The 72,089-nt window shown below is 35.5% G+C and overlaps 3 protein-coding genes across 3 annotated transcripts; 2 read left to right on the forward strand and 1 right to left on the reverse strand.

The window, feature by feature from the left end:
- Window positions 1-28,154: 28,154 nt before the first annotated feature.
- LOC143540305 (uncharacterized) lies at window positions 28,155-28,886 on the forward strand. The gene has a single exon (XM_077033406.1). The coding sequence runs from the start codon at window positions 28,155-28,157 to the stop codon at window positions 28,884-28,886; it is 732 nt and encodes a 243-aa protein (XP_076889521.1).
- Window positions 28,887-46,774: 17,888 nt separating this feature from the next.
- LOC143540311 (la-related protein 1C-like) lies at window positions 46,775-50,125 on the forward strand. The gene is made up of 6 exons (XM_077033412.1): window positions 46,775-47,217; window positions 47,491-48,076; window positions 48,146-48,290; window positions 48,390-48,480; window positions 49,373-49,444; window positions 49,512-50,125. The coding sequence occupies exons 1-6, from the start codon at window positions 46,777-46,779 to the stop codon at window positions 49,776-49,778; spliced, it is 1,602 nt and encodes a 533-aa protein (XP_076889527.1). The 5' UTR covers window positions 46,775-46,776; the 3' UTR covers window positions 49,779-50,125.
- A 1,282-nt stretch (window positions 50,126-51,407) lies between these two features.
- Window positions 51,408-53,893, reverse strand: LOC143540283 (protein MID1-COMPLEMENTING ACTIVITY 1-like). Its single transcript, XM_077033388.1, has 6 exons — window positions 53,483-53,893; window positions 52,134-52,569; window positions 51,969-52,040; window positions 51,759-51,865; window positions 51,586-51,679; window positions 51,408-51,478 (listed from the first exon to the last, which is right to left on the reverse strand). The coding sequence occupies exons 1-3, from the start codon at window positions 53,891-53,893 to the stop codon at window positions 51,976-51,978; spliced, it is 912 nt and encodes a 303-aa protein (XP_076889503.1). The 3' UTR covers window positions 51,408-51,478; window positions 51,586-51,679; window positions 51,759-51,865; window positions 51,969-51,975.
- Between the last annotated feature and the right edge of the window lie 18,196 nt (window positions 53,894-72,089).

The following is a 72,089-nucleotide window of genomic DNA, read 5'->3' on the forward strand; positions in this document are numbered from 1 at the left end:
ACTATTAAAAATAAAAATACATAGTAATACACATGTGTAATACAACAGTATTGCACAGTAATACGTATATGCATTATAGCGTCTTTTTTTTAATTTTTTTATTTTCTAATTTTTTTGAGTGAAGAGTAACAAAATATAAGAATAATGGAAAAAACAATAATTTGAAAATATTTTTTTAATTTTATTTAAAAAATAATTATTATAAGTTTTTAAGTTTCCTCTCTAAGGATAAGTTTTCTCGTGATCATCTCCCTATGTGTGTGTGTGTGTGTTTTAAATAAAAAAATAATTTTTTTCTTATGGTAAATAGGTTCAACTGGTTCGGTCATCCAGTCGGGACAGGCCGATTTTTTTAGGAGCTGGCGAACTACATAGAACCGGGCCGATCAGGTGACCGAATCCCGGTCGAACAACTGGTCCGGTCTCAAAAACATTGCTTTTTTGCACATCAGTGGCTTCAGGCGCTGATGATGCTTGGCGTGCTAACTCATCACCGGTGATGACAAGTGTCTTCTACCCGAACCCGCCATACCACAAGCATAGTAAGGTGGCATCAAGTGGCGTTGCGAAGTGCAAAGTCCGCCTTCCAAACACCACATTGCGCCGACCGCCCGTGCGCATCGGTTGCTCCACCCTTGCTAATATCACCAAGTTTGTCTTTTCATACAAGAATATAATCTTGTGAGTCATCCTCCTTATAAGGTGTTCACAAGTTTATAACAATTCTATCAATGTGGGACAAGCCACTTTACATGTCCCCAATATGGGACAAACCAATTTTTCATAGTTCACATTCTTAACCAAACATTCTAGAGTATCGATATCGCATTCTCTCTACTCTTTGAACTTGTTAATAATATGTTTATTAGTCCAAAACTGCCAACAGAAAATACTATATATACATTAATTCTATAATAGGTGACTTTGTGTATATTTGGATGATGGTAATATTTAGATTTAGTGTTTGAAGGGTATGTGAAATTCTTTCTTAAATCGCCATATTTGGAGACAACGAATGAAAAATAAAAATTTTTGTACATATAAATTTGATGCAATCATAGTCGATAAACATGATGTAATCGCAATCGGTATTATATGCAGAGAGAAATATTAAAATCATGAAGACATTTTAGGTAAAATTATTATTATTACTAATAATGTGTAAAAGAGAGTTCATCTTTGGATTATGAGGGGCACAAGATTAAAAAACTTATAAGCATAATTGTATTTAATATTGAATAAAAAGTATCTAAAAAAATATTTCTTTAATGAAAAGAAAAGGTAAACATATTTTTCAAATAATTAAAGCAGCTTTCCTTCTTTAAAAATTATAGCTTATCGAATTAAATTATAAGTGAAGAAAAAATAGTTATTAAATGAACACATTTTTGGTAAATACTTTAAAAGTAACATTAATTTAGTAAATGCTTTTCTCTACAACACTATTTTGGAAAAAAAACTCTATTATTCAATAACGTGTTTCATAGAAATCAATTAATATCATTATCTAAACATTTTCTCACGCTTAACAATGTTATAAATACCGTGTATTCTTGTTTGAAGGTCATACCACACTTTTAATAATATTACACACTCTAGAATTTGAAGATGGAGAAAAGAATCATGTCTTTTATCTTTCTTTACATAGTATGTTCAAATCTTATGACTTGTATTGCTGCCCGACCCGAGGATCAATGCAAGGCGTATGGTAATTCTTTGTTTAAAGCTACCTATTTTCTTCAATTAAGTTTATATCACTTTGTTTACTGAATAGTTTTGTTAATTTATTTGGCTGACAACCAGGTGCGGATTTGTGTGGTTATTCTTTTGATCACGTATCATTTGCGTGTGATGAACTGATTTGCAACGCAGATTGCGTCCGTATCATGCCGGTAGGGCAAAGAATAACAAATCAAATCTGTCAGGGCACTGTTTGTGTTTGTTGTTCCTCTGGACCAGGATGTCCCAATATTTAAGTGGCTACTAAACTAATAAAGTAATCTCAATAGTTATAGTGTTTGTGTTTGAAATGGAGAAAAGTATAAGTTTTTCTTTACATGTAATCGTTAAAATTCACTATGAATTATATTGTCTAACAAGAATGTGAGCCACTTGGTATTACTTAGTTAGAACTAAATTGCATATATTATAATGGGGCATTCACATATATCCCTTCTGATTGGTCTTTATTACGCATTCACCAAACCCCTTAAAATCATATACATAGTTCCTTTTCCTAAACCACATATATTACATACTTGTCAATTTCATTAAAATTAGGTAAATTGGCCTCATATAATCCAAACTATGCACGATTGGCAAATATAAGTCTCTGCTATTGAAATGGCAAAATATAATCCCAACACGCATGTGGGTGGAAAATTAACGAAAACTTAACCATCCGTTAGTTATTGTGACGTGGCAGCTAAGTTGTCTTGTAACCGGCTAGCGGGGATGATGGCGGGGCTGCTGATAACTTGTTTGTCTCCCTTGCTCTTACTTTTTGTTGCAATAGATCTTTACCAAAACAATATTATTACCAACAAAGTCATCTGTTGCAACAAGGAGTATGAGAAAGGGAGACAAACAAGTTATTTGAATAATGTTGAATTTGGTTGAAATGTGTTTTAAGATAAGTAACCTACTATTTTGGATGAATGTAATATGTTTTAAGACTAGTATGTTTGATTATGTTTGGATGTGAACAAGTAACATGTTATGTATAGTTATTTTGGATGAATTTATGTATGGTTATTTTGGATGGATGTAATGCTAAAATTATGTTCAAAATATTTGTTTTTGACTAAGGGTATAAAGGTCATTTAACTGTTGTTAAGATATAGTAAAAGGTTGACTTTTTTGCATAAATGTATTTTGGTCATTTAACTATTTTTAAATAAACAGTCACATGCTGACTTTTTTAGGAAGTCAACATGTCCGTGCAAAGTTTAATGTAATCACTTTATATTTAAAATGTTGTTTAAAGGTTTAGGACATGGTGGTCATATTGCAGAAGTTATAATACAGTCATACCGCAGAAGTCATAATATGGTCAGATTTTATAGTCATAATATGGCCACATTATATGTGCAGATTAGTTGGTGTATATTCTTGGGTCATACGATCACATTGGTGATATTGCACATTAGTTAGTGCAGATTATTTGGTCACTAATGTCCAATAACAAACTGATGTCAAGTCCAACTAGATTATATACACTTATGCAAAATATAATTGTTTTATGAGTAAATAAGAATATCGTTTTTATGGAATGTATTAAATTAGGGATTTGATAGTTAACTTTGTCTTAACTATACAAATAATCAATAGTGTTAATTATGATTTATTCTCCAGTGCCTCCAATTAATGATTTAAAACAAAATTTAAACAGGTTTTGGTCGGTTAACATAACCGGTTTACTAAACAGGTCAATCCACATATGACTCATTTGATAAATGTGTCAAATCATGATATGAGTCATATGACTAACATGGGTGCAATTTCATATATGCTCTTACAAAGTTATTAATATATCATATATATCGAATTCATTAAAATCAATGTAAAACTATCACCATATTACCCTGGTTCGATTAGATGCGATAAAATATTTACAATGTAGACCATTCATTGAGATAAACCCTCGAAGGGTTTGCAATTTTGAAGAAGTGACGAGAGACGATTTGGTTGTCGTCAAAGATGAGAAACGTAAATCAAAATTAAAATAATAACATAGATTATAAATATTATGTAATGAAAATGGGTATAATGGCCTATTCGAAAAAAAAATTGGCATATATGAAAGTTAGGATTTTAGAAAAATAACAGTAAAATTGTCATTTATTAATTTGTTATTAATGAATGAGGTATATATGATGCTTTAACTATTTAACTATTTGGTAAGGTCATATATGATATTTTAATTATTTTGTTAACACGTATATGATATTTTAAGTTTTGCTTAGATATATATGATATTTCTAATATTTGTAAGGGCATAATTAATCCTAAAACAGGACATAAAATCCAAAATGAATAATCAGGTTTTTGTTTATTAATTAAAAGAGTAAAACACACACGACTTTTTTAATGATCATGTTTCGTTATGAAGTATGAACAACATGAACTACAACTTTAGCCAACTTTAAGGAGCCTTTATTTTACGTGTAACAACCTTATGTTTTGAAATTTAATCATTGTATAATAAAGTATATAATAAATAAATAAATAAATAACTAGTTATATGAATAATTAATTTTCAAGTAGTTTAACAGTTAAAAGACTAAGTAGAGGAATTGAAATAAGGAAATAAAATAAAAATAAACTTTGCCATGAGGTTGTCATATACTCGAATCTAGGTATCAATTTTTTGTTCAAATTTGATTGATAAACTAAAAACAATGATTTTAGGTATAAAACCGATAATACGACCCGTATGTGTCAAAATTATTTATATTTAATTATTTTTTTTATGAATCAAATTAATTTACAAACTGATTTGTTGTATTGGTGGTTGAAAGCATAGTCCTAATATTTGGCTTGTTTAGTTTACAGAATCCTTTAAAATTAAAACAGAATTTGAATTAGAACGTTTGATCGGTATGTATGGGAATTGGAATTTGAATATATTACCTCATTTGTAGGAAATTAACATTACATCACTCCCATTATAGAATTTAAAACATTCATAAGGAATTTAGTAAAAATTAACTAATTAAATTACTTTTTTTACCCTTAATGAACTAATTAAATGACTATTTTTATATATCCACATCTTAAAACTAGCTATGTGTTCATATTATCTTTCTTTTCTCTTTTTAACAAATATTTATCTCTAATAATCTTTTTTATATTTTTTATTATCTAATTTTTACATTTTTTATTATCTAATTTGTGTACTAGTGTTTGTTTTCAAACAAAAACGGTTACAAGTTCAAAAGAAATTGGAGATAAAAGAGCTTCAAATAATGAATAACTTAAACAATTTGAATACATTTATTTTACCAGCAAAACGATGATTCCATTACCTTGGTAACGAGTTCAACTCAGCAAGAAGCTGAAAACAACAAAATAAAGTATAAAGCAACGATTTCCTGCCTAGTCTACTACAAACAACCTTAGTAATTCTTCAGGCAACCAATAACTTTAAGTGTTGTTGGATCCTAGGAACATGGGCATTCTATATGGGTCGAGTATTGGTTAAGTCACGGTCAGTAAGTAATTAATAATCATGATGAGCTCAACTTTCTGTTCCTTCTTATGGCTGCTGAATACTGATTTGTCATTTTTTTTATTCGTATCTGTATTTGTTTACCCAACCCGGGTTTGTAATTCGGATCTTTGGTCATTAATAAATGTTTACATTTTTTAGTATTTGTTGATGCTTGATTTATTTTATTGTTGTATACTCATCATCAAACCTCAAAATCTTTATTTTATCTCATTATTGCATTTAATCAAAGTTCAGGGACCAAAAGTGTCAAAAAAACTAAACTTTTGGTACCCATACTGATTTTTTTTTGGGTTAAAAGTATGAAATAAGTTTTTAGAAAACGTTATATCGACTACCGGTATCGTACATGTATACTACCAAACTTAGACGTATTGCACCGAATTTTATTGAAAATGTAAAACCACTGTTCACAAAATTAAAGCATAACAACAAACTTTAAATTTCCATTAACATTGTTTACAATACAAATGCGGAGAAAACCGAAAAAACCAAGCATAAAACTAAATTACATAAAATGAATCAATATAACAGTAATACATAAATAAAAGAAATCACTATACAACGGGTGTTGGCTGAGGATTTATGTTAAACAAAGGTCCCTTGAAACAGATTTTAGGGCACCCATGTGCACCCGTTTATCTCCCACGGTACAAAAGCCGAAGCAGTGTGTACTTCTGGGAGTAACCTAGCACCCGAACTATACCTAGAGCTAGAGTGTGCAAGTTGGAAACGAATGAACCAAACTATATTGTGGTGCCTGGTTTGGTGATGTATGCGTGTTGCAAGTTGTGTCCTTGCTTTCTCCACATATCTATTTATAACCAGAATGAATGTTGTGTCATCGAACACGTGTCACACACTCCACTGAGGTGGGTGATGCAGTCTTAATTATACATTTATTTAATAAATATTTCCCACACTTTTAATAGTTTCGTGTTTGGTTTTGTACATTATTATTACTAATTGATTCATATTTAGATTTTATTGGTTTCGAGAGACAATAAGCTAAAATTAAGTATTTTTACTACGAGACTAACGAACAAAAGTTAAACATAATTTATTTAATAATAATAATAATAATAATAATAATAAAAGAATGAACAAAACAAACGTGACAAAAGTTCAAACTTGAAACTTCCATTTCTTTTATTGGTTTATTATCATTGCCAATGAAATTGTCATTCTTTTATACAGGTATAGAAAAAGGGGGAAAAACAAATCATATTTAACTGTTCCCTTAACATAGACATTTCGCCTATCATTACAATTTGCTGAAAGGTAATTGTCTCAATTTCATATCATATAGAAATTTAGATTATATAGAATTTTTGAAAAAGACTTTCAAAAGGAAAAACTTACTATCTTTGGGATCTGATCCTACACCGCTACGCAATACCTTAGTGGATCAACTCTATTACATAAGTTGATTACTAACGTTTGTCTCACATCATGACATAAGTAAGCAGTTCTTATTGTATCGGCCAAAACCTCGCTAGTTGATCTTTACGGTGCTTACTCTATCAATTAGATATTTTACCCATAGACTAAAATAGCAAGGCATATCTATTTCTTCATATTTCAACTTCTATGAAGTTTCTTTCTTTTCTACGGCTAATAAAAATCGTGTTTTATTTGTAGATTATTGCTGATGGAAGTGGGGTTTTAAATCACATAAACAAAAAAAAACACATGAACTAATGTGTTACAAAAGAACATGGTTTTAAACCAAGAGGCGGAAGAAGTCGGTGAAACTTCTAGGTTGATTGATATACATATTAATTGAAGGGTTACAAAATAACATGGGGATCATCATTATTATAATTATCATTTTCTTGGAGGTCACGAGAGAGGAGCCGCAAAAAGGAACAATAATTTTTGCCAACATTAAGGGGTTTTAATCAAGGTTTTGACAGAGGCATAAGGAGAAGAAGCAAGGAAAGTAAAAGAAGGAGCAACCACAAGCTCAATCAATTAGAGAGCTTGGGAGAAACAATTATTCATCCAAACTTCGTTTTGGTTTGAATTTATTATTTTTAATTATGAACTTAATTATTGGAATTATTTATTTTATGTTTTTGAGTCTGATTTTTAGCTAAACCTCTGTTAGTTGTCTAGGTTTTGAATGAATATTTGTTGAGTTTTGGATTGTTTTTCGATTTATTGGTGATTTATGCTGGACTAATATTATTGTAAATAGCTTATTGATGTTTAATAAGATGAATATGTATGCTTAGTATTGAATTACTTTTATTCAATCGTTCCATATGTGTTTTATGAATGTCTTTCATGAGTAGACGCGTATTTATTGAGGAATCAACAAGGGTTTAAGAAAGTAAGAAAATAGATTAATATAAAAGATAATAGTAGTTGATACATGAGTTTTTGGGGTAAAAAATGAGAGCGATGCATAATATATTTAGGGTTTTGTTTTGTGAATTACCAAAAACAAAATGCCGTTAGATTATAAGCCAAATGAATGATAACTTAACATGAACACACACAAATAGACATGAAAAACTCTTACAAGAAAAATAATAACTAATAACATAAAGTTAAGGAAAATTCTCTAAATGGATCATTTGAAAAGAGAGAAAATGGAAAATGGTCCACTAATCTTTAATATTCCCAAAATCGATGTAACACCCGGTAATTTTCGTTAATCGGCGTGAGCATTTGTAAAGTTTGTACAATTATCGGGATTTGATCTTTCAAATTGAGGGGCCTTGTAGTACTTTTAAAAAATCCATTTAACTAACTTTGGGAACAAGGGATTGCATCTAGCATAGTTGAGGGGCTGAATTGTAAAAATTCCAAAAACAATAAACCTTGGCTGTCCTTTTTCCTTTCTTGCGATCGGACCATAGAGACCCCCCCCCCCCTCCTATGATTTTCTTCTTCTCCAGCCAATTCAAGGTATATTGCATCTAATTCCAGGTTATTACTATGCCTTGGAACATCTTGCACCCCTAATTCGTTGGTATTGCTCGTTAATCATCGAATTTGTTCGTTTAGGTCAAAACCGGAGGCTGTGCTATTGACATACTTCTAAAGGTTAAAAATTGCGGGTTCTTGCTTTAATAACTTCCTAGTTATGTCAATTATATCATACTAAAATTTCATGGCCATTAGAATTTTTTTGGTTGGTGTCACACCCCGACTAGCACAATGCGGAAGCGTAAAACGGGAATGTAACAGACACCTCTGGTATCAACACATTGTTTATAAAGAACATTACAAACTAATTTACAATATATTACATTTCTTTGTTCTATCATTGTTTTACAGTCTAGGTGGTACAAACAAAACTAATTCGTTAACTAAACGTTCTTACTACTAACACCCTTGCTTCTATTCACATAGCATCGACCACACACTTCAGGCAAGTAACAGATCACCAAATTACTCCGATTTAGGTACACCTGAAAAGCAGTTTAAAGCGGGTCAACTACTAGAGTTGGTGAGTTTCACGAGTTTCAAGAAACAGTAATGAGTATTCACAAGTCAACACTTGTAATCATGAAATAAGTATGTATGTATGTAACTGATGTATGTGATGTAATTATGCTAAGCTACAGTGAAGCCTGGACTATTCGTGCTGCGTGCCTCCATTTCCCACGCTCAATCAACCACTGTGGCCCCTTTCCGCCCACATCATGCCCCGGTAGCTATGTCTAATACTACATAGCTGGTTCGTAAAAATAAAATATGGACATGTGCAAACGGGATAATGTCTCAGCAACCGTGCTGGCCCCGCCTGGGTTTGTCAAACCAATAGTACTATTCACAAGCCACCGGCTCGAAGTTAATCACTGTGTTAGTGGGGACTTTCATGTGTTAGCACTTAGATAATTCACATCATCACATGTTTCAGATAAGTATATAGATATAAACAAACATGCTTTTCTCCCCAAAAGTTCGTAAAACAGTTTATAAGTGGGGTCATGAAACTCAAGGTTTAGTAGATATTCAGTACTGTATCAGCTCGTGGTTTGTTCGGTCCGCTATCAGTAGTTCCTATAATTAATATTATAATAATATTAATATTTTAATATTATTATAATCTCAATACTAAACTGGGCTATATAACTAATCTGGGTGTACCTGGAACGCCCAGAAAGTGGCAATAGGCTTAGGTTGTGATGTTGTTCAATGTCTAATACTTAAAACCGAACTTGGCTCAGATTCCCGTTTTCCCAGCTGGGCCAAGTTGCTCGTTTACGCGTTCAGAAAATAGTTATGGGAAAATAAGCTTGCGTAAATGTATTGGTTAATAAAATGATTAAGTTATAAAGAAGGATCACCGATTAGGGTCCCGAATTAGCCACAGGGCCCGTTTCCGTTCATTCAGTTTGATTTGAGAAGAAACGCGCACAATCCACCCGGATTGTCCAGGTTTCTCATATAAAAGTTCATTTTTACTTAATTATTTCAAAAATATGATTTTTGATCACTCTTGGTGTTTTGATATTCCCGCAGATTCACTAGTCGCGAACTTGCCGGTTTTTATAAAAACTGAATTTGTTTAATATTCAGATTAGCATAATTAATTAACCGTTAATAATTAAATTATGAAAATTTAACCACTTATCAATTAAAATATGTAGATTTTTATAAAAATATTTCTGGAATTTATTTACCGATTTATTAATTTAAAAAAATTCATTTTATTAGCTATATTTCGCCTGAAAATCGTCCGTTTACCTCAAACAATTTCCAAAAATTCACCAAAAATTCCTGAATACTAAAATTATGTCCCAAAATAAGCTGTATTAATTCCAGAATGTAAAAAGCTTGTGCAATATTCTTTTCAGCCCAAATTCGGCTGTAAAAATTCACACGAACGCAAATAAACAAAACACCTTTAAACTTCTCCAAATGATCCCAAAATTCAAATATGATAAAAATAGATCAAATCTGAGTTCCAAGAAAATTTTCATAATTTTTGAAGTATTTTAGCTATTTTTCCCAAATAAACATCCCAATTCGGTAATAAATTCGCCAAATATTCTCGGATGGTCGAAAAATTACCAAATTTAAACAGGGACTTATTGACATGGTCCCTGATGTCCCTGAAAAATTTCAAGTCCTAACAATATGCACATAACAACCTTAACCTAAGTAGCCCGTAAGCGAGTGTTTCGGCATTACCTTGGCGGGTTTAGCTCGTTTCCGACTTTTTAATCAAGTTTTCAGGTTCTTGTGCTTCTAAGAAAGCTAGGTACAAGTCCTATTTCACAAACCAAGCAATATTTCATCAACATAACAGCCCTTAACTTAGGGTTTCGGCTAGTGCACAAAAACGAACTTTTGAACCGTAAAAACGCCGTTTCAACCCTTTAATCCGTGTTTATGGCAAAAAAAAACTATCAAAACAGGTTCCTTACCATGTGTATGATCAAAACATGTTTATGGACCATTTTTAGGATTTTTACACGGTTAGGAATGATTTTTTGTAACCAAAACATGTTTTTATGGTATTAAACAAGTTTAAACAAGTAAAAAAGTTACTTATTTAAGCCCCTTACCTTAGGGTTTGAAGGTTTTTGGCTGGAGCAGAAATTATGTCCAGAGTTTTTAAGAAAATGAGGCTGAAAATATCTTGGATCTAGTTTATATGTGAAAGAATAAAAAACGGGGGGGGGGGGGGGGCTGCTGTTGCGATCGGAGGTCCATTGGCCCATTTTGGCCTAAGTTTCTGATTTCTCAAGCCCAAATACAAAAATCCCGGTCCAAATTTAGTTCGGGTTCAGTTTTTGGCGCGAAAAACTTATCGGGTGCGTTAAACAACGCGAAAACAAGTGTTTTTCGGCTAGTTTTGTGTAAAATTATAAAAACATACTATATGTTTCTAAAAATCAAAAATATTTTCACGGATCGCTTAAAACATTTCAAATAAGTGTTTCGTAAGTCTTTTTCGGCTTAACTGATGATACAATGCTTGGTTTGTAACTATCTTTCGCGTTTAAATCTATAGCGGGTGGTTAAACGAGCATGTTTTCGTTTAACTTGTTTGCTATCAAACTAAGACCATATTTCTAATATTTTAGCTTGTATAGATCGTATATCACTTATAGATGGCCCCCCGAGATATCTGGGTCATAACCTGACCCGTTCGGTTAATCGTTCGTTTGTTACGCAAAAGGCGTTTATTTGCTAAATCGGTAAATACGTACTGAGGTGTACCTTGTTTTGGCTGACTCAAATGTCACATTCTCCCCCCGTTAGAAAATTTCGTCCCCGAAATTCGATTATTCAACTTTGTCTTTGTTTGGAAACAAGTGCAGGTATTTCTTTTTGAATTCAGATTTCCGCTCCCACGTGAATTCGGGTCCCCTTTGTGAATTCCACCGAACTTTTACTAGAGATATTTTGTTGTGTCTTAATTGTTTTATTTTTCCCTCTAATATTTCCACCAGTTCTTCAACAAAATTCAGTTTTTCGTTTATATTTAAGTCTTTTAATGGCACGATTTCGGTTTCGTCAGTAAGACACTTTTTCAGGTTCGAAACGTGAAAGACATCGTGAATAGAACTCAACTCCACAGGAAGTTTCAGTCGGTAAGCTACCGGACCTATCTTAGAAATGACTTCATATGGCCCAATGTATCGCGGAGCTAGTTTACCGGTTTTTCCAAATCGAAATACGCCTTTCCACGGGAATACTTTTAGAAAAACTTTGTCGCCTATTTCAGAGGATAACGGCTTTCTACGAACATCAGTGTAGCTTTTCTGTCGATCTCGGGCAATTTTCAATTTGCTTGTGATTTTACGGATTTTGTCAGTGGTTTCTTGAATCAAGTCATATCGTGTAATTTGGGTATCTCCAACCTCAGTCCAGCATAAAGGTGATCTACATTTCCGTCCGTACAGCGCTTCATATGGTGCCGCTTGAATGCTACTGTGATAGCTGTTATTGTATGAGAATTCAACTAGTGGAAGATGTTGATCCCAATTTCCACCGAAGTCTAGTACACAAGCACGAATCAAATCTTCTAAACTTTGAATGGTTCGCTCAGATTGACCGTCGGTTTGGGGATGGTAGGCGGTACTTAGGTCAATTCGGGTTCCCAAAGCTTCTTGTACGGCTTGCCAGAAACGAGAGGTGAAATGGCTATCGCGATCAGAAATAATTGAAACGGGTACGCCGTGTCGGGATACGATTTCATTGATGTAGATGTGAGCAAGTTTTTCGATTGTGTAAGTGGTTCGGATTGGAAAGAAGTGTGCGGATTTTGTTAATCGGTCAACTATCACCCATATTGCATCGTTTCCTCGGGAGATTTTTGGGAGGTGTGTTACAAAATCCATGGTAATTTGTTCCCATTTCCATTGTGGTATTTCCGGTTGGTTCAACATTCTCAAAGGTTTTTGATATTCAGCCTTAACCCTCGCACAGGCTAAACATTTACTGACATACGTGGCTATATCCTTCTTCATACTGGGCCACCAATAATACTCTTTCAAGTCCTTATACATCTTATCTGTTCCAGGGTGAATGGAGTATTTGGACTTATGGGCTTCGTCCATGATCAAGTCACGCAGATTGCTGAAAATGGGAATCCAAACTCGATTTTTGTAGTATAGAATTTTTTCAGTTCTTTCTTCAAAGTTTTGTTCGGTTCCATGCAAGTTTTCATTTTCCAAGTGATCTCCTTTCAGAGCTTCGTTTTGAGCAATACGAATTTGTTCGGTGAGACTGATTTGGACGATCATTCCAAGTGCTCGGACCCCGTAGTGGTTTGATCCTGTCTTTTCTACTCAAAGCATCTGCCACTATATTAGCCTTGCCCGGGTGGTATCGAATCTCACAGTCATAATCGTTCAACAGTTCTATCCATCTCCTTTGCCTCATGTTTAACTCTTTCTGGTCAAAAATATGTTGTAGGCTTTTGTGGTCGGTGTATACTGTACACTTGGTGCCATACAAATAGTGCCTCCAGTTCTTGAGTGCGAAAATAACCGCGCCTAGTTCCAAATCATGGGTGGTATAATTCTTCTCGTGCACCTTTAATTTTCGAGAAGCGTATGCTATGACTTTGTTTCTTTGCATAAGTACGCATCCTAAACCTTTCCGGGACGCATCACAATAAACTACCAGATCATCAGTTCCCTCTGGAAGACTCAGTATCGGGGCCTGGTATAGTTTCTGTTTTAGCAACTGAAAAGCCGCTTCTTGATCTTCTCCCCACACATAAGCGCGATCTTTTTGAGTCAAAAGGGTTAAAGGTTGGGCTATGCTTGAAAAGTTAGCAATAAAACGCCGATAATACCCAGCTAAACCCAAAAATTGGCGGATTTCTTTTGGTGACTTTGGGGCTTGCCAGTTTTTGATGGCTTCACTCTTGCTCGGGTCTACATGGATACCATGTCGGTTAACAACGTGCCCTAGAAATTGTACTTCTTGTAGCCAAAATTCACACTTTGACAGCTTGGCGTACAACTTTTTCTGCCTCAACAGCTCCAAAATAGTTCGTAAATGCTGCTCGTGTTCCTCCTTGGTTTTCGAATATATCAAAATGTCATCAATAAACACGATAACGAATTTGTTGATGTACGGTTTACAAACTCGATTCATAAGGTCCATGAAAACTGCGGGAGCATTAGTCAGTCCGAACGGCATAACTAAGAATTCGTAGTGGCCATAACGAGTTCGGAATGCTGTTTTAGACGTCTTCCTCTTGGATTTTAACTTGATGTTAACCGGATCGAAGGTCAATTTTCGAGAAATAGTTTGCCCCTTGGAGTTGGTCAAACAAGTCATCTATTCATGGAAGAGGGTATCGGTTCTTGATGGTAACTTTGTTTAATTCTCGGTAATCAATGCACATTCTAAAACTTCCATCTTTCTTCTTCACAAACAATACCGGTGCTCCCCAAGGAGAATAACTGGGACGAATGAAACTCTTATCTAACAATTCCTGTAACTGGTTGGATAGTTCTTGCATTTCAGAGGGTGCCAATCGGTAAGGTGCCTTAGCTATAGGGGCTGATCCTGGAATTAAGTCTATGCGGAATTCAACCTGTCGGTTCGATGGTAATCCGGGTAAATCGTCAGGAAAGACATCGGGGTATTCACGTACAACGGGAATTTCGTCTATGCGTTTCTCATCAGGATTCTTTATAGTCACGTTTGCCAAGAATGCCATACAACCTTGGCGTAAACATTTCAACACTTTAAGATGAGACACAAGGGGTAAAATCGAACCAGACTTCTCTCCTTGTACTACAATCACCTCACCATTCGAAAAGGGGATTTTAACTGTCTTATCGTTACACACAATCTCTGCCTTATTCTTGGTTAACCAGTCCATTCCAACGATTACATCAAAACTTCCTAACTCTACCGGGAGTAGGTCAATAAGGAATGGGTGGTCATTAAGAATAATGGAACAGTTTTGGATTATTTGGTTGACAGTTATAGAGTTACCGTTAGCGAGCTCTACAGTATAGGGATTTGTTAGTTCACTAACTGACATATTACCCAGGGACATAAAATTAGTGGAAACAAAGCTTCTATCGGCACCAGTATCAAATAATACAGAAGCATATTGATCAGAAACAACAAATGTACCTGTTACCACGTTCGGGTCTTGTCGTGCTTCTCCAGACCCAATAACAAACGCGCGTCCTCTAGGCACACCAGAAGTCGATGCTTGGTTTCGACCGGTGACTGCTCCTCGATTCAGCTTGGGGTAGTCCCTTCTAAAGTGCTCCGTGCTCCCACATTCAAAACAAGCACGACGATTTACTACGGTTGAGTTTTGCTGAGCTGGTTGCTGACGAATTGGTTGCGGTCTCGGTAGTTGGGAATGACGGGGTTGGGTTGTCTGGGCTGGTCGGTTTAAAATCTCCACACCGATTCGGCAATTGGGACCACCATTGTGTCCAGTCCTTCCACACCTTTGACGTATTATCGGTCTACACTCACCCACATGATGAAAATTACATTTATCACATTTTGGCCACGGTCCCTTGTACCTATCTCGTTTCACTTCAGAATTGCTCAAGACATAATTTTATATTGTTGGGCGTGCACGTTTATTTGCTGTCCTTCCTTGTGATCCTGATCCATAATTGGTTCGCTTCATACCTGATGATTCCCAAAAAGGGGCTGATTTGGTGGTGATTACTCGATAGGGCCGTTAGAGCACGAATTCTCGTTTAATCGTTAATCCGTGTGTTATACAAGGGAATTGCCGACCCAATCAGTTCGTGTAGTATCATGTTGTTGTATTGGCTGTAAGAATATTAATTCTTATCAAAACGGGGCTAATTTGGTTGGTGATTACATAAACAGTTAGTTAACACGCGAATTCGACACAATTAACTTGAAGTGGGTGTAGTTTGAGGCCCTTTGTCCCCGATTTTAATTAATTGGAAGTTTTGGTCAATGAAAGGCTTTGGGGGGGGGGGGGCTAATGTAAATGAATTTAAGTGTGGGTGAGGCTTTGGGCCAATCCAATCATATTAGAACGTCTCGTAAAGCGAGCGAGTTGATATAGCCTAGTTAGTGATTGTTGTGTGCTTTAACTTGGCAAACTTTTGATTTTGAGTGATTATCTAGCGGTTCTCTAGCTTGTTTATAATTGTGTGATCTGTATCAGGTGAGTTTCATGATGCCCCTTTTTAAATTTTTTACGTTTTGGGCTAGCATGCACACTGTATTACGTTATTACCCGTTTAAACTGTTTGGATGATGTTGCATAGACTTTGCTATATTTGTATATTTTGTACTTACATATATATATATATATATATATATATATATATATATTGTCTATATTTGAGGATTTTATTTAGTTGATGTTTGACTAAATTGTATTTGTGTGTGGCCACCGATGTGAATGTTTTGTTAAGCCGTGACCGGGTCAAATAGAGGATAAAAATTCCTTATTCCCTTTATTACGGGTGTAACATTCCAGAAAATCTCATATTTATTTTGGGCCAAATATGTCAACTTTGAAAGATAAAGGATTAAAAGTATTCTCAAGACAAGTAATGGGGAAAACGAGATAAGAAAAAAATAAGACATCTCGTTTTAACGAAATAAGAAAATTCCATCCCACATGGAAAGATGAAATATAGTGGAAGCATTTCACATGGGTATAAATTGGAAAGATAACTTTCATCCCACGTGGAAAGAATGAAGAAAATTGAAGCTCTTTATAAGGAGTAGAGTATGCATAGTAATATTCTTATGTGGCTAACCACTCTCTCTCTAGTCCTAGCGGAGGGTGCAAAGCACCCGACGCGCACGTGCACGGACTCGGACTCGGGCGATGGGCGTAATGTGGCGTTTTGATGGCGCACTTTGCACTTCGTACGCTCGCATCACCGCGAGCCACATAAGGGCCGCTTTAGTATTTTTGGAAAGTACAATAACTAAAAGTAAAAAATATGAATTTCCTTCCTTCGCGCTACGCGAACGAACAAGGAATAAGCTATTCGCGCTACGCGAAAGACAAAATACTTAAACCGACATTAAGTTTCTTCGCGCTACGTGAAGTACTAAGACATGATTCTTTCGGGCTATGTGACACGTAAGGACACGTGGTATGTAACCTAATCTGCATGCATGACACGTAAGGACACGTGGTGACACGTGGCAAGCCGTCTGATGACTCAGCAGTATTAAGGCGGTTCGCGCGACGCGAATGGCTAGATCGTTTGTCCTTCGTGCTACGCGAAGGAACCCAAAAATCAGTATAAATAGGTGGGTCACGGCTTGTCCAATTACACACCACTTTCACACGTTTTTGTCTCGGGAAGCATACCGACCTCGTAGAACGTACTAAGCTCCAAAGCTCTGACGGTTTAAGCTCTAGAACGCGATAGAGAGTAGAAGTGCTGCTCGATTATTCTTAGGCGTCTAAACTCCAAATACCGTGTGAGGTAGAGTTCCGCTTAAGTATTATTTTATTATTATTATAATGGCTTAGACCATAGTCGGGGGTATAACCCGAACCTTGATCAATGTTAAGTATAATATAACTTTTCATAAAGCAAAGGTTACAGATAAATTATTGTTTCTTCATGATTAGAAACGTAAGCATTCACACACAAAGGGTATAGTCAAATAATATTTCTTTATGATTAAGAAATATAATATTCATTCACGTATAAAGGTTATAGTAATGTTTCTTCTTGAAGAAGAAACTCTGTATATATGTTTCTTCCTGAAGAAGAAACCTAGTACATAACTGATAAGCAAACAAAAGGACTAAAGGTCCAAATGTTTTATACAAACAAATGATTTGTCAAGGTTAAAGCTATACAAAACAGACTACGGGTCTGAAGCTAGATCGTTGATCTAAATATTTATACAAATGTTATTCTCATACTATAGGTCCGAGATAACAATCAATCAACCAATCAGAAATCAGAAACAGGAATCAGTAACAGAAACTAATTACAAACAGGGGTCAGTAACTGAAACTGATCATAAACAAGAATCAGTGTCAGAAACTGATTATAATCAAAAGGTGAATACGCCCTAAACTTTTACAAACTCTTTTAGAGTCAGACTGTTTGCATGGGATATACGAATCCTTAAAACCTTTTATTACAACAATAAGAAACGGGCATACTCTGATTAAAAGTATACATTTGTCTGGATCCATTCATACATGGTGACTCGGAGTTCCTTGAGGCCATGTGTAACATTTCAGGTTTTTATCGTATTCGTTCATTTCACTTTATCATTGTACGAACCTATTTAGGATCCAAATCTTTAATAAAACCTTGCATTTATGAGTCATCTAGTTTCCTTATATTCACTTTAAGCCCTCAATGTTTTAATGATTGTTTATTCACTAACTATAACAAAAATAGTTCATAAATTGATCAAAACCAAACTATAGGGACTATTATTGCACAAAATTGAAACTTAACCCACCTGGACGCCGGAGCGCCGTGCGGTGGTGGTCCAGAAGCTGGCCACACAGCGCAATGGTGCTGCTACACAGTCAGTTCGCGCAGAATCTGAGTTCGTTTTTCGTTTATTAGCTCGTTTTGGCATAAAATCGGTTACTTTGAGCATGAATCGAGAGAAGTAAGGATCAAGATATCTAAATATACCTGAAATATATATTTAAATTCGTTTCTTATCATTCAAGATCAGATCTTTGCGATTATATTCAGTGATTTATTCATAAAACTCATATTTACTTGCTTAAACGGGCCAAAAAGGCCATAATTAGTTCGGTTTATGTTTTTCTATATAAGCAACTTTAAATCTCTGCCATAAATCTTTACACAAACCCTAAGCATCATCCCTCAGCCATCCATACCTTCTGCCATCTCAGATTAGTTCGGTATTGATGTTTTTGTTGAAGAATCGTTCATAACCGGTTGACTTTGCGAGTCCAAGGACCTTTGACTCGTTATATCTCGTTGTTCGTTCACATTCTGGGTAAGTTGTAAATTGAGTTTTCATTCATAAACATTCCCTAGTCGATAACCTTCAATCAATTTCTGAGATTGAAGGGTATTGGCTGGTCAATTGCTTTAAAAACATCTGTTTGACTTCTCGTTTTCTCATAATTCTGGTTGGATTCAACGTTCGGTCCAGAAGACTTTTCTTCTCAAAATAAAATTTTAAGGGTTCTGACCGACTTTCGACTCCAAGTTTGGATTCTGGTCAGACTCGACTCGTTTAAACGTTTAAATTGACATAACTTGAGTTCTACTCATCCGTTTGGATTGATTCCAGCGGCGTTAGGTTCGTTTTTACTTATACTTTCATACTGCTAAGTTTTAGGTTCTGTTGGATAATCTCGTTCGGCGCGTTAATCGGAAGACCTCTTATTTATTCTTGATATTTTATTAACTCGCTTAATCTATAAGGTGAGTTTTGTCATTCCCCCGTTTTCACACATTTTCAAACGTTTTGGGGGCGTATACGTACTTATAGTATTTCTATTATACATATCTTAATCATTAGCAAACGTTATATTATGTGTGAATTGCTAGACATAAATGCTATTTGATTCCTTGTTTAATTTGCGCATTCGGAGAGGTCCACCATATTCTCATTATAGTATGATCATACGACCGTCTAGTTTTAACCGGTGCCCGATTCGCTTGGCAATGGTTCACTTGACACTTATGTGCTCATTGGTTTGGTTATTTTACCACTTTACTTATGTTTTACTACTTTTCATATTATATATTATTGCAAAGCTTAATGACTTGCTCCCTCAACATATTTGTTGACAAAACTATTGTATTTTCTACGTATATGCAGGTTATCGCATGAACTAAGGGATTGAAGTATTAGATTGCTAGTCGAGACTCTAGGAAATCATAAAGAAAATATAATTAAATTTTATTTTGGATTATTTCTTTATTTGACATGGATTATTTGTTATGGTTGATTTGCTATTTTTGGATATCTTTGTTTTATTTGAAATAAAATGAATTATTAGATATTGCCATAATTATTGCATGATAGTTACCTTGAGCTATGAGCAATCATGCTCACGCCCCGGCATTGCCGCCTTAGGTTGGGGTGTGACACCAGCCATATCATCGAACATGCCTTTTGAAGTCTACGTGACTGTTCAAAGAAATGATATTGAGTATATGTTTTAATTGTACATGTACTTAGGGTAATTTTATCCCAATTAAGTTGGGTGCCTAATGAGTTGTCACAAAGGTATTTAATGTTGATTTTACATTGGTATTGAAAAGATTTTACAACAGAGTCGGCGTCATTCACCGGCTGTGTGCTGACGTATTTTCCCCCACATTTCAGGTAACAGTAAAGGTTAGAACAGACAAGCAAGACATATTAGAAGATTGGAAATATAGTCATTAGAAGTTATATGATAGCTCAAATATTTTAATCAGAAAATTATAAAGAACCATATTTTCAAAAGACAAGTATTTGAAATATTAAACGGGTATTCAAAACCCGAGTTTTTTCAGTATAATAATATTTTATTCTATATTTTATCATTTAATATCAAGCGGGTATTATGACCTGACATTTTATAAAAGAATATTATTTTAAAGACTTCCACTAAAACAAACTTGCAACTATGATATATTTACAAAACAGATACCAACTAACGAGTGTTACACCTAGGCCCTAGTCGGGATGTGACAACGGGTTAGAGTGAGTAGTCCCCTAACAGTTTAACTATAACATCTCGAATTTTTCGTATTTGTTTAAACCGATTTGAGGATGTTATTCGAATCTTTTGAACTGATTAAAACTTGTATTTAACTTGGTTTAACTTATTTTATAATTCCATGACTTTCAATCATGTCAATAATCCTTAAAAACCTTTAAAATCGCTTAAAACGGCTAAAAATCGCATTTTCAGGAACTACAGGGACTAGTTTTGCCAATTCTTTCCTATTTTTGATTAAATTAACGAAACTTAAACTCCAAGAAATGTTATGGCTTGTCCAATTTCGTTTTATTGGTGTCCAAGCCAAATTTTATTAGTTATTGTACCAGATTTTCTAATTAAATAGCTTGTTTCCTAATTTGTTTTTAGCAACCAAATCGCTTATTTTAGGACATAATCGAGTGAATTAAGGTACAAGAAAAAGATATTAACTAAATTTACAAGTCCATACTCTAAAATACTGATCAAGAACGAAATCTACAACTTATTTCATTGATTTAATCATTAAATGCATATTCGGTTTCCTAACAAGTGAATTTATTAAATATAGTTCGTTTTTATAATCTCTATATAAACACATCATAATTCTCTGCCACAAACCTGTATCCTAACCCTAGAGAGACCCCCTAGCCGTCATCTACTTCTGACTATCACCAAACCCTTCGGTTTTTGCTTATTCGTTGAAGAAACAATGCTTGTTTATTTGACTTTGCATGCGTATGGACCTTTGACTTCCGTTTCTCATCGATCCTTTCACTTTCCGGGAAAGTTGTAAATATAGGAATCGTTCATACATATTCCCTAGTAAATAAAATTCAATCAATTTCGGTGGTTGAAGGGTGTTGACTGGTCAATCGCTTTAAAACCCGATAAAAGGCAAAATAGTCAACAAGTTTGACTATCCGTTTTCTCATACTTCTGGTCGGATTCAATGTTTGGCCCAGAAGACTTTTATTCTCGTAAAAAATTTTTAAGGCTATTGACCAAAAACCAACTTCCGACTCGCTGCTCGGATTCTGGTCAGTACCAGCTCGCTTAAATCTTAAAACAAACATAACTTAAATTCTAAACGTCCATTTGGATTGATTCCAGTGGCAAAGAGTTCGTTTTAATTTATATTATCATATATAAAAGTCTCAGGTTCTGAATTGCTTATATCGTTTGACGTGTAGTGAATGACTCGCTTATTCGTTAGCTCGATTATTCATATTTATATTCGTTTGTCTTTAATCTAAGGTGAGTTTATCATTCCCATATTTTACTCAATTTTCTAAACGTTTTGGAGACATATGCGTACGTATCCGTATTTCATATATATATATATATATATATATATATATATATTCAAACAAATGCATACATGTTATTGTGAGTGATTTAATCAAACATACGTGCTACTTGCTTACTTGTGTTACCATTCAATCAATCGTATATTTGGATTACTATTCAATCAATCATATAACGGGTGTTCCTATTGGCGACCAACACCCGATTCGCTTGGCAACGGTCTACATACTTGTTTATGGTTTGATTATACGTACCGCACTTGTCATGTTATGCTTATTTATATTGTTGTGTCAAAACTGGTGATATTCTCACTCAACTTTATGTTGACAAAACTCCATTTTCTACGCATATGCAGGTTGCTTGTATTGAAGATTAAAGTTTGGACACGTAGACATTACCTTAGGATATAATCAAGATAATCATAATTTGAGTTTATATTCATTGTATTTAAATTGTTTGTTGTAATTGAATAATGTGTGTATACTTTGAATAAAATAATTAATTAGATATTGTCACTTATATTCATGATAGTATCTTCGAGCTGTGAGCAATCGGATCACGCCCCGGCATTTCCGCCTTAGTTTGGGGTGTGACATTAACTGTCCTTGGGGGCATGAGGATAAATTACTTAAGTCCTTGACTTCGTGTTTAGAGACTTAAGGTGAGGAGGCCCGTGTTACGTGCTTTACTGAGGAAAATATTGTGTTGCCTTATTTTTATGAAAGTCATATATTTATTAAATTAATCGATTTATGATAAATGTTATTTATGAAAACATGAACTCACACAGCCTAAGCTGACTTTGTGTGCATGTTATATTGATTTCAGGTTGAGGAGACATGGAATACCGCTTGGACGTGCTCGAGGCTACCTGAAACTTTTGGAGGCATTTCTTGTTGAAGAACTTTTATTAAAATAAAATAGGCGTTTCCATTTATTGCATAAACTTATTTCGTTTGATTTAAGAATTTAATTTGGACGTTTTTACCGGTTCGGGATTTTCACTTAAAAACTTTCCCGCTGCATGTCACTCTAAACTTTGACATTTACATATGAATTTTTATGGTGTGATTACCAATTGTTTGATTCTCGGGTTTTGGGGTCTTACAATGGACAAAGAAATTTTGACTTCGGCGACGGGATTCAAAAAGATTTGAATCTCATCTGCACCGTCCAAATTTAAATTGAATCTTGTTTTCCTGTCCAAATTTTGAGAAAAAAATTGTGTCTTCTTCTCTAACACTCTTTCTCTCTTCTTCAACGTCTCTCTTCTTTTTTTTTCTTCTTCCTCATCACAATTACCATCACCATCTTCTTCTTATTATTATTCTTCTTCTTCTTCAAACCGGAATACCTCTGGCCACGAGCAGGCGCATTAGGAGCATTACCCACCTCCACCGGTTTACCGGCTGTCACTGGTGGCTCAATCATATTCTGCAGCAAAAAATCCAATGATAACTCACCATGTTTTCACCCAAAATTTGCTCCGGTTCGAAGAAGAAGAAGAAGAAGAAGAAGAAGAAGAAGAAGAAGGTGGAATGAGAGAGAAAGAGTGTTAGAAAAGAGGACAAATTTTTTTTCTCAAAATTTGGATCAGAAAGACAAAATTCACTCAAAATTTGGACAGGAAAGACGATATTCACTTTAAATTTGGATGGAGCAAATAAGATTCAAATTTTTTTGAATCTCGTAGCCCAGTCCAAATTTCTTTATCCATTTTGAAAATATTGAAGATTAGAGGGTCATTTTCCATTTTCTCTCTCTTCAAATGATCCATTTAGAAAAATTTCCCTAAAAGTTAGGTGGTAAACCAACTAATCATGGATCTTGTTAGTGTTTAATTTATGGGAAAATTCTGAAAATAGTCTAAAAGAAGAGAGAGAGTGTGAAAATAGTCCTTGAAATTTTCAACTTATCAAAACAATCCAATGAAATCTATCGGCACCGATACATTTGGTTTGAAATTCACCCGCCACTAATCATTGACATGTGTAAAGTGACTGGCACAATCCGATAATTTTACTTTCAAATCTATCTGTTCTGATTATTTTGGTCTGAAATTCGTGTTCACGTGAAATTAGACGAATTTCAAGTGAATTTCGTTGATCCTATCATCTTCATCTTCTCCTTCTTCATCTTCACCATCTTCATCTTCGCCACATCCTCCCTTCGCCACCGCCACCGCCACCACCCATCTCCTTCCTTGAAGAAATCCAACAGCTCAACATTTTCCGGCGAGCCACCACCATCGCCTGAAATTCATATAGATTTGACCGACGGTGGCGGTGGCTCGCTGGAAAATGTTGAGCTCTTGGAGTTCTTCGGGGAAGGAGATGGGTGACGGAGGTGGCGAAGGGAGGATGTGACGAAGATGAAGATGATGAAGAAGATGAAGATGAAGTAGATGAAAGAAAAGATGAAAATGAAGAAGACGAAGATGAAGATGGTGTTTTTTTGAATTTCGTTTACAAAGATGAAATTCATGTGAAATTCATCTAGTCAGACGAATTTCAAAAAAACACGAATTTCCATGGAGATGAATTTCAAACAAAGTTGCTTTTCAAAGATGTTTTTCAAACAAAAGCAATTTGGTCCGATTTATTAGAAGGCAAAACCCACGTGGTAGGTAAGTGATGAGACACTTGTCAGAATATTAGTGGCTGTTGAAATCTATCGTTTATATTACCAATGTGTAGGATCCGATGGTTTTCAATGGATGGTTTTTGGAACTTAATATTTTCTAAGACTGTCTTGATACTCTCTCTCTTTTTGGACTATTTTCAGAATTTTTCCTTAATTTATTTCTCTACAAGATTAACAATAAATGCTACTACAACTAGGACTTAAAATATATATACTTTTAATTATATATAATGGTTTTGGACATGTGTTTTATTGGTGGTGTGTGCTAACTTTTAGTCATAAATAAATCATCTTTCTTGTTTTATAAAATAATTATTTATTTAACTACTCTTTCGGCTTCGTAGATCCACAACCAGGGGCGGATCTAATGTAGCAATGGGTGGTTCCCCGGAACCACCCTAGTTTTGAAATAATAGTGTATTTATAAATCTATAATATATATAAACGAAAACCCTAAAATCCTATGTGTCGCAATATGGTCCCTCCCCTCTTTTATGGAAGCCACCAGATTGCTTGATTTTTAAATGGAGGTCTCTCATTGATTTAACCCAAATTCATGGATATGGGCCTTACCAAAACCAGTGATGTGCTAAAAGTAGTCTAATAATTATTTAACTAAAAATATGCTAATGTAGACACTAAGTAATAATTCTAGACTCTTAACTTGACTAAAACTACTAACCGGCAAGTGAACCGGTCGACTCTAGTACAACTAAATAAGTCCGGATATCGAACCCATGAGACGCTTTAAATTACGTAAATTAACTAATTAGACTCGACTAACTGACACGACTATTATTATTATTATTATTATTATTATTATTATTATTATTATTATTATTATTATTATTATTATTATTATTATTATAGGGGGGGTTTGGTAAAAACTAATTTTAGGCTAATTAAGAAAAACAAATAAAAGACAATTAAAGTGATTTGAAAACAGATGACGGTGAAAAACCACCTAGGCTAGAATCCCCAAAGTTTCAGTTATCAATTAATTAGAAAAATGCTTTGTTATGGAACCGGGATCATAAAATATTTATTTAAAAGAAAACCCGAACAGGACCCCTGACCCTTCTCAAGAAGACACCTATGGATTTCTAATAAATTCTTAAGAACACTGGTTTTAATATTAAACTTCCTTACGGTTATCTAATTAATTATGAACGAGTACCTTTATACGAAATCCTACCTTACAGCGCAGAAATCAAAGGCAGTGTTGGACTACAATAAATGGTTTATGCTTTTATATATGTTTTTGGGCTTTCTTTTGTAAACCGAAAAGGGTTTTCGGTGGGCTTGTGATTGTGTTGGGCTTAGGTATGGTATATGTCTATAAATACCATACATTTCACCTTGTAAAGGGTTGGTCATTTGTTAGTATTGAAGCCGTGACATTGTGTAACTCTTAAGGGCTTAAGCACCGGACTATTATATAATAGTGTGTTTTGAAGCCTTTCTTGTGTGTTCTTATTGCTATTATCATTCACGTATTGAATCAACACGTTGTTATTTTCCGCATTTCATCATGCATTTGGTATCACATTGCAAGATCCTCTAACACGGGACTTACAATTGGTATCAAAGCCTGTAGACCTATTCTAGGCTCGGTTGTGATATCAAGATTCAATTATTGGGTTCTTGGTTGATGTTTTGGTGTGTTTTCTGGAATTACAAGTGTGGTGGCTGTTGAAGTTGTGTTCATCGTGTTCATCGAAATTCTTTTGACTATTTTGAACACAAGATTGACCAAAATCAAAACTGGAATTCAAATCCCTGATTTCTAGGGATTTGAGGTTGTTTCCTTATCTAAAAACATTTCAAAAGTGGTTCTCGGGAAGACTTTGATCGTTTTCGGCCAATTTTGAACATTCTTGGTGGGTAAAGTGAGTTCTCGGCCAAGATTGAGGGTTCTCGGGATAGTTTACTAGTTCACTGGTTCTCTGGTTTACTCAGCAGTTCTCTGGTCATTTGATGTTCGTCGGATAACCCTATAACAATGACCCTCACAACTAAGCTTTAATATTAAAACGAAAATTCTAAAACCACACACAACCGGCAAGTGTACTGATCGCAAGTAGTATAGACCTAAGAAGTCCGAGTATCGAACACCTGGACACGTCAGAACGCTAAAGATCACTAACCCTAGACAAGACCTACCTAGAATAATATTTAATTGATGTTTTATTTCTTTTAACTTAACTGAACTAACTAGACTGACTGACAAAAGTTATCTAAAATAGAAAACTTAACAGGGAACTAACTGTGTTAACTTAGGATGGAGAAAAACGTCTACCTAGGTCTGAATCAAATTGTAGGCCTAACAAGCTAATGGATTGAATGATATCACGACACCGGTCCCTAAAGATGACACGACTAAGGATCGCTCGGGCTCACTGGATCACCTCTCGGTCTCACTCAACAAGCCTAAACTACTCAAAATCGCCTAAAACGACCAAACCGGGAAACAATTGTTAACGTGTTCAAATGTTGACTCACCTCTCGGTGTCACCAACTAATGGCAATGAATACTACACAACCAAGGATAGAGGAACAATTCAACTTAAACCAAAATAGATCAACTAGTCGCTCAAAACACCTAAACCTGACAAGAAACGAACTCGCTCTCGCGCAATCCTTATTCTAGCATGCAAAGGCAATGAGACAACCCTAACTTCTTATCACCTCTCGGTCTCAAAGAAGGTGTCTAACCGCTGTACTTAATCCAATAATCATGCAACAAAACCATACGATGGTACCTACCGCAAACAAACCCTAAACACAAAGTCTAGAATCAAACAATGCACCGATCAATCAATACAAAACTAATCAACCGACACACGGGGTTTATGCAATGAATCACCAAAATTTCCAGCCCTTAAACACAACCTATTTCATGTCTAAATCAAACTTTACAATAACAATATACGTCTATCAATCAAACAAACCAACAAGCTCATCAAACATTAACAATTATCATCATTCCTAGGTAGAACTAACAAGTTTAGCCAAGAATCATAATTGGACAGCCATGAATACTCATTAAAAACATCATTAAACTCATCTCAAACATCTTAACAATCATCCAACAATCAATAGCAATCATAAACAAGTCAATCTCTAACACAATTGCAAAACTATGTAATCAATTGAACAAGTAAAATAATATGATGAACAATGTAAAAGATGGAAGGATATGGAGTGATTCCAGGCTGCTCCTTGGCTGTAAAATTGATGGTAAACGATCACAAGACTTGTCCTTGCCTTCTTCTTCTTTCCCTAGCAGCCAATACACCAAGACCTAGCTTGCAAAAAAGATTTTTCCCCTGTCCTTGCTGCTGCCGATCGCCAGCTCCTTTCAGCCTAGGGTTTTTCTTATTTTTTTATATTATAATATAAAAGTAAATCTTGGGCTTCCATGATGCATATAGGTCGGGCTTTGAGCTTTGTCTTGAAATCATATGCGTAAAAGGCTCATAAGCTCTCCGAAAAGCTCGGTTTTTCTTCCTTTCCACCCTTTGCCTACAAGATAAATAAAAATATGTAAAACCTATCTAAAACAAGTTAAAATACATAAAATGTAATACAATACGTAGATAAAAGGTGCGGAAAATACGTGTGTTTTACAACACATCATCAATATTCGGGTTCTCGGGTAACTAACTGGGTTCTCGGATAGACGGGTTAGTTCTTGGATCATCAATTTGGTTCTCGGGTCAAGTATCTGGTTCTCGGGTCAGTCTTTGGGTTCTCTGTTTACACTTGGGTTCTCTGTTGGGCCTACTGTTCATCTGGGCCTGTTTGGATTGGGCTGTTTAAAGACTTTGGGTTTGTTTTGGGTTTATAATCATCATGGATCAATCCATCAACGCATCCATTAACTCAGCACCTCACCAAGAGCTAGACTCCATTATGGGTACTGCTACCCGTGTGCCCCATCTGCTGAAGCACGAAGGCTTCTATGAATGGAAATTCAGGTTCGAAAAGTATGTCAAGATGAAAGATGCTAAGGTGTGGAGGAGCATAGTTAGAGGTCCTCAACCAATCACATATGAGACAGCCGAAGGAGAGATTGCTATCAAGCCTATCGAATTGTATGTTGATGCTGACTATGACAAGGTAGAAGAAGATGAGAGGGCACTTGCCACTCTTACTATGGCCCTGTCACCTGAGATTGCTCAAGGATTCCGCGAGTTGCAATCAGTAAAGGCCTTATGGCAGGCACTTATAGAGGTCTATGATGGAAACGAAGACATGAAGCGCAGTCGTCAGAACTTGCTGCGCCAAAAGTTTAATATGTTCAATCATGTTCTGGGTGAGTCCTTGGAAAGTCAGCTGCAAAGATTCGTCACACTTGTAACCGAGATGAGATCAGCCAACATACACTTAACTCTCATTGAAACCAACAACAAGTTGATCAACTATCTGCCACAAGGATGGGATATGAACGTTTCCGTTATCAAGAAGACAAAGGATCTTTCTAGACTAACCCTATCTGAGGTGATCGCTATCATCAAGTCATGTGATATGGATGACAAACAGCGAGCAATCAACCATGCAAATTCGTATACTGCTGCTGGATAGGCCGCGTCATCAAACAACGCACTTATATCACAAGACAACTTCTCCATGTTCAAGTCCTCTCAGGGTGTGTACTCGCAGCCGCAGCAGCCAAATGGAAGTTTTTCCATGTTCAGATCAACTCAAAGCCAATTCACTCCACCTACACCTCAGCCACAGCAGCCTGCTTCCATATTCTATCCACAGCCATCTCCACAGTCTCAACCCTAACCCAATGTTGCTTCTTCCAGCAAGTCTCCTGCCCAAGGACCTGCCATCTCAAAAGAAACTCAAGAGAATATTGCTCTCATGGCAGGCTTCATGAACTGCTATAATGCTTTTCTTTCTGGAGACCTTGTTCAACCAGTCGGTTCTACTGAACTGGATCAGATCCATCCTGATGACGTGGAAGAGATGGACATCTCCTGGCAAATTGCCACGGCTGTATTCAGAGCGAAGAAGTTCACCAAAAGGACTGGCAAGAACAATTGGAACTACCTGCAAAGAAAAAGGTGGGTTTCAACAAGGAGAACCTCAGGTGCTACAACTGTCATGAACCAGGACACTTTGCTAGAGAATACACAAATCCAGCAAAGGAGGAAAATACTGAAAGGGCTCTGGTTCCTGTGAATGGTGCAAGGGGAGATAATGCTATTGCTGGAAGAAACGAGCAAGGATTAGTTGCACAACAGTTTGATTGGGCTGATCAGATGGAGGCACTCACTATTCTGGGTCAAACTGCAAACCTCGCTCAAGTTGATGATGTTGAAGAAGGAAATGAGACTGAAGATCAGGTGAAGAGTCTCCAGTTTGCTTTCATGGCATCTACTCCTGTTGGTTCATCTGAGGTAAACTCTAATTTATGTTCTCAAGCATGCATCAGAAAGGTAGAGCTATTTCGTGTGCATAATAGTAATCTTGTTAGGGAAATGGAAAATATAAAACACGAAAACTATACACTTAAGAAACTTGAGAAGGGTCTTACAGTAAAACTAGAAGCATCAAACAAAGACTTTTTAAAACTGCAAAGTGATTTCAGTGTCAAGTGTTGTCACATCTTAGATGCCAATAAGAAAATTGCTGATCTAACCGCCAAACTTGAAGAATCTATTTTGGAAAACGCTAAATTAACGAATAAATTTGAAAACGTTGAGTTCAATTTTAAAAAGTTCGATGTTTCTAGTGCGGTCGTTGAGTCAATGATTGAAAAGCAATTAAGATGGAAAGAAAAGAAAGGTGAGGGAATTGGGTATAATGAGGTTCCACCTCCATACAATGATAATTATACTCCCTCTCCTTTTGTTATTGAGGAAGATAAAGAGAAATCTTTGAAATATGGCAAACCTGAAATTAATGAAAAGATAATACCCGGGTTTGTCAAACCAGCTCAGTCAGTTGTGAAAGTGCATGATACTAATGTTTCTACTTCGCATGCAGATGAAGTAATCATTGAGTATTGGGTGGACAATGAGGAAGATTTACTTGTTTTGCCAAATAAAGAAAATTTTAATAATGCTTGTTTTGAATTGTGTGATTTATCTTCTGTTAAGACTAATGCTTGTGTGGGCTCTGTTTTTAAGAGCATAAACAATTGTGTGGTTGAATGTTCTAGTAGTAGTAATAAGTGTGATGTATCTTTAAATACTGATGTTAAACAGGAAAATGCTAGTAAATACACACCACCAAAACCTGTTAAATAAGTAAACACAGGCATGAAAAGTGCAAGTAAATCAACCACTAAGGTCGATGCGAGACAGCAAAATTCGCAAAGTAGATCGAGACCAGGAATTGGCCACCCAGATTTACATGTGAAGCGACAAACTTGCTTCAACTGTGGCATTCCTGGTCACATTGCTAGAAACTGCCCGCATCGTCCTTATGTCCCATATTATGGACACTGTCAGAGGAGCGTGCCTCGGAATACTTTCAACAAATCACATTCAAATAAATCAAAGTATTTCAAGGCAAGTCCTTCTGATGGAAATTGGATTCGAGACAAGGCTGATCGTGCCAAAGTTAGACAAGCAACTCCTGCCATGTCTCGAAAACACGTCAGAAAACCGAGTTTGATTTCGAGACCTTCACACGTTTCGGGATCGAAATTAAAAAACAAATCAATTCTTTCACGGTCTTCCGATCGTAAACCTGAGACAAAGCAAATCATTTGTGACAGCCACAAAATTTTAAAACTGAAATACAAATGGTTACCTAAGTCTCCGGTTTCCAAACCTCATAACTCCTCATGTATAATTCTAGATAATCAGGAAGACATGTCTTGGTTACCCGTATCTAAAATTGATAAACTTGGTGTGCCCAGAGTGACTATGGACTAGGTACCAAAATCTAACTGATCTCGCACATGTTGCAGGAACGGCTATGGAGGAATATCATCAGACCATGGTTTGTTGATAGTGGCTGTTCCAGGCACATGACAGGGGACATATCTCAACTGAACGACATTCAGATCTTTAATGGAGGCTATGTTTCCTTTGTGGGAGGGGAGAAAGGTAAAATCACGCAGAAGGGTACGGTAAGTAATGGAGTATTGAGATTCGAAAACAAAAACTTTGTTCCTGAACTAAAACACAGGTTGCTTAGTGTTTCGCATATCTGTGATAAAGGCTTTTCAACTCATTTCACGAACAAAGAGTGCTTGATTTTAAAACCTGGTATAATTATACCAGAGGACTGGGTTCTTGTTCGATCACAAAGAAAAGATAATACTTACGTGATCGACATGAACAGAAATGTTCCAGAATAAATTACATGTCTATTTTCAAAAGTATCGGAACACAATGCCATGTTGTGGCATCGTCGTCTTGGACATGCAAATGTCAAAAACTTGAACCGTCTTTCTAAAAACAACATTGTCCGAGGTTTGCCAATCAAATATTTTATAACAATTGAAAAATGTGTTGCTTGCGCTTTGGGCATACATCACCACAAACCTCACCAGCCGAAAGTGTTTAATTCCATCTCATCTGTGTTTCAATTGCTTCACATGGATCTGTTTGGTACGGTACACGTACTGAGTCTTTCACGTAGCTCTTATTGTTTAGTTATTACTGATGATTACTCACATTTTACTTGGGTATTTTTCTTGTCAAATAAGAGTGAAACTGCAGAGCTAATCAAGAGGTTCGTGGTACTAATGGAAAATCAGCTGAATCTGAAGCTCAAGAGTATTCGTTGCGACAATGGAATTGAGTTCAAGAACTCCGTATTGAATCACTTCTGTTCTGAAAGGGGTGTGCTCAGACAATACAGTTCAGCTCGCACACCGCAACAAAATGGAGTTGCTGAGAGAAGAAACCGAACTCTTATCGAGGCAGCAAGAACTATGCTGTGTGACTCAAAACTAACGCTGTTTTTCTGGGCTGAAGCTGTTAACACTGCATGCTACGTGCAGAATTGGGTTCTGATTAACAAAAGCCAGATGAAGACTCCATATGAGATTGTCTATGGACACAAACCCATTGTTGCTCATTTTCGTGCATTCGGATGTCCATGCACACTGCTGAACCTAATGCGTATCACTGAGGCAATGAAAATCATGCTAAGTTTGCAAATACCTGCTATCAACCTGCTTTCTGTGTCATAATAAGGCTGAAAATGAATCATTGTGAAAGCATCCTAGTCGATATGATTCCATGTTATGATTTTTTCTTAAAGTTTAGTCCCGCGTGAAAAACTGAAATCTGATCCCGAAATTGTTAAAAACTGCTAAAAGCCTGATCGTTGTATAAATCTTGAAGTATGTGTTTTATTTTATTTTACTTAATTTTATTTTTTATATTATTTTGCGTCTCGGTTTTATCTCACGGTTACTCTCGTTAAGACGAACATGTTAAGGCATCGTTTTTATTAAACATGAATTGAAGGATGGTCATGTGTGGCCTGGTTGGTATGTGCATGGGTCTGGCCCATATGGACTTATCCATCTTGGATATGAGCATATATGTGTTCTAAGCTCAATTGTGTTCTCGGCCCAATGTGTTCTCAGCCCAAATCTGATCACAATTGAAGTTTAAGAGGGATAATTCAGATTTTGAATTATCATAATCTTTAAATCCTATATCTCCTCTGCAAACACATTAGCAGAACCTTTCATCAAAGGACAATCATCTCATATACATTGTGTGTATCATCTAAATCATCAAGGTATAAGAAACCAAATCAATTAAACTATTCACGATGAACCTTAAATCGGGTTTATGGTATCTTGGACATTACACACTTTGTTGGATACATGTTTAGGATATATTGAATGGCGATTTCGGTTGGTTTGGGTGTATTTGTGGTCTTGACTGGTTTTGACTGTTTGATTAAGTTGTAGGTTTCATGGTGTTCGTGTGAGGAACACGACACTGTCTTGGTTTCCATAAACAGAGATCTCCGTGTTCTCGGGATTCTGGTTGACCGAGAACGGCTGGTCAACCAAAGAACTCTAGTTTCACCAGAGATCCCATGAGTTCTCAGCCAAGGTTGACCGAGAACTCATGGTCAACCAGAGAACTCTAAGTTAATCAGAGATCTCTGGGTTCTTGATCTTGGTTGCCCGAGAACAATATGTTCTCAGGTACTTAATATAATATTGACAGAGAACATGGTTATGAACCGAGATCTTCCTTAAAACATAAGAAAATGACAATTTCTTCACAAACTTTCACCACTTGTTACTTTTGATCCTCAAACTGTTTTACATGCTCAAAACTAATCAAACTCTTGATCTTATGTGGTGTTTCTGTCACCAAGCATCTAACTTGACTCGTTTATTGCAGATATGGCTGATCAAGTGCCGTTGAAATCAGCTGACTCTCACAATGCAACTGGTTGTCTGTTTGATCCCCCTCCTGCTCACCAGGAGTTCAAGTCAATGATTGTCGGGATTAATACATGCAAAATTTCGCACGTCCTTCGGGAAAATCCTGTTATATGCAAGAAGATGATCTCGGATTTTTGGAATCATGCTTCCATCAATCAGAGGGGACCAGGGGGAGCAACGGTGATTGAATCAAATATTCAGAAGGTTCTGGTGGTCATCTCTGAGGCTATCATCTGTGAAGTATTCTGTTTGGTGATCAACCTGATCACCCTACAGAATACCCAGTGGATGCGGTCGCAGAGATCGTTTCTCGGATGAGCTACGAACGTGCTTACCCTCCCGCCATCAAGAAGCTATTCCATCCGTACTGGCGTTTCCTCATTCATACCTTCTTCACATGCATATCCGGAAGAAAGGGAGGTTCTGATGAAATAAGTCATACACAGATGTCCGCGGTGGTTGCTTTGATCATGGATTAGGATTACAACTACTCCAAATTCATTTTCAATGAGATGATGAGCAACCTCAAGGGGAAGAAGAAGGAGATGTTCCTCATGTATCCGAGGTTTCTACAGATGGTTTTTGATTCACATTATCCACAACTGGTGAGATCTATAGAGACGCTCGATTTGAAGAGCTTGGGTCCTACTACTTTTGGTCTGATGAAACAATCAAGGAAGGGAACAAAGATTACATACCAGGGACTCCATCCCTTGGTAAAATTTGGGAAATTTGCTGATCTTGAAGCTGCAGCTGCACCAATCGTTGCTGAGGAGCACGTGACTTCGGTTCGAAGGCCAGCTGCACCGACCTTCGAACTATCCTCTGACAATGAACCAGACAGTCCTCCGCCATCTACGGCAAGAACTGAATCTCATGTACCTCCTGAAACACCCGTACCAACATCCGCTCAGATCGAAGCAATCAAAGCAAAGCTCCAGTCGACTGCATTGAAACCTCCTCAATCAGTCATTGTGACACATGAAGAAGAGCTAGAAGAGGAAGCGGACACCGGTCTCGTACCACGTAAAAGAAGGAAGAGTGATCCTAGACCGGGTGTCCTGATAACTGAGGCTACAACTACAACAACAACACCAACAGAAACAACAACACAACCAGCAACACCAACAACAGCTCCAACTGTATCTGATGCATCACCACCACCAGTTCAATCACCACCGCCAGCTCAATCTCCACCACCTGAGCCAGTTACTCAACCTCAGGTGGCACCAAGTCCTGTTCATGATCCACAACCTTCTCAAGATCTGTTATTTGATGATATCTTTTCAGATTTTGACTTTGAAACTCATGTTGAATCCACTTCTGGACCCTCGGGACCATCCGATCCAGTTGGTTAAGGGAGTTCCAGTGCGTCAGAGAAGGTGGCCCAAATCCTTGCCATGCAAGATAAATTTCTGCAAGACAAGGGCAAGGGCATAGCATTAAAGCAAGCACCAATTGATATGCATGCTCTGCAACAGCGGGTTTTTGAATTGGAACAAGACTCGGTTGTCAAAGATGTCCGAATTCAAGAGCTAGAAGCAAGCAACTCAGACAAGGATTCCAAGATTAAAGAGCTTCAAGCTAGTATGGGAGGCAACTCGGACAAGGATTCCAAGATTAAAGAGCTTCAGACAAGGATCTCCAACAAAGGCTTGTGAGTAAATTTGGAGATGAATTCAAAAGTGCTGACGAAAGCGCGAACGTTCAAACAGCTCAAGATGAGTTTCGTCCAGCTTCAGACATTGAGACTTCTACGGGTCTACAACGATATATGTCTGCTCCACCTAGAACCGCCGAACAACAAAGACTTATACGGAAAACTCTGATTCGCAAAAACTCAAATCAGAATGTAACTTCGTCTGATCATCCGGAGAAGTTTGTTGTTGAGCTTCAAAAGGGGTTCTCTGATAAACACGGCGATCGTTCTGGGATTATGTCATGGGGATTTGATGTTGACAAACATATGTGGTGGGTTAAAAGGAAGTCTGGAGGACTCAAGTATTACAAGAAGATAAAGGACTTCGGTTCATGGACAAGGGTGGACTAAGAGTGAATTGATCAAGGCACCTTTCCATAACCCAAGTAACGAGTCAAATGCCACTAACTTCTAGATCTACTTGAGCAATCAAGTTGAGAAAGGGTTTCCTTCAATGCCTACTGCTGAATCTTTTGTGAAGAAGGCCAAGGGTGTTCTCGATCCGCGCACCGGAAAGACGATGATGAATGTAATGTGGCCACCCACCAAGAAAGCTACTTCAATTCCTCTGAACTCAAGACTACCTGATGGTGTTCTTGAAGGCATGAAGTTTTGGACTTATGACGGTGAGACCGCAACAGTTATCATTCGTTTAAAGAAGGGATCATTTAGATTTGTTGATCCACGAGACTTACTTCGCTTTGGTGAACAAGACATCAAGACGCTTATTGGATTTCAAATCACCGCTGAGCCCTTGTATGAGCCTGCTGCCAAAGAATACACACGTATGGTGGGATCGATAATACGTACAAAATTGTGGGCTGGAGCTTATAAGGAGGCTGATAAAGAAGCTGATGCAGAGATACTCGAACATGAAGACTAGTCAAGCAATAAACCAAGGGGGAGAATGTTGGGCTACAATAAATGGTTTATGCTTTTATATATGTTGTTGGGCTTTCTTTTGTAAACCGAAAAGGGTTTTGGTGGGCTTGTGATTCTGTTGGGCTTAGGTATGGTATATGTCTATAAATACCATGCATTTCACCTTGTAAAGGGTTGGTCATTTGTTAGTATTGAAGTCGTGACACTGTGTAACTCTTAAGGGCTTAAGCACCCGACTATTATATAATAGTGTGCTTTGAAGCCTTTCTTGTGTGTTCTTATTGCTATTATCGTTCACGTATTGAATCAACACGTTGTTATTTTCCGCATTTCATCGTGCATTTGGTATCACATTGCAAGATCCTCCAACACGGGACTTACAAGGAGTTTATTAAATTCATTCGACATTAATAGACAAAGTTGAAAAATCAAACCTAGACGAACTCCTTACGAAGAACTAAATCTAGCAATCTTAATCAACCAAGACATATCAAATAACCTATCACCTTACAGTTTTTTAGGTTAGCAGCACACTTTTATTTATTTGGTTAATAATATTGTTTCTATGATCTTATTATAAATCAATCACAAACTAGTCAAGAACACACGGTAAATGACCTAACGGAATCCTATTATATGACAGGCAATCACCAAAGACTCTGTAAAACAATAAAATTCACCAAATAAAACCAAGCACACATATGTATCAAATAAATAATATTAAGCTCTTTACTAATTCATAAACCCATAAAGAAAAGCAAATCCCAAATAAAATAAAACGTCAATCAAAGGTTCATCATAAGCCTAGGCGATCTAAGGGTTTAGCCAACAACCATATTTTAGACCAAAAGATAATAAATAGGTTCAAATAATAAAATCATGACGAAAATAATGAATTCAAACCAAATAATAAAGATGATTGGATGAGTAGGTGTTGAACCCGAATGCTATTTGGTTGAACCAAATGTTTGCTTTCTCTTTCTTTACGCCTTGCGGCAGATCTTCTAAAAAAGAACTTTCTTCTTTTCTTCTGCTCACGGCTGCCTCTTCGTAGGGTTTCCCCAAAATAATAATGATGATGACCAATATATTCTTTCCTTTCTTTGTGCCTTCCAGTAGCCGACAAAACAAAAAAAAAAGAATAGTATCTCCAATATGGCGGCTCCCATGATTGGATCTCAAAATAATAATCCTTCCGATTTCCTCTTCCTTTTCTCTTCTGACTTTTTGCCCACCATTAACATATATTGTAACATGGCATTTTCATAGGCCTATTCCATCTCTCGGTCCAGTAGAACCTACACATCAGCCCATGTGTTATTAATATGGCCCAAGAAACAAAATCACTTCCGTCAATCAACCATATGCAAATAAGGTACTAGGGACAATTTAATATTCCATACATAAATTGTCTTTTCTTTCCCTTTCACGTTTCTTTCTTTTCTTTTTTTTATTTATTAACTTTTATTATTATTAGTATCATTATTAGATAAATTATGTTTGACTCTTCGCTTGTTGATCTCATGATAAAAATACTTTATTTTAACTCATTGTTTCGTAAAACCAATAAAATCTAACAATGAATCAATTAGGCAAATTATTGAATAAAAACAACCTCAAAGCTACTCAAAGGTGGTGGAAATATTTATAATATTTATATATAATATAGCTCATATCAAATATCCCTACACTTGAACATTTTTCGTCCCTGAAAAAGTATTTTGCAATGGAATCAAAATCGGAAAAAATGGTCTTAAAAACATATAGTTTATTTTAAAGCTCAGATAAACGCAAAAACCGCGATTGCCGATTTTGTTGCCCACTTAAACCCAGCCACCAACCTATCAAGCCCCCAAGCACATTTAGCGATTAAGTTTAAGTGATATCAAAAACCTATGGGTCTCGCACCTTTTGAGTTAAGATCCACCTACCCCATCTCAAGCATAGTAAAGACAATTAAAAATTGAGTTGAAACAAACTGGTTCAACATATCACCGTAAGATAAGAACCCCTTAATGGTAAGAAGAAAATAAACTTAGATGGAATTATGAATGAAAGGTCAAGTGAGGCCGTACGAGCCTGTCCTAAATATTATTGGACTTTGTCCTATATATTCCCTAAAAAATATTTATCGACTAAAAACTTCGAGCCCCAATAGTGTATCCTTAGAGTCGCCATCCCCTTGGTAACACGTAAACTCTTAGTCTCGTCTAGTATGTGCACTTTGGCCTCTTTTCCTAATTTTTGAGAATGCTTCTTTGACATTTTTCATGATTTTGCTTTTCTCACTTTTGGTTTTCAGATCAAATTTTTTTTTTTAATAATTTTTTTCTCTTCTTTTTTTTTATGTGCACTTAGGCATCTTTTACCTATAAATATATAACTAAATTCTAAGCTCGTATAAAATTGGACAAGGCGGGGCGTCACCACTCTTTATTTATTTTCATAAAACAAAGTGGTGTGCTAATTTTAAAGTGCATTCAATTCTCACCACCTTAGGGTAGTCAGCTTATGGTAATACTCTCTATGCCTTATCGAATTTCAGCTTCGCTATCCCTCCTAGGATGAGAACCCACAAAATCTAATATTAATTAGGTTGATTAAGAATATAAAATGGGAAACCTTTCAAGACTAGTTGGGCCTATCGACACATCCCAAGCTTAGTACGCTTTCTTTTATATTATCTCGTATATATTACTAGTTTGAAAAACCAATCCCCGATTATACTATCATTTTCCATTTTAGTGCAAAAATATTCATTAAATTCTTGGAACATTTTTCAAACTTCTTTTTTAGACTTTTTTTTTAATTTTTTAATTTTTTTTCATATTTTTATTTTTGCCAAAAAACATAAATTTCCCATCCACCCACTTAAATTTCATATTGTCCTCAATGTGAGAAAAAGGAAATTACCAATAAAATTATGCAAAAAATAAAAATAAATTAATGAATTGGAACAGACTCCCCTGGTAAATTGACGATATGCCTCGTGAGTCGTATTCTGTGCCCTCCAATTCAAACGCGATCAGCAAACTATCTTCAAATAACGTCATCTCTCATGACCAAAAAGAACAATCCTAAAGCAAGTGGCATCCCCACACTTGTTTAAAACCATAGCTTATCAATCATCTCATAAGCAACTTGGAGCAACCTGCAAATAAGAGAAGAAACACCCGGCAGAGCAAAGAAATAAGATCAAAATAAAAATAAAAATAAACTGAAAACATAGTACAGGGCTGCCTCCCGGGAAGCGCTAAGTTTACACAAGAGTCTTCAGCTGGACTCGTTCCTAAAACCTCAATTAGGAGGCTTCTCCTTTATTCGCTTCCCATCACTGCTCCTCAACACTCTCCTTTTACAACTAGTTGAGAAGAAACTATTTCCCAAACTCATGTGGGTACAAAAATAAGCATTCAACTTGATCACCCAATTATTGAAATTCTGAGGATATGATAAATTCGGCACACTTTGATTTGTAACTCCAGCTGTCCTCCTTCTTGGGGCTCTTGATTTACGTGGAGATCCATGAACGAGTATTTCTAAAAACCTGCCAGCTTTCTCGCGCATACGCGGATGATGTTTCACAATGAGATGCGGTTCTTCATTCTTCAACTCTTCAAATATCCCTTGTGATTCCTCTTCGACATTTATTTTCTTAACCGGCTCCCCGAATAACAATATTTCAAGCTCCTTAATATCTCTTTCGGGGTTAAAATCTCTCTTATCAATATCAGCTAAATCCACCAAATCTTCACCAAACTCATCCCTAAACTCATCCTCCCAAGAGGGAATACACTCCTCTATCTGATTCTGCAACCTAACATCCTCAAACTCTATGATCGGCTCACTAAATTGTATTCGACATTTTGAGCCTGACCGAAACTCATCCATAAAATTCCAAAGCGGTGTACTTGGATTAATGCTATGAACGACACGCATGAAATCAATGAATATCTCTTCTGGATGTGGTATGTAACCCATCATTGTACCAGATGATTCCTTACAACCAACAACATTCCCCATCCTATCATATATCGGGCAAAATTTAGGCACATAGTAGCACTCCATAAATATCACTGCAAAGATAAACTTAAACAGAAAAGGATCATGGGCACCAGATAATAGTGAAATAAACTATATATTATAGAAACTTTTAAACTAATTTGAAGCAAATAAACTAAACGACATTAACCAAACTCCTAAGACTCAATAAGACTTAAAAAAAAAGAAAGAAAAATAAATAAATAAATAAATAAATAAAATCTACTTTGACTCCTACAACTCAAAACCAAATAAAATACAAATAGCACGCATGTAGCAAATAAGTATAATCAAAGCTAATAACACAATTGCCAAGAGTCTCCGGTAACGGCGCCAAAAACTTGATGTGCTAAAAGTAGTCTAATAATTATTTAACTAAAATAATGCTAATCTAGACACTAAATAATAATTTTAGACTCTTAACTTAACTAAAACTACTAACCGGCAAGTGAATCGGTCGACTCTAGTACAGCTAAATAAGTCCAGACATCGAACCCATGAGACTCTTTAAATTACATAAATTAACTAATTAGACTCGACTGACTGACACGACTATTTAATTATTATTATTATTATTATTATTATTATTATTATTATTATTATTATTATAGGGGGTTTGGTAAAAACTAATTTTAGGCTAATTAAGAAAAACAAATAAAATAAAGGAAAATTGGTTTTTATTGGTCCCAACTATTTCATTTTTGTCGGCGCTGGTCCCAACTTTCATTTTGGCTGGCAACGGTCCCAACTTTCACATACGTTTCTTCCACCAGTCCGCGACTAACGGAGTACTAACTCTGTTATGTCATTGCTGACGTGTCCATCCTACTTGTCAAAAAAACGTTACGTGGCAGCCACCGTGGCAACCATCTGAGTTGTCAAAGACCGGAGAATCAGAAACCCCTACCGGACTCCGACCTCCCACCCATCGCCGCCATCAAACTCAAACCCACCTCCCCCACACCACCGTCCCACCGCCACTCCCGCCACCCCCACCACCACCCAACGCCGCATCGGCCACCGTCACGTTCACCATTTCCGGCCACCATCATGCTTGCGGAGTTTTGAATCTGCTCGAGCCGTCTCCTCCATATTCGTTATTCATCTCAATTCATATCCAATCGCCTCGTCCCGTTTTTCCGGCGACCCACCCCCGTGTTCAGATTCAGGAACCCGATTCATATATGATAAATTGGGGGGTTTGACTCCAAAGGCACACCCAAATAAAAATCCTCAATTTATCTCAAGAACCCTAATTGAATCATCGAATCAATTACAATGTTTGACCGTCATCACCGTCATCGTTCAACTTCCTCCGCCGCATCGGCGTTCAACTCCGGTGTCGCCGTCCTCCAGTCCGAATGACGTCATTCGTCAGGGCTTTCTCTTCCGAAGAAACGAACAAGGTTACGATTAACGGTGAGAAGGTTGTAAATAAGCCTCCGATACGTACTGCTGATGAGTTGCGATCTTGGAGGATGGCTAGCGATCTCTTTCTTTGGTTGCCGGAAAAGAACCGTCGCCGGAGTTGGTGGAGGAGAGAATTGGGGATTTTGATTATGAATGTAAAATTGTTATATAAAAACTAATATCCACGTAGGCTGCCATGTCATATGTTTTTAACAAGTAGTATGGACACGTCACAATGACATAATGGAGTTAGTACTCCGTAAGTCGCGGACTGGTGGAAGAAACGTATATGAAAGTTGGGACCAGCGCCGACAAAAATGAAATAGTTGGGACCAATAAAAACCAATTTTCCTAAAATAAATAAAAGACAATTAAAGTGATTTGAAAACTAAAGACAATGAAAAATCACCTATGATAGAATCCCCAAAGTTTCAGTTATCAATTAATTGGAAAAATGTTTTGTTATGGAATCGGGATCATAAAATATTTATTTAAAAGAAAACCAGAACATGACCCCTGACCCTTCTCAAGAAGACACCTATGGATTTCTAATAAATTCTTAAGAACACTGGTTTTAATATTAAACTTCCTTACGGTTATCTAATTAATTATGAATGAGTACCTTTATACGAAATCCTACCTTACAGCGCAGAAATCAAAGGCAGTTTATTAAATTCATTCGACATTAACAGACAAAGTTGAAAAACCAAACCTAGACGAACTCCTTACGAAAAACTAAATCTAGCAATCTTAATCAACCAAGACCTATCAAATAACCTATCACCTTACAGTTTTTTAGGTTAGCAGCACACTTTTATTTATTTGGTTAATAATATTGTTTCTATGATCTTATTATAAATCAATCACAAACTAGTCAAGAACACACGGTAAATGACCTAACATAATCCTATTATATGACAGGCAATCACCAAAGACTCTGTAAAACAATAAAATTCACCAAATAAAACCAAGCACACATATGTATCAAATAAATAATATTAAGCTCTTTACTAATTCATAAACCCATAAAGAAAAGCAAATCCCAAATAAAATAAAACGTCAATCAAAGGTTCATCATAAGCCTAGGCGGTCTAAGGGTTTAGCCAACAACCATATTTTAGACCAAAAGATAATAAATAGGTTCAAATAATAAATTCATGACGAAAATAATGAATTCAAACCAAATAATAAAGATGATTGGATGAGTAGGTGTTGAACCCGAATGCTATTTGGTTGAACCAAATGTTTGCTTTCTCTTTCTTTACGCCTTGCGGCAGATCTTCTAAAAAAGAACTTTCTTCTTTTCTTCTACTCACGGCTGCCTCTTCGTAGGGTTTCCCCAAAATAATAATGATGATGACCAATATATTCTTTCCTTTCTTTGTGCCTTCCAGTAACCGACAAAACAAAAAAAAAAGAATAGTATCTCCAATATGGCGGCTCCCATGATTGGATCTCAAAATAATAATCCTTCCGATTTCCTCTTCCTTTTCTCTTCTGACTTTTTGCCCACCATTAACATATATTGTAACATGGCATTTTCATAGGCCTATTCCATCTCTCGGTCCAGTAGAACCTACACATCAGCCCATGTGTTATTAAAATGGCCCAAGAAACAAATTCACTTCCGTCAATCAACCATATGCAAATAAGGTACTAGGGACAATTTAATATTCCATACATAAATTGTCTTTTCTTTCCCTTTCACGTTTCTTTCTTTTCTTTTTTTTATTTATTAACTTTTATTGTTATTAGTATCATTATTAGATAAATTATGTTTGACTCTTCGCTTGTTGATCTCATGATAAAAATATTTTATTTTAACTCATTGTTTCGTAAAACCAATAAAATCTAACAATGAATCAATTAGGCAAATTATTGAATAAAAACAACCTCAAAGCTACTCAAAGGTGGTGGAAATATTTATATATAATATAGCTCATATCAACCAGATGGCTCTTAAACGGGTTATAACATCTCATTAAATTAAAAACTAATCTTACCAATTATTTGATATGAAAATCCTATAAAATAGGGATATACTAAAATTTAATATCCAATTTAAAAAGAAAAAGATATTATTTATAATTAATAAACAATTTTACAGTAAAAAACATAAGCGGGTCATGGGTCACCAAATCCAGATAGTTTTTAAACGGACTATAACATATCATTTATTTATGAAACCCTTTCATCATCAAACCCTAAGTATATTATTAGTTTTTTTTACAATAAAGAAAATTAAAATCCAAAAAATAAATATTAAAAAACGAAAAATGTAAAACAACCATTATCTCAAGCCATCAGATTGCTTTATTTGTAAATGAAGGCTTCTCACGCATTTGGCCCGAATTCACGGGTAAATGTCTCACCAAACCCAAGATAGCTCTTAAACTGTTATAACATCTCTTTATATTAAAAAACAATCTCATCAAATATTTGATATGAAAATCCTATAAAATAGGAAAATACTAAAAATTAATATCCTATCTTATTTAAAAAAAAAGATATTATTTATAATTAAGAAACAATTTTATAATAAAGAAAATAAACGGGTAATGTGTATCACCAAACTCAGATAGCTTTTAAACCAGATTATAACATATTATATATTTGTGAAACCATTTCATCATCAAACCTCAAATATATTAATTATTAACTTTCTTACAATAAATAAAATTAAAATCCAAATATACATATATAAATATTAAAAACGAATAATGTATAACAACCCCGTAATACGGGGGATAAAATCTAGTAGATAATTTCGAGGAACCACCCTATATTCATTTAGAGCACTAGTCCAGCCAGTAAGGTGTTGATTTTGTAACACACAGATCGCAGGTTCGATTTCGGTTTTCACAGTAATTTTTTGAACCTTTTTTTAACTTACCTAGCCCTTATATCATTATATCAATTAGAGTTTTTATTTACTAATAGAACACACAGACACAACAAAACATAACGGCCGACCATTCTTTTTCGGCCGTTTTCACATGACCTCTCGTCCATGTTCAGCCAATCACCCGTTCTCCGACCACCGTCGCCGCTTTTCCGGCCGACCAGACGACCAGTACACACCTTCTACCTTTCTGACTTCCTCCAATCCTCCTGCCTTCTACTCTTCCTCGAAGCTCGATTGCTCGAATCCTCCGCTTTGAAGGTAAGTTTACATTCATATGTTAAAATTTGTTGTTGACTTCTTGTTAATTGCTCTTGATTGTTAACTACTTAATTGTTAAGTTATTTGTTGAATTTAGTTTTAATTTGTTAGATTGTTGGTTTTAATCTGTTAGTTTTTGTTAGTTTCTTAGTTTTTAATTCGTTAGTTTGTAATTGTTGATTTGTTGGTATTATGAATTAGGGGTGTTCACGGTTCGGTTTTGACGATTTTGGGTCAAACCGAAGCCAAACTGTTACCAACGGTTTTTACATATCGAAAACCAAAACCAAACCGTTAAGATGTAAAGCTGAACCAAACCAAACTGTTATTAATGATTTGGTTCTGGTTTGGTTTCACGGTTTGGGCTTTGTTAAGCCTTTATAAAAGTTACACAATATACAAGCGCATGATACAAGTTAAAGCTAAAATTCTTAAAACTTAACAATGAGTAGGAAGCTTGGAGAATTAAACAAGATTAACATCTAACAATAAACATAATATTAGCCTTATAAAGCCAACAATCCTTGAAATATGAATATAACTGATAGTGCAACTTAACAAAATGAAAGTCTTTTTTTTCCTGCATAACAGAAAGATACACAAGGGACTTTTGAGAGTTTGATGGCTAGTGCAAAGTCCACAAATTGCGTTTTAAACTTCAAATATTCTTAAGTGCAGTTTTTTTAAAATTAAACTTAATATAATATATATTATTAGATATCTAAACAGTTAATATATATTATTAAATCTTACGGTCCGGTATGGTTTTATACGGTTGGTTTTTGGTAGAAACCGTAAACCAAACCGTTCATTACGGTTTGCAAATTTGAAACCGACCAACCGAAAGATATATAAAAAAAACCAACCGTGAAACCAAACCAATGAACGGTTTGGACGGTTTCACAGGTTGAAACCGAACCGTGAACTCTCCTATATGAATATCAAGAGCTATTTTCAATGACGGTGTCTCTTTTATTATTTTATCGTATTTTTATATGTAATGAACTTTGCCTGAACGATCAAATCGACTCGAACCTCTAACCGACCCGAAATTTTTTATAGCCCGACTCTGAAATTGAAGCACGTAAAAGTAGTGAACCACCTAAAAAAATTCCTGAATCCTCCACTGTCCACAACTTTATTTTCAGCATGATTAGTTTTAATATTGAAAATGGGGTTGCAACATAGCTTTTTACCTTCCATTTTATCGTAATAAGTTAAGTTTATAAATGATTTTGTAAATTGTAATACAAGCTTATTTTTTCATGTATTCAACTACTACTCTGCTATAAACAAAGCTACATGTGACATAGAAAAGTTTACATAAATACAAGGACTGAAACGACTACAACCGGAAACTACGAGGGGCACATTCAAACTATTCTCCTCACACACTTAAAATTCCAAGCAAAGCTAATCTCACAGGCACCAAATCCCACATTCCGTGAAAATACCCTCGGATCCTAACCATCACATGTAAAAACACCCGCGGTAAAAAGGGCATAATGGACATTTCAGGTCGAGAGAAAGATAAAGATACAGGTCCGTTACCAATTGTATGTGCGTCTGAACAAACAAAACCAACCAGCCTCCGTCCGTGCTGTTTATTGTGTGTGTGTGTGTGATCGGATCATCTGCATCTGCATCTGCATCTGCATCTGCTGCTGATCCATCTGTTAAACCAATAATATTATTATTATTGGAACAACACTATCATCAAACCCTATAACATTAGTTGTATTTAATCATCCCCCAATTTTGATCGATCGTGTGTTGGGGTTTTGATCGATAATAAACTTATTATTATTATTACCAGAACCCTAAATTGAATTACTCATTCGAGTGTTTATTTGTTTAATAATAATAATAATTTGTTTGATAAAACCAAAACCCTATGGCTGCTACCAACGTTCAATCTGGCGATGGAGGGTTACCTAGCCCTAATTTGCAGCGAGGGTTTACATCTCCGTGGACTCAGATCGTTCGTGGCGACTCGGAATCGGTGACGGTGACGGCTCCGGTGTCGCCGTCGTGGGCGGCGGTTCCGGAGCATGTTGGTGATGCTAGTTCTGATTGGTCTCCGGCTAAGGCGGGTGGTTTTGGAGATGATTTGGGTACTGAGGGTCAGGCTGATGGTTCGGATAATAGTGGTGGTGTTAGTAAGAAGCCTGTGTGGAATAGGCCTTCCAATGGAGTTGTGGATGCTGTTACTGTTAGTCCGGTTATGGGTGCGGCTTGGCCCGCGCTTGGGGAGTCGACTAAACCCACGTTTAAGTCGTCTTCCTCGGATTCGTTGAAAGCGCTTTCGGATGGTTCGTTGCCCCCTGCATTACAGGTAGCATCACTTTTATTATTTTTAACACATGATTGATTGTTTAATCTGTACAAATTTGGCAAATTGAAGCGCTTTTTTATGTGCATATTAAGCTCACTAATCAATTTGATCAAAACATATTTGTGCATTCGGGTACTTATAATTTATGAATAATGAGTTATGGATTGCCTTAATAAGTGAAATGTCCCTTTTTTATAGGGGATTTTCATCTTTATTTTAGATATGATGATCTGTATATGTTTCTTGTGTGTATGTACTATTGTTACACTGTAGGTTACAGGAAGTTCTTCACCGTCACATAAACAGGCAGCTGCAAATAACTTGAACTCCTCTACTTCAACTCCAAACCATGTGGCACCATCAAGGCAGAAGTCGCTGAAGCGAGGTGGCGGTAATGGCAATTCTAGTGCAAATGCATCAGCTAATGGTGTGGTTGATCAATCGACACCACCGATAAGCCAGGATTCGGTAGCGGAACCGCCACATAATACGTCTGGGAAGGCAGGGAATGCTACTGAGCAGCCTTCTCCAAAAGACTATGCACATAAAGACTCACAAAAAGGAGGGTTTGGGTCACAATCTCACGGTGGTAATGAACACCATCATCAGAGGGGTTATAGAAGAGGAAACGGTGGTTCTTATCATCATAACTATGGAGGGAAACGAGACCATGATCGTGGGAACTCGGAATGGAATCAACACAGTAGAAGCTTTAATAACAGAGATGCAAATATGCAACCTCAGAGAGGTTTTTCAAGGGGTTATGTACGACCCTCTGTACATACTTCTGCTCCATTTATTCCTCCATCGATTCATTTGCCAGTGGTACCACCTTTTGGCAATAACATGATGTACCCTGGTGAGGTTTTCTGTTATCAGTTGGTATGATACAAACTTTGTGGTTTTACGTGATGTTTCTCTCTTGCAGATGTGGCATCTTCTTTAATGTATATGTCTGGTCCACCTCCACCAGCAATGCCTTTTGGTGCACCGTTACAGCCTCAAGTGTACTATGCTGGCCATGATCCTTTGTTGTATGCTAATATAGTGAAGCAAATTGATTACTATTTCAGGTACATTGTTTTTAATTTGCAAAACAGAATGTGGATTTTGGATACTACTTGAAACTTTACATTGGTGTTGAGGATTTAATGGCTAGTGTTTGACTGCAGTAATGAGAACTTGGTCAGAGATACATACTTGAGGCGAAACATGGATGAACAGGGTTGGGTTTCTGTTGGCTTGATAGCTGGCTTTAAAAAAGTGAGTATTTAAGAATAATACAGTTTATTTGTTTACGTTATTCTTGAATCTTTTTTTCGTTTATAGTCCATATTATTGCAACTTTTACAATATTAAACATTTGTGCATCTTGCATTCAAACATCACTGTATGGATGGACAACTTGTATGCTTGGGCAGAATTTGTTTTAAATATCATATTACTTAAATATTGGAGTTTATCAGTCTTGGATGGATGTAATTTTTGTGGGTTTTTGTTCAAATACTTTATACTTTATTTCTCTACCAGCAAGTACAAATCATGTTCGTGTATTAATTGATTGATAGTCTAAAATATAACATGGTTTTATATTGCTATGTACACTTAAATGCTCTCTGTGACTTAATTTCACAACCATGTTTGAATATTAAATAATCTTTATACTAGTGATTACAAATGAGCGTGTAAACAATCTAATGTGTTTTTCGGAAGTAAAATCGACTTTGAATATATCTTGTGGCACCATGACTGTAGAACTGCCTCGTGTTTCTAAATCTACTCAATACACAATTAGATTATGTAGTCTGCTAATGCAAATTACATAATTAAACTCAACAAACCACATCAATGTCATTCTTCTGATCTTCTCATCAAAGTAAAATGCATAGTCATTATGTAAGCCCTTTTGTTATGCAAAGATATTATGCAGCTAATCTGTTTTGCTTACATAATCCTTTGCAAGTTAGATTTATTGTTGTTTCTCTTTCTGTAAACAATAGTGTTTCATTGACGGGCCTCTTTTATTCTTGCCTGCTTTTTAACAGTTTTTCTTTAGTTAATACCGATGGCTAAATTCAATGGCTTTAATAACTTCTTTTGCCACCATGATTGTGATATCATTGTGTTATTATACATGATGTTTTGCCTTATACAGGTTTCTTATCTGACGGATAATGTCCAACTAATATTAGATGCTATGCGAGCTTCAGCTGTTGTGGAAGTACAGGTAAGATCTATTAGTTTATTATCAATCATAATCAAAACTGTATGTTCTAACATACTGTACCTTGTAGGGTGACAAGATACGGAGGCGAAATGATTGGATGAAATGGATAATGCCTGCTGCACCTGGGCAATACTCAAATCCATCAAGCCCTCAGACCAATCATGAAGGGTTGGTGTCACAAATTCAGGGTCTTGCACTGCACGGGCCAAGTTCAACAAATCAGGTTCATGAGACTTATTTTAGCAGGTCAAGTTCTGGGGAGTTCACTGGAGGGGAGGAGAACGTTGGTGTGGCTAGTCAACAGGCTCGTTTTGACCATGCAACTGCGGCTTGAAGAGTTTATTAACTAAAAATCAGGTTTTGAGAAGAGTGGGTGGACCTCAATTATGATGATGTGGGCTTTATCTTTGATTCCCATGGAACGATGTGTTTGAGAGGCAAATGGACAGACCAAAAAAAAAATTAAAAACTTGAAAACCAAAAAAAAAAAAAATAGAAAAAAGAAAAGAAAAAAAGAAAAGTAAAGACTTCTAATAATGACTGGAAGAAACACCAAAAGGATAGTATTATGACAGTAGTAATTATGGGTTTGTTGGATTGAAAATTATACTTTAATGTTTTGAAATTATCTGTCCATTATGGTTGTTGGTTTGTGTTTTGACTTGATGATGATGATGATGATGATGGGGAAGAGTTTTGTGATTTACTATATACTTCCCCAACACTCCTAGTGTCCCTTTATTCCCTTGTTTGGGGACTTGTGAGATCTGTTTAAACGAGTTGGATGATTGATTGTGTGCTTTATAATGTGTCCTTCCAAGTTCCATTGACTATGATAGAAATATAATATGATACCTTCGGTCTTGTGTGCAGCAGGTGGAGATGGATGCTGCCAGTTTTGTGTTATTTGACTTCTCTGTTTCAGAATTGAAACTGGCCTTACTGCGTAACACTGGCAATGGCATCATCTTGATGATAGTTTACAATCAATGACTTGGGCTCTTTTGAGCAACTCCAAACTTAGAATTGAAATACCAAAGGGCCTTTGGCGTAGGTGTATCAAGTTGGTATAGGATTCAAGTCACTTGATTGTGACAAAGTGTCTAATTTAGGAGTCACGCTTAAGAGACTAGAGTGTTGAGAGTGTGGAGACTAGAGTGTAGAGAGAGTGTGAGTTGGATAAGTTGCTTCTTGAGGATAGAAGTGGTTTTCATGTAGGCCAGCAAATATATGGACAGATGGCTTCTGCTATTGTTAAGCACAACTCTGTGCTTTATTTTTATTATGCTGCTTATTTGAAAACTTAGCCTTGTTTAAGGTTTGAGGCGTAGTTTCAGAGTTTATTTACAAACTTATGCTTGTTGAAGGTTTAAGGCGTAGTTTCAGACCAAACGGATGCTATACTTCATGCTCTCATTTTCTCAATGTTGGCATGATTTGGCTTATTATAACTAGCATACTTTTTATAGGTAAAGAGTAACATCTTTACTTTCTTGGTCACGCTGTCATTTTGCGTATTAGGCCCTGATAGAATCAGCAAGGATTAGAATTTAGGATTAGAATTTTGATTAAATATTGAACAGAATTCGAAATGAAATAAATAATCTCAAAACTACTATTGCTTAAACAATTCAACATTCTTATCAATAAATTCAATCAAAGTATTTAAAATCTTCTAGTCACTCACCCTTAAATCGCAACGCCAAAGACTATTGACCAACTTTCGTATGAAATGTACTTTTTTTCTCATTCAAAATTGTTAATCCACTAAAAAGGTTGGCAAGACAACTTTACAAAAGGAAACCATGAAGGAATATTGAACCACTAAACAATATATCTCCGCATATTATCTGTTCCACGCTGTCAAATGTGTGACTTTTAGGTTGTAGATAATGTAATCGTACTCATCCAAGTTGTCAACTGTATAGAACGAACTTAATTATGTAATCTTAAAGCCCATGTGAACTGATATGTCCTATTCATTTATGGGTTCCATGTATTGAAAGGGCGGTGCGCTCATTTTCGACTTCTCACCTGCAAAAAGCCAGTATCCATTACATATATAACATGTTCCATTACAAAAATGATCAAACTAGAAGAATGCGGTATAATTTTAAAACTTTGGGGAAGGACATACATACCGTGAATTTCTCTAATCTCAACTTCTCGTAGTTCTTGTACAAGGGCGCAACAGCAGCATATAAAATGCGAAAGAAAGTCATCACACCACCCTCCCTGTTCAAAAAGATTCAACATGTTATAATTCTATATTAGTAAAACATAAACTAAAGGTTATATTCTTTTAACTTTTTACCGTAATATTCAAAGTTTTTCGAAGCTTCCTTCTGATGCAGCATGTATAGCAACAACATGATAAAATAAGAGAATAAGCCATGAGTTCATTGCATGCCTCTGCAGAAGCTGCTCAATACAAACACCAACATGTTTAGCATCATCAAATATAAAAACGCACGAAAACCATAAATATCATATGAACTCATCAAGATTTTAAACAAATTCTTACTTGTGCGTCAACCTGTTGCCACAGTAGCAAGTTTTGAAACCGCACCACAAGGGAACAAGAAAGTCTTTATGCCTGTACAAACACAACATAAACATCTTTTTTAGAAGCTAGAACACATAGTATAATAGTTTAGTAAGATTCATATTATTATGCTGCAAAACATACACATCAATGGCTCTGAACAGCAACCAAGTAGATCTGAATGCCATTCTTCGTCTCGGTCTGATCCTCTTTCATTTCGGTTTTCTTTATAGTTGCTAACATCTGAATCTACTTTCTTGGAACTTTTGTTTGGCGGGTCCTTCTTTGATTCAGATTTTGAAGCAACAACTTCTGTAACCTCAATAAGATGTTGGATTACTTGGCATTGGCCTACATCTAAGTTGGCCTGTGAATGTTCTAATTCCACATGAAGTTTTTCACTTTCTTTTTGGATAGCTTTATTGAATGGTAAATGTGGGTAGCTACAACATAGTGATTTCTTTAACACGTCAGCATCGGTATCTGAGGGTACCGGCTTCATAATCACGTCTTGCACCTTCCTGTCTTCATCATCTAGCGTGTACTCTCGTTGGTCCATTTCAATATAGTCCAATCTTTCCTGTTACAATAAAATGCAAAAATCTTTTTAAGAGAATAGAATCTAAAAAGTCATACAATGTGAGTGACCAAGATTGTTCACACTCTCAAAAAGGCTCAAACTTTATGAAAATTACAATGTATGAAAATTTCTTGCGTGTCGTAACTTTGACCATGTTGACCTTTTTTTCTGGCATCTTAAAAAGTTTTTGAATATACAACTAACAGAAAGGTTTAATATCATAAAATCCCATATATTTTCTCGTTTTTCATGAAAAAGTCACTCTACATAATTTTGACATAAAATTCCCAGCACATGTTAAAAAATCTTGAAAAGCAACTTGACCCAATTTTGATATATTAAAATCCCTACACTTGTCTAAAATGCATATACTTGTTAAAATAATTAAAATAATCACTCGTTACCCTTTAAACTCACTAAACTAATATCACACTTAACTTTTTGTGTTAAAAAGTTAAATGTCACCTCATCAAACCTTGACAAATTTAAGAGCTAACATGTTAATTTGTTTTTTCACATGTACATCATTCTAGACAAGTGTAAAGACTTTAATATAGCAAAAATGGGTTGAATAACTTTTTCATTTTTTTTTTGTGCACGCGCGTGACTTTAATTTGCTAAAATGTTGTTAGTAACTTTTTATGAAAAATGAGAAAAGTAAACTAGTTGTTTACGATATTAACCATAGAGTATAAAGAAGTAACTTAATTCGGGTTACCAGGATTATTTTCACTCAAGAAGACTCAAGACTTCATAAAAATTTCAATATGGCCAAAATAATGATGCGACATCGGACTCGCCATAAGTTTGACCATGTTGACATTTTTTCTAGCATAGCATCTAGAAAAGTTCTTGAATATGCAATTAGCATAAACACAAAATGAATCCACAGTTAAAAGTGAATGAATCATACCCTGACCCGAGCATTATCGACTAGAGTAATAAGCGGGATGATCTTCAAATATCTATCTATTTCGTTTTGAGCCTTTCTAAACTGGTAAACAATGTTCCATCCATTAGCAAGCAAGTACAGATAGCTTCTGTCTTGACAACTGTTGACCAAAATATAAGACCTTCTCAGTGCATCCTCAAGTTGCTCCAACGGTTCACGCGTTTCGGGGTACTTTTCAAGCTCTGAAAGCTTAAGTTGTTGCAACAAATTTCCAATTAACTTTAAATGGTTAGCAAACTGCTTGCAGTTTTTCTTATGCATTCGGGCTGTATTAGCCGCTTGCACGATCAGCCCGATTAACTTCCCTGCATCTAGCCCGGTTAACTGAGCCACACTTGCAATCTCCCCAAAATGTTCCCATGCTGCTGCCATTTAACTACCTGTGTTTATGCAACAGAAATTATGGTTTAGGGGGTGTTTAACAGTTAACACTGTCTTTCGAAAGTGATTATGATTCTTTTAATTTTGTTTTTTATGATTTTATTAATATTTTTTAGAACGGCTAACTCACACATGAAAATGATTATGTGATATGAACTAATCAGAATAAGACAATCAAATGTACAAAACCAGCTGCAAGATAATCTGATTATTTTGAGTGATTTTAACATGTAAAATGGTCCATAAATTATTAGATAATTCATTGATTGTTTGGTTATAACTTATAACTTATAAATAATCAGAATCGTTTAAAACGAAATGGCACACACTAATCTTAACTAACTCTAATACAGCTATACTAAAGAAACTGAAAGCAGTCATAATATCAGGTAAGAACTATATGAAAATGACACATAACAACCTAACAAACTTCACAAATGAAAGGACCTAAATACCCCTGCAACGGTTACAAGAAATTTGAATCGGCTTACCTTCTAGTTGGATTGCTAGTGTTATGCTAAGGACCTTTATCTGCTTGATGTAATGTGTTTAATTATAGAGAAAGATTTGAAGCAGACTGCAATGGTCACTGTCATGCGGCTTTTGTTGGGATGATCGAATTTGAAGAATCGGTCGTCTTCTTCGCGATGATATTATATGATCAAAATATTTATTACTTCTTTTGTTCAGTTTTGTTACTTCATCTTCACCAAGATATAAACGTTACACAACTGGAGCAGCCTGCCTTTATATCCAAATAATGTCTACCTAATAGATATGTGTATGGTTTTATATTTGATATTTCAAATGCCTTTTAATACTTTTTATAATCACGGGTATTGTTGTACACCTTATTTTAATACCGTGACACTATACATAAATTAATAATATCGAGTTAATCTACAAGAAAGAATATTTGATTATGATAAGATTATGGGAGAAGCGTGAGAAAAATACCAACTACGTAACTTTGAACAATGTCATACTAAAAGAAAAATATTTATTTTTTCAAAGCAAATTTAGATGATAGTTTCATCTAGAATTAAATCATACACATCCCAAGGTTGTATCAAACGTTTACTAGAATGTATATCGTGTTTAAGATTTTATTCAACGTGTCATGGGTCTTGTCATGGGTCAACAACGACACTACAAATATGATGGTTTTGAACTTTTTATCTTGTATTATAACGTCTTTAAGTAACAAGTAATTGGAGGTGGCCGGATTATAACTAATTATTCAAAATGCAATGGATTCTTTTATTTGGCAGTCATAAAACAAGTATAAACTATATTTGTTTAATTGTTTTAACGATTATACTTTGGTAGTTAGAACCTTTTCATGCCTTTAGTTAAAATAATTATGTTGTCAAGCACGTAGCACATGGAACCAACCAATTTAATTGATTCCCGAGCACACATACTTTTATTTAATTTTCATGTAAAGCAAGTAGATTAATCAAGTGTAAATTATCGTTTGGTATATTTTTGTGTCACAAACCGTTAGAAAACTTAGAATTTGGCTAAGTTGCAATCGAATTCCTAACGAAAATTTGGTCGTAAAAAACCTCGTGGGTAATTTTGTTTGCGACTGAATTCAATTTGCAGTGGTCGTTATTATGACTGACCCATGGCTGTGACCAGTTTACGACCGAATTGTTGTGGTCTTAAGTGTGTGACAATGATCTTAGTTTTGTAGATTATTTTACTCTGGTGCCCTTGTGTTTTCCAAATCAGTTGTTAGGTTGCAGCATATTGAGCATACTATATGCTAATACGTGTATCTCCGATATTTTAAAATGTTATTGATTAGTGATTTATAAAAACATGATAGACCAGAATGTCATAATGACTAGGGTGACGAGTAACCCAATAGAAAGGTTGTCGACGAGTAACCCAATTGAAAGATTGTCACTGATCGACCGTATGTTCAAAATGAGAAAGGTAAATAAGTAAATGAAACAAACTACATCATGGTAGTGAAAGAAGTATCAAAACTACAATAACTATTTAAGAATCTATTAGCATATTTTGCTTCAAGGAACCTAACATGATTTATCAAGTTAAGACATTTGCTTATAAATTATATAAATACATTATACTATTCTATATATTATACGGGTTTGGATCAAATACAAATTAAATTAACGTGTTAATTGTGATAATCAAGTAGATTAATTATATATACAAATAGAGTAATTATTTAATTACATCAATTAACACATTAATTTTATTTGTACATTATCTATAATATATATAAACAAACACCCTAAAATCATATGTGTTGCGATGTGGTCGCTCCCCCTTTTTATGAAAGCCACTAGATTGCTTGATTTTTAAATGGAGTTCTCTCATTAATTTAACCTAAATTCATGGGTATGGGTCTTACCAAAACCAGATAGCTCTTAAACGGGTTATAACATCTCATTAAATTAAAAATGAATCTTACCAATTATTTGATATGAAAATCCTATAAAATAATTTAATATCCAATTTAAAAAGAAAAGGATATTATTTATATAATAGTTCAGTAATAAATCAATGAAAACAAATTTATATAATAAATAAATAAAAAACCTCATATTCACAACGATTAGATACTACATCAATTATAAATAAATGGAAATCAAAATTAATCAATAAAAACATTAAAATTCCATCTTTAAAAACCTACAAAAACTTTACTTTTTTTAAATACACAATAGCCAAACATTATAATAAAAAGATTTGACAAACAAACATCTTATATAGCACAAAAAATGGACAAGCTGTAACTATGGAATTTTTTTAAATATGGAAAGGATTTTAATTAAATAGGGAATTTTTAATCAAAACTACGTAGTTTTGATTCGTTTTACGTGTAAGGTTACGCGTCTCACAGCACCGTATTCACTTTCCCAAAAATAAAATACAGAAGATATTAATTTAGCGCTAGCGAGAAGCTCGGATTCACAATCTATATAATTCAATCATATTATCCGATATAATTCAATCATATTTTCAGCAAGAGAAGCACAGCTCTACTAGAAAATTGATTACATTGATCACCAACCTAGCCAAATTTAACATATAATTCAAAAATAAAAAAATTCATAAGCATTTTTTTTTTAATTTCGCTTCCCATGTTCTCACTTTCACCAAATTTCCAAGGAATGTGCACCTAAACCCTCTCAGTATTTTATTTTATAGTGGTAAATGAAGGTTTCTCACGTATTTGACCCGAATTTACAGGTAAATGTTTCACCAAACCCAGATAACTCTTAAACTGGTTATAACATCTCATTATATTAAAAATAATCTCATAAAATATTTGATATGAAAATCCTATAAAATAGGAATATACTAAAAATTAATATCCAATTTTATTTAAAAAAAGATATTATTTATAATTAAGAAACAATTTTATAATAAAGAAAATAAACGGGTAATGGGTATCACAAAACCCATATAGCTTTTAAACCGGATTATAGCATATCATTTATTTGTGAAACCATTTTATCATCAAACCTCAAGTATAGAACTGACATTTGTCCCCTCCTTCCTTCACTCACTTAAACTCAAATAAATATTTATATTTATCAAATTCAAATATACATATATAAAAATTAAAAACGAATAATGTAAAAAAAAACCTGTAATACGGAAGATAAAATCTAGGATATATATAGCATATTATTCTTTATTTAATTTGCCTCATCAATGCCAAAGCATTCTTTACAAATAAAAAAAAATATTAACAACTAGAAGACAAAATTATCGTAAGGTTGAACTTATGGGTGGAATCCCATTTCAAGAGCATGATTAAATATTTTAATAAGTAGTTTGATGTTAGTCTATTGTGTTTTTTATAATAATAATAATAAAAGATAGCGTCGCAGACCCCACACGCGAGCCCAGTAAACCATAAAATGGTCTTGGATCACATCCACGGGTCTGACCGTGTCACCTTACAAGAGCCCGCAGACACCACTCACGGGCAAAAGACCAGTCACCCGCAAATGAGACAAATAGTGCACAACGGCAAGTCTACGAGCCAGTCATAGTCCAAGATTCTCCAAGGTCAACCAATAACAAAGCAGCAACACTGTACCTCCCGCTAACGATCACTCATATCAGCCAGTTGTCACAGCCAACCAGAGACCTCGTACATGCCCTCCCTCCCATGGGAATAAAAGGTTCTTTTGGATAGTGGCAGCCCGACTAATCATCTCTCTACCTCTCCGACTATATTACCATACTTAGACCAACGTTTTAAGGCTCATCTCCTTCTTACTCCCATTCGCATTACTATTCTATGCAATCAACATTATTAGTTCTCACGCCAAAGGGTAGTTATGAGAAAACCTCCATCTCCTCTTCTCATAACGAGACTCACAGCGTTCTTGTTTTGCAGGTTGCAATCGGATAGAACTTGTGAAGAGCATATTGAACCCCGCCAACCCGTCGAGACTAGGTTTTAATCTCAGGATTAAAGGATTGAGTCTGTGTTTATTCAAATAATAACAATAATAAACCTAATAACAATAATATTAAAAAACTTACCAAAACAAGTCTTGTGTTATAAATCCTTATAAGTAATCATTTTAGTCTTTATGCATGCAAAATTCGATTTGAGTGGGGGAAAAATTGCATATTATAATGGAGCTAAGAATTTTACTGTGATTATTTAACCCATCGGTAACCCTTAAAAAAAGTGAACACCAATTTTTTGTTTATTTTTAAGCACATAACCGATAATGATGTTAGCGTAATAGACTATAAACCCGTGTATTACAAAAATCGCCAGTGGCTTTATATACTATGCTATAACCAAGGGTAACAATTACATAATTAGTCAATAATCAATTTGAGATATATGATTATAAACTGTTAAAAAATACATCATTATTTGTTTAATCTGCCTTATCATTGGCTTTAATATCTATTTTACAAAAAAAATTAATAATAATAATAAGAAGAAACGAAATTACAGAGCATGCTAAAAGACACAATTCTTGTAATCATGCCTGGCTGGTTGGTTATACTCGTGGGTGGAATACCATTTGGCCATTTCACGGGTATGTTTTAATGGATAGTTTAAGGTTGCTTTATTTTGCTTTTTATTATTTTAATGTTAAAGCTAGTAATAACAAAAAGGGTCCTCCTAAAAACACCTCCACACCCCACCAATACACCTCGTATAACACTATACGCGGTGTATTAGTGGGTTTTTCTAGAAAAACTCATCAAATTTGTCTTATTATGTTTTTTTTTGTCTGAAGATCAGAGGGGGCGTATAGCCCTATACGCCTCCTCTGATATTTTTTTAATTTATTATTTGTTATTTATTATTATTGTTGTTGTTGTTATTATTTTTGTAACAAAATTTTATGGCTACTGACCAAAACCAGACTTCCGACTCGCTGTTCAGATTCTGGTCAGTACCAGCTCGCTTAAATGTTTAATTTAACATAACCGGAGTTCTAAACATCCGTTTTGATCGATTCCAGCGGATGTCCCCAAAACGTTTAGAAAACTTAGTAAAATATGGGAATTACAAAACTCACCTTAGATGGAAAGCAAGTGATTAATAATTATAAAAAACAAACTACGATTCTAAACGAGTCGTCCACTAACGCGTCGAACGAGATAATAATCAGAACCTAAAACTTTGAGATATGATAATATAAGTAAAAATGAACTTAATGCCGCTGGAATCGATCAAAACGGATATTTATAACCCCGGTTATGTTAATAACAACAATAATAAATAATAATAATAAAAATAATTAATTTAAAAAAATAAATATCAGAGGCGGCGTATAGCACTATACGCCGCCTCTGATATTCAGACAAAAATACATAATAATAAAAATTTGGTGGGTTTTTCTAGGAAAACCAACCAATACGCCCTGCATAGAGCTATGTGCGGCGTATTGGTTGGTTTTTTAGCAAAAATGAGAGGTGGCTGTAGAAAACCCCTGACAATAGTAAGAGCCAATTGTATAAGCCATCGTACTGGTTTCTTTATAACTACGTCTTTTTTGTAATTTATAAATTATCTGGATACTTTTGAAACTTATAATTGCTAACTCATTAGAAATTGGTGACTAGTCCGGTAATAGAGTAAAGTGTCATTTTCGTCTTTGTGGTTTGGCAAATAATGTGAATTTAGTCCAAATAGTTTATTTTTTGTATATGGACCCTCCACGTTTCTCAATTCTTGCCAATTACATCCAAATCACTAACCTCGTTAAATTTAATCGTTAAGTCAGGGGTAGACATGTCTTTTCACTATTTCTTTATTATATGAGTAAAGTGCCAAAATCGTCCCTGAGGTTTGGTCATATTTGTGAATTTCGTTCAAAAATATTTTTTTTCGAGTAAAGTGTCATTTAACGTTAACTCAGGTGTGTTACTGTCCTTTTACATATTTGTTTACATTGTTATTATTATTACGCTGAGCTAAACCCCTTATATGACTAAAACTAAAGAAGAATAAATAAACGGATAATATATTTGATTCAAACATAGGAATCGTGAAATGTTATATATGTTAGGGATGAGCAAAATCGGTACCGGTAATCGGTACCGATTTGGTACCGTCGGTACCAAGGTTTTGAGATTTCGGGGCCGGTACGGTACCGGTATTTCCCAAATTTTACCTCAAATACCGGTACCGTCCCGGTACAGGTACCGAACCGAACATTTCGGTACCGGTACCGGTACCAAACATTTGCGATTTCGGGATCGGGATTTTCGGTACTGGTACCGGTCGATACCGGTACGGTACCGAGCTCATCCCTAATATATGTCATAAAACAAACACATAATAACAATAATGTAAACAAACATGTAAAAGGACAGTAACACCCATAAGTTAACATTGAATTTAGACTGAGTTAACAATTTGGACGAAATTGGCAACGGTTGGAAAAAATTAAGGGTCTACTTGCGAAAAAAAATATTTTTGGATGAAATTCGCAAATATGACCAAACCTCAGGGACAATTTTGGAACTTTACTCATATAATAAAGAAATAGTGAAAAGACATGTCTACCCCTGACTTAACGATTAAATTTAACGAGGTTAGTGATTTGGATGTAATTGGCAAGAATTCAGAAACGTGGAGGGTCCATATGCAAAAAATAAACACTAAATTCGCATTATTTATCAAACCACAAGGACGAAAATGACACTTTACTCCCGGTAATAAGTTACACATACCTATACATTGGATTACTTTTTATAATTGAAACTCGTTCTATAATATTTACAGAAAAAGTAATGCTTTTATAATTTTATATTTTGTTAGCATGTTGATAAAAGTTTATTACTAACCCAGCGTGCGCTGATTTTAAAATGCATTTGTTTATGAATAACTAATAATCATTTTTTTATATAACAACAAACTAACCTTACAGTTAAATTTAAACTCTCGTCCACCACGGGACATGAGTTAGTTAGCTGCAAACATTTTAAAAGCAAAGTTGTGAGTTTGTTTCTCACCAACAACTTAATTTCTACCAACATGTTTTTCATTTTATCATTCCAGTTCAAAACTGTAAAAATAACACAATTTTAATTAAACCAAAATAAATAGCGAAATCGAATTTGTTAAATTGTAAACTTGTACACGCATTCTATGTGAAGAGCCTAGCCGAATGTCATGTAATAATATAATTAGATAGATTAATTGTCTAAAATGTTTTACTATTCAAGTGAATAATCCATTTTATAATGATTTTATTAAAAGCTCACAACTTACATAAACATAACCCCACTTTTACAAGCTATTTCAAATAATTTAATTTCATATAGGATATGTTTGGCAAAACTAGTTGGTGGCTGTTAGTTGGTGGCTGCTGACTGGAAACTGGTAGCTATTAGCTGTTGCCTTTTAGAAATATTTAGGTGTTTGGCAGAGTAGCTAGAGTAGGGATGAGCTCGGGATGGTATCGGTACCGACCGGTACTGATCCCGAACATCCCGATCCCGAAATTCGAAAATAGTTGGTACCGGTACCGAAATGTTCGGTTTGGTACCGGTATCGGTTCGGTATTGGTACGGTACCGATACCGAAAACTCCAAACTTGGTACCTATTTGGTACTGACGGTACCAAATCGGTACCGAATTTGGTACCCGTACCGAAAAACGCTCATCCCTAAGCTAGAGCTTTTACTAAAACTAGCAAAGTACCTGGGCGATGTATTGTTCTAATATGAAACATGTTCAAACCTGACCCCTTTCGACTCAAAACTATACCAACACGAACCGAACTAAATTAGCCCCTTTTGCATTGACTCGTTCCAACCTTAATTTGCCCTTACACATAACCCGAGCTCGCCTAACTCGACTTGTTGCCGATCCTAACCGGTAATCACGTAATATGTTAATTTTTAAAGTTAAAGAAGTATAGCAATACCATACTCAAATTAAAGAGAATAAAATGCTCGTTTTTATGATGTAATTTTTTTTAAAAAAAATATTAATGTGTGAAAAAGTTATGGTTTCTTGAAAAGTTATGGGGGTAGTTGGTTTTGAATAATGGTTAAATGTGTAACTGTTATATAAATTAACAAAAGGTTATGAAAATTCAAGTACCAAAATTGTAAAATTTTAAGTACTGAAAGCTTGCAACTTTTTTTAAACGCTACTAAGCTTTTAGTTTCAAGTTTTTTTTCATAACATAAAAGCTTCAAGCTATTTCAACCAAACAAGACTTTTTATTAAATATAAGTTTTTTCTTTAAAGCCTATAGCTAAAATCTTCTATTTCTAAAAACTCTTAAAAGCTCTTTGCCAAACATGATAATAGTACATTAGCGTACTATACTAACCATATATATGCACATGATTTAAACTATAGACGTTTTAAATTAAAAAGAGACATCTTACAACCAGGATATCTCTTGGAGACTTGTAAGTTATAACTAAATAACTATTTACATAACTTTCAAAATATTTCAAGATATACTATTTTTAAACAATCTCAACTATCATATATTGGTTATTGTCGGTTTCAACTAACATAATGACGATGGTCCCATCTTTTATCATTTTTTTTACCAACGAACCCCGACTAACAAAACTTTAACGTCATTTGTTTTTGATGACACATCATGTTTGTGTGACACATACGTTGTGTGCGTATGTGGCATATTGCACCATCACCACCACCACGACTGCCGCTACCATTACCATCGCCGCCACCACCACCGATCGTCAGATTAGCGGCGACTGGGGTGGTCGTGGTGGTGTCTAGTGGCGGATCTTGAGTATCTAGTATGGATGGGCCGAAAGTCACAACCACCAAAATCTTCCTACTTTTAAGTTTCGTGTCGGCAATCCGGTTCGGATCGGGTCAAACAATAATTCCAAACTCTAACCTACCAAATTGAAAGAAATATAAAATGGTGAAATGCGAATTACCGAACCTGGTCTCTGCTTGCTTATGTTGATTGTTTCGATTAATCGATTTCACTCCCACATGAGTCAGTTCCGAACCTCAGGCCTCAGCAGACAACGATAGTGCCCAATCAATCAATCGATTTCACATCCAAACGATTTCATCAATTCACTTGCTTGCTTCTCAGCTTCTGTTTTAACTTCTGTGTCAAACCTCATAAGTCAGTAAGTCACACAACGGCCATCGCACAACGGAACCTCCGCTTGTTGTTATGTTCGAACACCAACCATATGTTAGGGTTGGATTTTGGGCTTAATGTTTTTTCTTTTTTTCTTTTTTTTTTAACTTATTTGGGCTTGCAGTTGGTCTTATGGAGTTTTGTTTCTTAACATTCCTATCTTTATCTTAACGTTTATTTCGTAAACGATTTTTCATCTTCGGCTTTAGACAAACTTTACATTTATAAAAATTCAAGGCTAACCCTGACTCAAATAATATGGATGGGCCAGACTCGAATAACTTGGCTGGGCCGCACTCAATATATATGTATATTTTCTTGATTTTTCCGGAAGAAGGATACTACCGAGCGAAAAACGTGATGGGGCCGCGGCCCGAAGAAAGATCCGCCAGTTTTTGATAGTGGTGCAATATGCCATATAATCACGTGTCGGTCGTGGTGGTAGTGGTGCAATATGCCATATAATCACGTCACGTATATGCCACATAAGCATGTTTTTGATACGTAAGCATGCCACATCATAAAAAAACTAACGACGTTAGGAATTTGTTAGTCAGATTTCATTGATAGATAAAATAATAAAGGGTGAGATTGTCACAAGACATTTTCAAAGTTACAGTTATCAAATAGAGTAAAGTGCCATTTTCGTCTTTGTGGTTTGACAAATAATGCGAATTTAGTCCAAAAAGTTTATATTTTGTATATGGACCCTTCATGTTTCTCAATTCTTGCCAATTACATCCAAATCACTAACCTCGTTAAATTTAATCGTTAAGTTAGGGGTAGACATGTCTTTTCACTATTTCTTTATTATATGAGTAAAGTGCCAAAATCGTCCCTGAGGTTTGGTCATATTTGCGAATTTCATCCAAAAATATTTTTTTCGCAATTAGACCCTCGATTTTTCCCAACCGTTCCCAATTTCGTCCAAATTGTTAACTCAATCTAAATTCAACGTTAACTTATGGGTGTTACTGTCATTTTACATGTTTGTTTACATTATTATTATTATCCCAATTTCGTCCAAATTGTTAACTCGATCTAAATTCAACGTTAACTTATGGGTGTTACTGTCCTTTTACATGTTTGTTTACATTATTATTATTATTATTATTATTATTATTATTATTATTATTATTATTATTATTATTATTATTATGTGTTTGTTCGATGACATATATAACACTTCACGATTCTTACGTTTGAATCCAATATAGTATGCGTTTGTTTACTATTCTTTATTTTTAGTCATACAAGGGGTTTAGCTCAGCGTAATAATAATAATGTAAATAAATATGTAAAAGGACGGTAACACCCATGAGTTAACGTTGAATTTAGACCGAGTTAACAAATTGGACGAAATTGGTAGCAGTTGGGAAACATCAAGGGTCTATTTGCGAAAAAAAATATTTTTGGACGAAATTCGCAAATGTGACCAAACTTCAGGGACGATTTTGGCACTATACTCATGTAATAAAGAAAGAGTGAAAAGACATGACTATCCCTGAGTTAACGATTCAATATAACGGAGTTAGTGATTTGGATGTAATTGGCAAGAATTGAGAAACGTGGAGGGTCTATATGCAAAAAATAAACTTTTTAGACTAAATTCGCATTATTTGTCAAACTGCAGGGACGAAAATGACACTTTACTCTATCAAATATCAATGTTGAGGGTCATATTTAAAATTTATTAAACATAAAAACGTTAATGAAAACTCTCTAAAAACAAATTCTTATTACAAACGTTAATTTAAAATTTATTTATTAATTTAAATTATAAACGGGTAAGGGGCATGGCCTGACCCGCACAAAACGGATCCACAGACCACAACCAGTCAATCACACTCGAGACCCTGACCATTCCTTTTCTTTTCTTTTTTTTAGAGAATTACTGTTTACGTCTCTCTGGTTTTAAGACGGAGGCACAATGAGTCCCTGAAAATTTTTTTGAACTGGTTGAGTTCCTGTGGTTTCAAAAACGAACCATTTGAGTCCCTGCCGTTACTTAACTTTCAAGGTAAAGTTTCATTTTACTGAAATCAAAGGGACTCAAATTGTTCGTTTCTGAAACTACGGGAACTCAACCAGTTCAAAAAAATTTTCGGGGACTCATTGTGTCTCCGTCCTAAAACCACAGGAACGCAAACAGTAATTTTCTCTTTTTTTTCAAATATAAGCACTGATGCCTTAGATTAAAGCATTCACCCTACTATTATTATTATTATTATTACATTTTCAAAGTTTGATGTTGCTAAGCGGCAATTGGACCACTTGACGACATCGTGTTGGCCCATGATTTTTTTTGGTTTTCTTTACTTCTGATAACGTTCGGACATGATGGAAACTGAACGAGTTTGCGTAGACTCATAGCCTCAATGAAGGGGACTGATAATGTACAGGTTTTACCAACGTTCGATTTTACCAACTGACGCCACCTCATTTGTCCACTCATTTTTTATATGTTTTTTTCACTTTTTGGCTCCGGTACCGTAAAGAAGGTAACCAAAACCTACCAAACTCATGTCAAGTTACCGCCTCAATGTTTGAGATTGACAGCGCTTGGGCTTTACCAACACCTTAGTTTACCGACCAAATAAACGTTGAATATTTAATTTCTTTATATATTAATTTGACAAATTATTTTTTGAGTTTTAACGCCTAGGTTTTGCCAGTAGTTTCTATATCGTAACGAGTGTAACCGGTAATGTTTGAATTTGTGTCGACTCATCGTCGTAACGCTCGGGTTTTTATAACATCCGGGTTTCAACACCGAGGATTCACAACATTTTTTTTACTTATGGTACTGTAAGTCTGTAACAAAAATCAACCGAATGCAATTTTTTGTAGTTCAGGTATCGTAATGAACATGACAGAAACTGACCGAATTTGCATCGATTCACTGCATTTTGTTTTAATTTTGGTACCTTAACAAAAACCTACCTAATGCCATTTTTTTGTTTTGGTTCCAGTACCGTAACAAATATGACGAAAATCGGCCAAATTTGCGTAGACTCACCGCTTCAACGTCCGGGATCGATGATGCTCGGATTTTTCCAACGTGCGAGTTTTACCGACCGATGCCACCAAATTGGTCCAACTCCAATTTAATATGTTTTTCTTTTATTTTTTGGTTTTTAGTTCTAGTAGCATAAAACACTTAACCAGAACCGACCGAATTTGCATTGACTTACCATCTCAACCCTGAGACTGACAACGCTTAGGTTGATAACATCACTGGATTTTAGTGATCTGCCGTGCACATTGCGCCGAATAAAACACTAGTTATTATTATTATTTTAACGGCTATATTTTTTTCCACTCTCATTTTACACCATCTCTCAAGTAAAGCTAGAACTAGAGGTGCACAAATCGGTTTTTTTAAAAAAACCGGTTCGGTTAATAACCGGACCGGTTTTTCTTGGCCTGGAAAAAAACCGGTTTTTAAATAACCGGACCAGTTTGTTAACCGGTTTTTTTGGTGCAAAACTCGGACCGGTCTAACCGGTTAGGACCGGTTTAGAAACCGGTTAGAACCGGTTAATAACCGGTTTTTTTAATTAACCGGTTTTTTTTTAAAATAACCGGTTAATAACCGGTTTTTTTCATAATAACCGGTTTTAAAATTAACCGGTTTTTTCCATAACCGGTTCAGTAACCGGTTTTTTCTCTAGAACTTGTAACCGATATACGAACCGGCGGTTACTAAACCGGTCAAACCGGTTTTTAAATAACCGGTTTTTGTAAAAACCGGTTTTCGGTTTAAACCGTTGAACCGGTTCACCAACCGGTTTTTTTGCCCATCTCTAGCTAGAACCCATAATGAGATGAGTAAAGCCCATACACCCTTGTCATTAGACCAAGCTAGTGGTTGTCACCTTTTTATTGCTTAAAACCCCAAAAAACAAATACCAACGTTTATACCCCTTTATACTCCCATTTTATTTTGTACTCAAGCCACGTCTTTCTTTTCTTTTGAAATATCAGGGGTGTTTATGATTGTTTGGTTAACCCTTAGCCAAATTATTAGTAAGGCTATCTACTATGGTGGGGGGGGGCATCGAATCCTCTCCACCGTGCCACGTCAACGTCACGTCATCGCCTCGTAGAAAACGGGGCATCAAAGCCCGCCCCACTATGGTTTAATGCCCCTTGGGCGCCCCAATATATATATATAGAGGCAAAGTATAAAATGAAAACCCACTTGAGTTGTGAAAACCCGTGAAAACCCTATGTAACATCGTTTTTTTCTGTTACATGTAATATATGTTGTTACATTTAATACAAAACATCGAAAACATAAAAAAAAATGTTTTGCTATTTTTTACATTTTTTTACTAATTTTTATTTATGTTTTCATGAGAGAGAAAGTGTAAATTAACTTTAACATTTTTTATTAACGTTAATTGTGGACCACAAGATTTAATCTTTAATTAAAAACATGTAGTTGAGAATGAGTTTCTAGAGTTTTCACAACTCAAGTGGGTTTTTATTCTAACCTAACCCTATATATATATATATATATAGGTGATGGATCTTGCGAGAAGTGTTGTTATAACAAGAAGTGCGAGAAGTGAATATCAACCGTTGATTTCAATGATCTAGGGTGTGGGTTAGAAAATGGCAGTTTGGTAAATAATGGTATCTTGTAACCAGATATTATGTAGTTAAAAGGCAATTTAGTAATGTGTGTGTGGCTAGTTAGGGGGAACGGCTTATGGATCAATTATTGTTCCCATGTATCACTCTTCCTTCTATAATGATTTCACGTATTACGATGAACGAATATATTATTGAAATGAAGATGATACAGGCAATCAATCCATTATTCACCTACACACTGATCGTCCCGTCAAATCCTCTCATAACATGAAACCGACAGAGATAAAAATCCCTTGAATTAAACACTATTGATCCCCTTTGGTACATTATAAAACACATTTTGCTGTGACGTCTAGTGACGCGTCGTTGGTTTACAATCGAATTGGGGGTTTGTTGATTGCTAGTTGGATTGAACAATTCAAGTGGTGTGGAAGGTATGTACAGCCGTTATAGATGTAGATGTTGTTGTGTTGTGATAAACGTACCCTAGAAAATGTCATAGTAAAGTTTCTTGTGTCGGCGAGATTGTGGTTGTTTTCATGTGTCTGATTTTGTAATCTGTGTAGCTATGGTTGTGTCTATGTAAGATGTTGTGTTTGTTTGTTATTTTTTTTGGTTAACTGTGTGTTTTGAAGTTAGTAATGGAAGGTCGTTGAATTATTTTAGATATCGGTTTGTGTAGATTATTTCATCAGCTGGTGTTGATAGTATTGTCTTGCGTGTTGGTGTGGTAATGCTATGTAACTAATAAGATTCTATCAAGAGGTGGTTGGTATAAGGTTACACGGGTTGCGTTATGCTGTTGATGTAAGTGAATGTGCATATATTATGTAGTTGTGTTAACGCCATGTGTAGATGCAGCAGTTTATGTAGGTCTGATAGTTGTTTGTGATGGGCATAGGATGTGCTGCCGTTTGTATGTTGTTGTTTATGTTTGTCGGCTTGCGATGTTGAACATATTTGTGTGTTGTGTATGTAACCTTAAGTCGGTGTCATACACCGGGTGGGTGCATAGAGTGGTATAGTGTGCAGGTGATAATAAAGTAGGTGGGTATTTAGTTGTTAGTGGTATATTGTCTAGTTTAATATAGATGTGTTTAAATTGTGTATGCCGCGTAAAAAATGAGTTGGTGTATGCTGTGTATAAGAGTAAGATGTGTATGTTGTGTATTCAAGTGGATGGTAACATCAGGTGTGTTTGTGGTGTAGATGTGTAGAAGTTTGTTCATGTAATTACAGATTGTGGTAGATGCTGACACTTGTTTATGTGGTGCAGGTCATATCCGGACCGAGCATACTCTAAAGATGTCGACTTATTGTTATTGTTGAACAAGTTTGTTTGGTTATTTACTTGTACATGTTAACTGGAGTTTCAGGTGTGTGGGTTGGTTTAATAAAGGTTTGTTTGTATATTGTGTAGAGAGGAAAAGTGAAAGGATCGCCAAGAGAATTAGCTTTTCTAGGTTTGTAAATGATAGTGCTAACCCGGTGGATGTTGACGTGCAAGATGGGAATAAGCTTAAGACAAAAGGTATGTGTTTGGTTTTAAACAGTTTTTTGGTTTTGTTATAATAAATTAGGCTGCTGTTACGTTCGTATATATCGTTGTTGTAAAGGTCGATGGTATAGTATGTTGCGTTTTCTAATCCATGTATATGCGTGTAGCGGACCTCGAGTGCCCACATATGACAGAGAAGGTACAGAAAGCACAGCAGTCACCGGCTAAGAAGAAACAGAGAGATATGTATTATGTGTATCATAATCGTGTAACTTATTTTTGGTAGAAGCATTTATTTTAAGAGATATGGATTAACGGTTGACAATGGTTAATCCAACTGTAGGGGATGTAGCATACGGTGACCTAGAGGGGAATACGCTTAAGAAAAAAGGTATGTGGTTTTTGTTTAAACAGTTTCTTTGTGTGATATAAAATAAAAGGCTTGCTGTTACCTTCGTATCTTTCGATGTTGTGAGGGGCGATAGTACTGTATGTTGCGTTTTCTAATACTTGTTTGTGCGTGTAGCGGACCTCGAAAGCCCACATGAAAATGAGAAGATACAGAAAGCACAGCAGTCAGCGGCTAAGAAGAAACATTTATTTTAGGATGGGCCCATGTGATAACAAGACATGGTATTTTGGTGTAATGGGTGTGTAGGTACTATGATATGTGTTGTTATTTTTTTTTACTTGTAGCAAAATACATAAATTAATGATTAAGTTTGGTTAAATTTTGTATACAGCGTATTAAGATAAATATTGATAACATTATTAAAAAGATGTTGTTAATGAAGTAATACAGTAATTGTAACATGTGCTTATAGTTGATGGTTGATGGGATACGGTAGTGTGTACATGCTTAACGGTGTCATTTTTTATTGTTTTTTAAATTAACAGAATGGAACTTTAGTCGGATTAAAAGACGTGACGTTCACAGCGGGTGTTGGGATGATAAAGGATATTATAAGGCGAGCGGTTAACAATGATGAGACAAAATTAAAAATACGGCCCTATGATTTGCTTGTAATACTGATTTTGACTAGTGAACGCTATTATTTAGTGTGCTTTGATGTCAAAAATCTGGCAATCGAGGTGTTAGACAATGTTGATAAGTCGACAAACAAAAGGCGGTCGAGGTCAGAGAAGGAGTCGGATGAGGAGTATGGGGGCATTTGCACACGTACGGTGATTAAGCTGGTAAGTATGGATTGTGTCGAATGACAATTGTTTTTGTTTATTGGTTGGTGCTAAATGTGAAAACTGTGTAATGGCTGATGATGTATGTTTTATGCAGAAGGAGTTTTTTGTGTGTTACCTCCGCGTCATTGATCATCCGAAAGCAATTGCAATGGAGGGGGTTGAACCGAAGTGGCTCAAGTTAAAGTGCAGCAGAAAAGAATATGGAGACGTTTAAGGGGGAAGTAACTGCTGCTATGGCCTTAGGGAGGCTTCGATGAAGAATAAGAAGGTTAATTAAGTACACGACGAAGATTCTGCTTTCTTGCGTCAACAAGCACAAAGGGAAGATCGATTAATCGTTGGTAAGCGAATGATGGAAGCTTAGCTAAAGTCTGGTAACACCGTTTAGTGTTTAATGTTTTATGGCTATAAGACTTATGTTGCATGGTTTTATGTCTAAAGTTGGTTATGTTAAAACAGTAGTATGTTTTGCTTTGGCTTCTTAAAACCTTCTGGTACCATGTTGTACTTCTTTTTATGATGTTTCAGCCATTTATCAAGGTTGGGTTTTCATGACCCAATTTTGAGGTTGTTTTATTGTAATGGGAGTTAAGTATGTTAATCACAGGTTTATGTTTTGTCAGCTGAAGTATATACATGTTTAATTGAGATGTTGCATAAGGTTTGTTGTTACAAGCAAATAATGTGTTTTTTATTTAAGAGGGGATGCCAAAACTAGCGGTTGTTGGTTGATGTTTTTGAACTTTGAAGGTTCCATATGTTAAAGTAGTAAGTGTAATACTCAGATGATTATATATTGTAGTCAGGGAAGTATGGATGACAATGAAAGTTGTGTATTAAAAAGGAATTAACTTTTGTGTTTGTAGCATAAGTAAGACATCAACCATCAAACGTAGTGAAGAAAATGAGTGGCGCACACATTACACACAACAAACGTGCCCACCTACCGAGTGGCGGACGCAAGCGTACGTACCTGGATGTGATACAATGTTGGTACACACCTGAATACATGTAAAACACATTACATACGTCTTAAAAGAGGCAGTATAACAAATGTGGGATCCTATTGTGCGGCGTACAATGGAGAAGCGAACATAAAGAATGACACGTACGTACACACCAGTAGGTACATCATAATGAAAGCACACAATTGTAGGCGACCAAAAAGTTAACGGATCCGGGCATTTATCCATGTAGGACTGACACGCATACACCCTTTAGATACGTGTGGGCGTAAGTAGGTACGGGCTTAGTACCGAAC

This window comes from Bidens hawaiensis, unplaced genomic scaffold (genome assembly GCF_021521415.1).
Source record: "Bidens hawaiensis isolate Kalapana, Puna unplaced genomic scaffold, B.hawaiensis_p1.1 tig00012186_1, whole genome shotgun sequence".
In the NCBI taxonomy this organism is placed as follows: Eukaryota; Viridiplantae; Streptophyta; class Magnoliopsida; order Asterales; family Asteraceae; genus Bidens; species Bidens hawaiensis.

What these genes read in the sequence shown, in the direction of transcription:
- LOC143540305 (XM_077033406.1), top strand. Translation starts at nt 28,155, where the DNA reads ATGGATCAATCCATCAACGCATCCATTAACTCAGCACCTCACCAAGAG.
- LOC143540283 (XM_077033388.1), bottom strand. Translation starts at nt 53,893, where the DNA reads ATGGCAGCAGCATGGGAACATTTTGGGGAGATTGCAAGTGTGGCTCAG. An exon ending in TCGATAATGCTCGGGTCAGG is followed by an intron (nt 52,570 to 53,482) that starts GTATGATTCATT and finishes TTATTGTAACAG; the next exon opens with GAAAGATTGGACTATATTGA. An exon ending in CTGTTCAGAGCCATTGATGT is followed by an intron (nt 52,041 to 52,133) that starts GTATGTTTTGCA and finishes GTGTTTGTACAG; the next exon opens with GCATAAAGACTTTCTTGTTC.
- LOC143540311 (XM_077033412.1), top strand. Translation starts at nt 46,777, where the DNA reads ATGGCTGCTACCAACGTTCAATCTGGCGATGGAGGGTTACCTAGCCCT. An exon ending in CAATAACATGATGTACCCTG is followed by an intron (nt 48,077 to 48,145) that starts GTGAGGTTTTCT and finishes TCTCTCTTGCAG; the next exon opens with ATGTGGCATCTTCTTTAATG. An exon ending in CAAATTGATTACTATTTCAG is followed by an intron (nt 48,291 to 48,389) that starts GTACATTGTTTT and finishes GTTTGACTGCAG; the next exon opens with TAATGAGAACTTGGTCAGAG.